At 50.0% G+C, this 71,760-nt stretch overlaps 2 protein-coding genes and 2 pseudogenes across 2 annotated transcripts; 1 reads left to right on the forward strand and 3 right to left on the reverse strand.

Moving 5' to 3' along the window:
* Positions 1-529, reverse strand: part of LOC147965679 (uncharacterized) — a 900-nt pseudogene extending 371 nt beyond the window's left edge.
* Positions 530-30,095: 29,566 nt separating this feature from the next.
* Positions 30,096-36,295, forward strand: LOC125514039 (uncharacterized). The gene is made up of 13 exons (XM_048679285.2): positions 30,096-30,344; positions 30,427-30,538; positions 30,640-30,752; positions 31,045-31,400; positions 31,876-31,951; positions 34,522-34,608; positions 34,784-34,864; positions 34,957-34,989; positions 35,145-35,198; positions 35,280-35,321; positions 35,418-35,496; positions 35,591-35,661; positions 35,753-36,295. Exons 1-13 carry the CDS (start codon positions 30,180-30,182, stop codon positions 35,840-35,842), a joined length of 1,359 nt encoding a protein of 452 aa, XP_048535242.1. The 5' UTR covers positions 30,096-30,179; the 3' UTR covers positions 35,843-36,295.
* LOC147965680 (uncharacterized) lies at positions 31,960-34,032 on the reverse strand (annotated as a pseudogene).
* Positions 36,296-38,316: 2,021 nt separating the features above from the next.
* LOC125514040 (uncharacterized) lies at positions 38,317-47,712 on the reverse strand. The gene is made up of 3 exons (XM_048679286.2): positions 46,993-47,712; positions 46,282-46,467; positions 38,317-38,846 (listed from the first exon to the last, which is right to left on the reverse strand). The coding sequence occupies exons 1-3, from the start codon at positions 47,512-47,514 to the stop codon at positions 38,541-38,543; spliced, it is 1,014 nt and encodes a 337-aa protein (XP_048535243.1). The 5' UTR covers positions 47,515-47,712; the 3' UTR covers positions 38,317-38,540.
* Positions 47,713-71,760: the final 24,048 nt, after the last annotated feature.

Genomic DNA, 71,760 nt, shown 5'->3' on the forward strand with positions numbered 1-71,760 from the left:
TCCAGGAGTAGCGCTCGATGGGGGATGGCTCAGGCTCGGGTTCCGGCTGCGGCTTCGGGTCGGCCTTGACGCGGCGTCGGGGAGGGGACGGCGGGGCCACCGGCGGCAGCACGCAGTCGCCGGCCGCGGAGAGGGCAATGGCCTGCGCCATGGCCGCCTCATACCGAGCCTCCTCTTCCTCCATCGCCTCCATCCTGTGCTGCTTGTCCTCCTCGCTCTCGCGGTAGACCGCCGCAAGGGCCGCCTGGTAGGCGTCCTCCGCCGCCTGGTCCTCCTCGCGGACGATGAACGGGGGCGGCGGCACGCTGCGGTCGACCTCGCGCACGCCGCGTCGCCTCGCCTCCTCGTGCTCGAAGGCGAACCACCTCTTCCAGTTCGGCGAGTCGGATGCGTAGATGGCGTCACGGCGCTGCTCCGGCGTCAGCAGCGCCTGCCGGCGCCGCACCTCCTCTGTGTGCGCCCTAGCCGACCGCGGCCGGCACTGGGATCCTCTCTGGATCCAGATGCCGGTCGTGCAGCAGGGTGACATCGGCAGAGGCACGCGGTGCTGCCAGTGCCACTCCGCCTGGTGCACTGGCACGTTCACGCGCTGCCTCTGCCGGCGAGCCGGCGCTGGCAGAGGCGGGAGAAACTATGAGGGGAAAGAGACGGCGGGGGCCTTGCCCTTGGCCTTGCTGCTGCTCCCGGCGCCGGAGAAGAGCCCCATTTGGCACGGCTTGGATGGCTAGGGTTTGCCGGCGATGGGGGAGCGAGCGTGCCTAGATGTGGACGGGGGCTGGCTGGATGAAGACGGCCTCGCCACACGGTCGTCTTAAAAAAGGGCGACTGCCATCGCTGACATGTGCGCCCATGATCATAAATTAAGCTGACCAGGTAGGTGACGGAGCGTTGGACGACCGCCAAGTGAGGCCACGACGGACATCGAGAAGACGTGTGTGGCGTCCGTTTCGCGTCCGCGTCGATACATTTAAGACGCAAATTTGGACCGCAAATGCGTCGGCGCGGACATGAAACGGACGCCATTTGAGTTTGGGTCGCGCGTTAGGCCATTATTTTTGTTCACGCCAATTCAAATGAACACGGGCAGACGAAATGAATCGCCCCATTAAAGTTGCTCTAATTTGTGGGACTGGATATGCCGTTCTTGTGTTGTTGAAGTCGCCCAGCGAAAAATTGGGCTGATCCAGAGATCGCCGCACGAGACCCTGCCAATGCTAATATGCTATCTATCGCGTTGTGCGAGCGTTATGACGGAATTCGTCCACAATGTCTAGAAGTGTGCTATAATGTCCGAGATAATAGGATTTGATACATTACTAATATCAATAAGTTCATCTTTTTTCTTTGAAAGCCCATCCACAAAAAACCTTAAAGTACAGCATGCTTCACATTGACGAGCGAGAACAAAGTGCACACGAAAGATTAATATTGATCTCTTAGGCTAGTCTTGATCTCAAGTGGTAGCTAGCGCGTTGCGACCTTATATATGGTAGTCGATCCGAAGCCGCTACAAAATGGTATCAGAGTTGACCCTCGCAATTACATAGGTGTGTGTGAGTTAGTGTCCTAGACGTGTACATGGCGCGTGGGCCCGTCGTGGCACCTGGTATGGGCACATATGATTGTAAACACTCGCCCATTCAGTTTTTGAAAAGATCATGGAAGCTTCTATCTGATTTTGGGAAACTTCCGGTTCTGGGTTTGTAAGTTCTTTTTTTATTACTTTATTATTTTTATTTTTATTCGATGGTTTTTATTCCTTTTTCATTCTTCTTCATTGTAATTATTTCCTTTTTCACTATTCTTTCCTTTTTCCTATCTTTCTTTTTTATGAAATTCATGATTTTTTTAAAAATAAATTAAATTCATAAACCATTTCTTATTCTGGTAACATTTCTTTAAGTTTGCAAAAATTTCTCTCATGATTTTTCAGATTTCAATTCATTTTTTTTTCAATTTGTGAATGATAGATTCATGTGTTTCATATTCTTAGCTTTAATGAACATATTTTCAAATTCCTGAACATTTATCTGCAGACATTTTGTGAATTCACCATTATTTTTAATTTCATGAATTATTTATAAATTTAAGAAATTGAAATTTGCAAATTTTATTTCAAATTCGTGATAATTTTTAAATATTTGTTGAATTCATGAAAAAATCATGTGCACTTTTTAAATTCTCGAACAACTTTCCAATTTCGCCAAAAACAATTTGAATTTCGAAATTGTGATTTTTTTCTAATTCGTTAACATTATTTTACTTGGCAAATATAGCAGAAAATTGTGAACATTTTTAAAATTTGTGACTCTTTCTCACAAATAGGTTCATAAACAGAAAGAAAACACTTTGTACAAACAAATCAGATAAATATGTGTTCAGGCAACGAGTCGGACATCTTGTTTTTTTTGTGGGAAATGAGTCGGACAACTAAACTCGAGTAACATGAACTCACTTAGACTAGCGTTATTGGGGTGTCAGCCCAGCTAGACTAGTGCGCTGGCTAAGTGAACGACACGAGTACAATGCTCACTAAAATCGATATAAGTGGGCGCTTCTATATCTCTAGCTTGACATATGGTGGGAGGGCCTACTAGTATTAGGTCCGTTCGTTTCTTTTCTTTTTCTTGCACCAGCAAAACATGTCCGTGCATTGCAATAGGTGATTAAACAATAACACACGCCTATAATGTGATAAGCATTCTCGCGACCCTTCACAGATGCACACCCTCTATTTTAACATGACAACCAGTGGTCATTCGACATGAACGGTGAGCTTAAGAAACAATGAGCAACATGTCGAACCATGAATCGATTGAGGATAGGGTTTTTCAGGATGCCAATTTGGAACATGAGATATGGTCCCGAGTCAACTTAGTTCAGCTTATTAGTTCATTCTAAAATTTAAGGAAAATTTGAAGATATAACATTATTAATAAATTTGACTTGATGCCATGAGCTAAATTTAAAAGTAAAACAGAAATAAATAATATTATGAATAACAATAGCATCAAGTAGATTAATCTGGAGCAACAGTGGCAGCAAGAAAAACATGCTTGTTAGTGTTAGGCAACATTAGGGTTGACATCTGACCGAGACATCCTCCACTTCCGACCGCCGCTTGATGTGGCGACTCGTGCGAACTCTAGACCCTAGCTCCCTTGCCCCCTCCCCCAATCAAACATTCATCCTTTCCAGTCCATGTCATTGGTAGCCGACCATCAGTTATTTCACATTGGTGGGCGTTGGCATGCAACAGCGGCCAATCCACCATACACAACGACGTGTAGAAGTATGTTTCTACACGTACATATAAAGTATTAAGCTAGCTAGTAGTTTTTTTCTTTAAAAAGGAAAAAGGCTAGCTTGGAATTTTAAATGGGTGGAAATGAACACCCCCTATGGCACCAACAACAGATTTTGTTACACTGTCAAACTATCCTATCTAATCAATTTAAATGTGTAGGAAACATCGATAATAGACATTTTTAAAATACCCCATATATAGAAAAGTGTAAATTAAGGGTACATCCTAAACATAATTTTAGAAATGACTAACAAGCAAGATAATAGCATATTTGGAATCTACATATTTTACTGAGCGATTTGTATATATAACATATTTTACTAAGCGATTTTTATATATAACATGTTAAATTTAGTATTAAGGTTTGAAAGATATGTTTTTGAAGTACTTGAATCTGCCAAAGAAAAAAAAAAGAAAAGTTAAACAGAGAATACCTGGGCCGAATTGCAACACTGTGCAGCCCATATGCTAAACAATCCTTGGGCGAGACAGATCTATCTTACGCAATCAGAATTCAAAGAGAGAAGGCAATCCGCCTATAGTGCCCCATTAGAAGAGCAAGCCTCTAGCCAGCCCACCTCTAGTTCACTTGTGATGTACGAGGGGATAGCTGAACATGAACCAAACGCCACGGCCAGGAACTTCAAGAAAATCTAAAATCGTTTTTTCCACTTACTAATGGCATTGAATGCAATTTGTGGCAAAGTTGGGGCCAATTTCATAACGAATGCGTAGAAGCATTAATCCCTTTATTAGTTGGTATATAGGTATAGATTTTTAACTTTTATTTACATATTAATATTATAAAAGTGTATTATATATTTCAACAATTAATATACTTTAACGTTCATCTCGCATTTAAATGCTGTCCAAAAAAAATTCATGCAATTTAAAAAAAACATACTATAAAACAAATGTTCATAGCATTAAAGAAATGTTCGCAGGTTTCAAAAAATGTGTGTGACTTTCTTTTAATAATATAAACAATGTTCATGTAATTCAAAAAGTTTATTTTATTACCATTCCAGAAAATGTTCATGACATCTAAGAAAACATTCACGTGTTTCGAAAACATGTTCATGACATTTTTTTAAAAGGTACGCAATGTAAAAAGTCCTCTATTCATCAAAATGTTCAACGTGTATTTGAAAAATGTTTAACATGTATTTGAAAAACTATACATCATGTATTTGAAAAAAAAATTAGTGTGCATCAAAAAAATGTTTCAGTTGTATACAATATTTTTTTTACAACATGGAAAAAAATGGAGACTTGTATTGAAGAAAAAGAGGGAAAACTTGAAGAAAATTGATAAAGGGAAAAACAACCATAGAAAACTGAAGAAACTAACATGAAAATTGAATAAACAAACAGAAAAACAAAGTTCTTACTTTCGTTACTCAGCTGGCCCATTCACCATGCGTTGTAGATGAGGCAGTGCTACGTGTCACATTAGACGAGATACAACCCTCGCTGTTATACATAGACGTGTCTGGAGTCGTGGGCTTGACAAACTAGAGATAGCACCCCGTATGTATGGATGCGCGTCGGCAGGCCCGGTAGCGGTGTAATAGAGGCTGCCCTCGTCACCGTTCATTCCCATCGGCAAGCGCGCGCTTCTTGCAGAGGGGGCGGCACTCCGCGCAGCGCGGTGGCCAATGAGGCGTCCTTCTCCCATATGATCGGCAACCAGATTGGTACGAGTCTCTCCCAATATATATTTGGCTGCAATATTGATCTTTTTTTTTGAAATGATAGGGGTTGCCCCCCTGCCCCAACTTTTATTAAAAAGCAAAGGCAAAACCACACCGGACTGTTAACAGCTCTCGGCTTGAGCCAGAAGTAACTGCAACAGAATTATTACAAGAAGAGAAAACTAAAAGTTTAACATCTCTCTCAAAGAAAACTTATCAAGTCTGAAGCCAAAGGGAAGAAAGGCAATAGAGCTATATGAGAACATTTCCGCACATCAAAACAGCAGCTCCACTACCTAACTACCCCAGAGTCATCCACGCGCCAAGCGATTCTAAGCAATTCCCCGCAATGATGGTCGAGCAGCCTCAAGCATCGGAGGAGTAGCGCAGCTTGGGAGTCCGCACACAAAACTTTCCATTGGCGAATATGATTCCCCACCATATCCAACACACACCTGATACTTCGCCACCTTCGACCCTAGAAAAGAAATTCATTTCGAAGCATCCATAAGCTCCATAAGGTAGCAGCAGAGTCTAAATTAATAGCATCATATCGTTTTTTCTTCTTCCAGAAGGAGATAAAGGAACTAAATGATTCAGGGGTAGGCATCTCAACACAATCAAATATCACCCCTGATGAAGCTATGTACCTGGGGTAGGAACACGGACCCGTCCCAAAGAGTCCTACCCAAGGACGTCCCTAGAAGAAATCACCCATCAATCGACTTGAAGGTACTTCACTCGACGGGTTCAAGAAGCTACCACTCGACCAAGAAGCTACCACTCGACCAAGAAGCTACCACTCGACCATGAAGCTATTCACTCGACTGCCAGGAGGTCTACAGTCACTCCGTAGGCAAACGGTCAGCTGTTAAGTAGTCTTCATGGTCATTACAGCACTTTATTAGAGGCGTTACCAGTAACGCCCCATCTTAAATGTACTTTAAAACCCTGCATTACTGAGGGCAGGAGGGGGCCGGCGAACTCTATATAAGCCACCCCCCTCCTCAGTATGGAGGGTTCGCACCCCTGTAATCCATACACGCATAATCCAGTCGACCGCCTCCGGGCTCCGAGACGTAGGGCTATTACTTCCTCCGAGAAGGGCCTGAACTCGTAAATCTCGCGTGTAACAACTTCCCAATAGCTAGGATCTCGCCTCTCCATACTCACCCCCCTACATCACTGTCAGAGTTAGAACCACGACAGTTGGCGCCCACCGTGGGGCAGGAATCTTAGCGCTTAGTTGGAGAAGTTGTGATTTTTCTCGATCCCTTTGATCATGTTTTCTTGTGGAGTTTTGGTGGAGGACCGCGAGATCCGTCTCGGCGCGCTCACCTTCATCGTCGACGACTCCGCCTGGCTTCAGGAGGCACCGCTCGACATCGACGCGCTCCCCGCCCGCGGTGCGACACATTTCCGCGCATGCGTTCGTGGCGTCCTCCTGCGGCAACCGTCGATCCAATATGGGTCGGCATCCGTATCGTCTCCCCGCCCTGTCTCCCACCAGCGCAAGCGCTCCGGTCGGTCAAGACTTCAGCGGTGGGTGAGGCACGTCGTGGCCCGCCAATCGGCAGCCCCGCAAGTCGCGGCCATCGAGCCCGTCGAATCCCTCTACGGCCTGTTCGATCTGTCGACTGGATCCGTGGAGACCGCATCCGAGTGCGACAGCAGCGATCCAGCGGCTGAGGTTCTGGCGGTCGATGGAACACACAGTCCCCCTGGTTTCCCTCGCACTGATGGAGGCACGGGTGGGGGCGATCCGTCGCATCCCCACGACGAGTATCTCCCAAAACCTCTCACGTCATTGCAGCGAGAGGAGCTTCGCGGCCGGAACATGGACGCGCTCCGCACTCCTATCGTCGGAGAGACCCCTGAGGCCCGGGCCTTGGAGGACGCGCGTTTGGCCAACTTGGCCGAGCGCACTCGACTGGAGAATCTCCAGCGAGCACTCGACGAGCAAGCGCGTCAGCGGGCTCCCGAGTCTAGTCGACGCCAGCTCTTCCCGCCGACGCAGGTATATCGAACCCCAGTTCAGAATCTGGTCGCCGCGACCCGTATAGCAGAATCGATTCAGCCCTCCCAGTCGGAGGCTGGCAGGGGCTTGTTACAGATCAGAGCATTGCTCCGGGCGGCGGGAGACCAGAATTCCGCTGTCTCTCAGTCGCGGAATAGGATCCATAGTCGGTCTGTCGCAATAGATACAGTCGAGTCAGCTCACAGCCCGAGATCGCCCCCGAGGCGTGAGGGACGTGGTGGCCAGCATGATCAGTACAGGAGAAATGAGCAGTATGATCACCGATTCGACCATGATGATCGACGTCGAGTGCCAACCCCTCCCCCGAGGAGTGGGTCATATGCGCCCCGACGGCAAGATGACAGACGCCCTCATAGTGTTGGGCAGAGAATTCCAGTCGACCCTAGAGACCCAGGCTTTGATGCGAGATCCATCCTCGTTCAAGGTTTGGTTGACAGGAACAGAGCTCATCGAGAAGGCCACAACAGAGATGCGCTTGCCAGCAGCAGAGTGCATGCTTCAGGGCCAGAGTGTTTCAGTCGAGCCATCCGAGCTGCAGTGATACCTCCCAATTTCAGGTTGGCGACTGGAATCGGCAAGTTCACCGGTGAATCTAAGCCTGACACCTGGCTCGAAGATTACCGAGTGGCTGTACTGATTGGCGGTGGCAATGACGAGGTGGCCATGAAGCATTTGCCTCTCATGTTAGAGGGCTCGGCCAGAGCATGGCTAAATCAGTTGGCACCCAGCAGCATTTACACTTGGGAGGACCTCTCCCGAGTGTTTATCACAACCTTTGAAGGAACATGCAAGCGACCTGCAGGCCTAACCGAGCTGCGGTCTTGCGTGCAGAAGCCGAATGAAACTCTGAGGGAATACATCCAGAGGTGGATCACGCTGCATCACTCGGTTGAGAACGTGCCAGACCATCAAGCAGTGTGTGCCTTCAAGGAAGGAGTTAAATACAGAGAGTTGAATCTAAAGTTCGGTCGAACTGGAGAGATGTCTCTGAATCGGATGATGGAGATTGCCACCAAGTATGCAAACGGAGAAGACGAAGATCGACTCCGGAGTGGCAAGCAGAAAGCAGTCGCCCAGGAAACTGGAGGCAATTCCAGTTGGAAGCAGAAGCGGAAGGCCGAGCCAACCGCTCCTGGGGAGGCCCTGGCCGTAGCCCAGGGAAACTTCAAGGGAAAACCCAAGGGCACCTGGAAGCCCAAAAAAGTCAAGGATCAAGACGGAAATGATGTTTTGGATCTACCATGTCACATCCACACCAAGAAGGATGAAGAGGGTAATTTTATTTACCCAAAGCATACCACTCGACAGTGCCGGCTCCTGATCCAGCAGTTCCAAGGAAAACAGTCCAAGGATAAGGAAAAAGAGTCGGACAGAGTCGAGGACAAGGAAGACAGTGACGATGGATACCCCCAAGTCAATTCCACCCTGATGATTTTTGCCGATGTCGAAAGCAAAAGTCGACTGAAGGTCATTAACCAAGAGGTGAACATGGTTGCCCCGGCAACACCCAGTTACCTGAAGTGGTCCCAGACTGCCATCACATTCGACCAGTCTGATCACCCGACGCACATTGCCACCCCTGGGACGCAAGCTTTGGTGGTCGATCCAATTGTTGAAGGCACTCGACTGACTAAAGTCCTGATGGATGGAGGCAGTGGCTTGAACATACTATATGCTGAAACATTGAAAGGGATGGGAATTCCGATGTCCAGACTCAGCACCAGTAACATGAGTTTCCATGGAGTCATTCCTGGGAAGAAAGCCCAATCACTCGGCCAGATCGCTCTTGATGTGGTTTTCGGTGATTCAAAGAATTACCGCAAGGAAAAGTTGACATTCGAGGTCGTGGACTTCCAAAGTGCTTATCACGCCATTTTGGGCAGGCCAGCTTACGCACGTTTCATGGCCCGTCCATGTTACGTGTACCTCAAACTGGAGATGCCTGGCCCCAAAGGTGTGATCACTGTCATAGGCAATCGGAAGAAGGCGGAAGAGTGCTTTCAGAAGGGCTCAAAGATTGCAGATGCTCAGATGGCAGTGGTCGAGCTGCAAGAGTACCAAAAGACTGCCGACCCAAGCGAGTTGCTATGAGCCAAGAAGCCTGCTTCAGAATCAGCTTTTCAGTCGTCCGGTGAAACAAAAACAGTCGACATTCACCCGACCGACCCCGATGCTGCCCCGACTCACATATCAACGACGCTTGACTCCAAATAGGAAGAAGCGCTCATCCAGCTCCTTCGTGAGAACTGGGACATCTTTGCATGGAAACCCTCCGACATGCCTGGAGTTCCCAGGGGGCTGGCTGAGCACCGTCTACGGGTCGACCCAAAATTCAAGCCTGTGAAGGAACATCTTCGACGGTCCGTCGTCCAGAAGAAGCAAGCCATTGGCGAGGAGGTGGCTCGGCTCTTAGCAGCAGAGTTCATCCGAGAAATTTACCACTCCGAGTGGCTCGCCAATGTCGTCATGGTCCCCAAGAAGGACAAGTCACTTCGCATGTGCATTGATTTCAAACATATCAATCGGGCCTGCCCAAAAGATCATTTTCCTCTCCCTCGCATCGACCAAATAGTCGATTCGACTGCGGGGTGCGAGAGATTGTCTTTTCTAGATGCTTATTCCGGGTACCATCAGATCCGTCTATATGGACCCGACGAAATCAAAACAACTTTCATCACCCCATTCGGATGCTTCTGTTATGTCACCATGCCGTTCGGCCTCAAGAACGCCGGAGCCACGTTCATGAGAATGATTCAGAAGTGTTTACTCACTCAAATTAGTCGGAATGTGGAGGCATACATGGATGATATTGTGGTCAAGTCACGGAAAGGTTCCGACCTGCGAGCTGACCTTGCCGAAACCTTTGCCAACCTCAGGATGTATGATATCAAGCTCAATCCATCAAAGTGCACATTCGGAGTTCCAGGAGGAAAGTTACTCGGTTTTCTCGTTTCCGAACGAGGGATCGACGCCAATCCTGAAAAAATTGGCACCATACTCCGGATGAAGCGTCCTGTACGCGTGCACGATGTCCAAAAGCTTACAGGCTGCTTGGCCGCTTTGATTCGATTCATTTCTCGCCTCGGTGAAAAGGCGTTGCCTCTCTACCGACTGATGAAGAAGTCTGACAAGTTCGAGTGGACTCCAGAAGCTGACGCAGCGTTCGCAGAACTCAAAGCTCTGCTCTCCACCCAGCCGGTGCTTGCTGCCCCAATCAGCAAAGAGCCTCTGCTGTTGTACATTGCGGCCACGGGACAAGTTGTCAGTACAGTACTCACGGTCGAGCGGGAAGAAGAAGGAAAGGCCTTCAGAGTTCAGCGCCCAGTCTATTATCTGTCTGAAGTTTTGACCCCTTCAAAACAAAGATACCCTCACTACCAGAAGCTTGTATATGGGATTTACATGACCACGAAGAAGGTTGCACATTACTTCTCTGATCACTCCATTACAGTCGTCAGCGACGCCCCACTGTCAGAGATACTGCATAACAGAGATGCAACTGGTCGAGTGGCCAAGTGGGCGATTGAACTCCTTCCCTTAGATATCAGGTTTGAAGCAAAGAAGGCTATTAAGTCCCAAGCAATCGCAGATTTCGTCGCCGAGTGGATTGAACAGCAGCTTCCGACTCAAGTTCACTCGGAGCACTGGACCATGTTTTTCGACGGATCTAAGATGCTGAATGGTTCCGGTGCTGGGGTAGTTCTAGTCTCCCCCCGAGGAGATAAGCTCAGATATGTTCTCCAGATTCACTTCGATTCCTCCAACAATGAAGCAGAGTATGAAGCACTTTTGTATGGATTGCGCATGGCCATTTCACTCGGCGTCCGTCGCCTCATGGTCTATGGCGACTCAGATTTGGTGGTTAATCAGGTGATGAAGGAGTGGGACGTCAGAAGTCCAGCTATGACTGGTTACTGCAATGCAGTGAGAAAGCTAGAAAAGAAATTCGAGGGGTTAGAGCTTCATCACATCCCCCGACTGAAAAACCAAGCAGCTGATGACCTGGCAAAGATAGGCTCCAAGCGAGAAGCCATTCCCAGCAATGTGTTTTTGGAGCACATCCGCTCGCCGTCAGTCCAGGAAGATCCTTTCACAGAAGAAGCCCCACAACCGAAAAGTGCCACAGATCCGACTGAAGTCGAAGTTCCTGCTGTGGTCGACCTGATCATGGAAGTCTTGGCCATCACTCCCGACTGGACGATACCATACATCGCGTATATCCTAAGGAAAGAGCTCCCAGAGGACGAGGAAGAGGCTCGACAGATCGTCCGCCGATCTAAGGCCTTCACAGTCATAAAGGGGCAGTTGTACAGAGAAAGCGCGACTGGAATCGGTCAGAAGTGCATAACTCCGGAAGAAGGTCAGATGATCCTTGATGAGATCCATTCGGGGACCTGCGGTCACCATGCGTCCTCCCGAACCATTGTGGCCAAAGCATACCGAGCGGGATTTTACTGGCCAAGAGCAAATGAGATGGCAAAGGAGATAGTTGACAAGTGTGAGGGGTGTCAGTTCTACTCCAACATGTCCCACAAGCCCGCATCAGCCCTGAAGACCATTCCACTCGTCTGGCCCTTCGCTGTCTGGGGACTGGACATGGTCGGTCCTCTGAGAACAGGCAGGAGCGGTTTCACCCATGTGCTTGTGGCAGTCGACAAGTTTACCAAGTGGATTGAAGCTAAACCCATCAAGAACCTCGATGCTGGCACTGCTGTTAGTTTCGTCAGAGGACTAACATTCAGATATGGAGTCCCTCATAGCATCATCACTGACAATGGGTCAAACTTCGATTCAGACCAGTTCAGAGCCTTTTGCGCCTCTCAAGGCACTCGTGTCGACTATGCGTCGGTCACCCATCCCCAGTCGAATGGACAAGCTGAAAGAGCAAATGGTCTGATCCTCAAAGGACTAAAGCCTCGGCTAATGCGTGATCTCAAGCACGCAGCAGGTGCCTGGGTCGACGAGCTTCCGTCAGTTTTGTGGGGATTAAGGACCACCCCTAACCGGTCGACTGGAAGAACCCCATTCTTTCTTGTTTATGGAGCCGAAGCCGTTCTGCCAAGTGATCTCCTTCACAACGCTCCCCGAGTCAAGCTTTACACCGAAGATGAAGCAGAACAGGCTCGGCAAGATGCAGTAGACCTCCTGGAAGAAGAAAGAGAGATGGCCATGATCAGATCGACCATTTATCAGCAAGACTTGCGTCGATTCCATGCCCGACATGTGAAGAGTCGAGCCTTCCAAGAAGGAGATTTGGTCCTCCGAGTGGATCAACAGAAACCACACAAGCTTGCTCCTACTTGGGAAGGCCCTTTCATCATCACCAGAGTCCTCCACAACGGAGCGTATCACCTCTACAATGTTGATCGCCAGATTGACGAGCCGCGAGCTTGGAATGCGGAACTACTCCGCCCCTTTTACACTTAAGTTCCTTCCCATAAAGATGTAATAAGAGAAACTTCCGCAGTTCATTTTTATCAAAGTCAAGAGTGTTCCAATGATTGCTGTCACTTTTGTTTACATACAAGAACCCCCAGTGGGTGACTTAGCCGCGAACCCGTTTCGCCTAAGTTCAAAAAAAAAATCCTACCGAGTGGAGAGCAAACCTCCCACTCGGGGGCATAGCTGCAGTCCAGCACTCGCCTAAGTTCTCCTACGCAGAGACTTAGCTGCAGTCAGCACTCGCCTAAGTTTGAAAAATCCTACCGAGTGGAGAGCGATCCTCCCACTCGGGGGCTTAGCTGCAGTCCAGCACTCGCCTAAGCTCTCCTACGAAGAGACTTAGCTGCGGTCAGCACTCGCCTAAGTTTGAAAAAATCCTACCGAGTGGAGAGCGATCCTCCCACTCGGGGGCTTAGCTGCAGTCCAGCACTCGCCTAAGCTCTCCTACGAAGAGACTTAGCTGCGGTCAGCACTCGCCTAAGTTTAAAAAAATCCTACCGAGTGGAGAGCGATCCTCCTACTCGGGGGCTTAGCTGCAGTCCAGCACTCGCCTAAGCTCTCCTACGAAGAGACTTAGCTGCGGTCAGCACTCGCCTAAGTTTGAAAAAATCCTACCGAGTGGAGAGCAAACCTCCCACTCGGGGGCTTAGCTGCAGTCCAGCACTCGCCTAAGTTCTCCTACGAAGAGACTTAGCTGAGGTCAGCACTCGCCTAAGTTTGGAAATCCTACCGAGTGGAGAGCAAACCTCCCACTCGGGGGCTTAGCTGCAGTCCAGCACTCGCCTAAGCTCTCCTACGAAGAGACTTAGCTGCGGTCAGCACTCGCCTAAGTTTGAAAAAATCCTACCGAGTGGAGAGCAAACCTCCCACTCGGGGGCTTAGCTGCAGTCCAGCACTCGCCTAAGTTCTCCTACGAAGAGACTTAGCTGAGGTCAGCACTCGCCTAAGTTTGGAAATCCTACCGAGTGGAGAGCAAACCTCCCACTCGGGGGCTTAGCTGCAGTCCAGCACTCGCCTAAGTTCTCCTACGAAGAGACTTAGCTGCGGTCAGCACTCGCCTAAGTTTGAAAAATCCTACCGAGTGGAGAGCAAACCTCCCACTTGGGGGCTTAGCTGCAGTCCAGTACTCGCCTAAGCTTTCCTACGAAGAAACTTAGCTGCGGTCAGCACTCGCCTAAGTTTGAAAAATCCTACCGAGTGGAGAGCAAACCCCCCACTCGGGGGCTTAGCTGCAGCCCAGCACTCGCCTAAGTTCTCCTACGAAGAGACTTAGCTACAGTGTTCTCCCCTTCTAATTGGTCGACCGAAGCCAGCTTCTGCGCGGCCAGAGCGGTCTTGTCATCAGCCTCCTTACGGGCAGCAGCCAAGTCCTGATCCTTCTTCGCCAGAGCTTCTTTCAGTTTTTCTGCAAAAAATGACGATTGAGTCGGAGAAAGCGAAAAGATACTCAAGCCTAAAAACCAACCAGTCGACAAAGGTGTCTTACCTGCGGCGCCGTCTCTGACATTCTGCAGCTCTGTCCTGGCCAGTTCCAGATCAAGGTTCATTTGAATTTGCTGCTTCTCCAAGTCAGCCAAGCGGGTTCCAAGATCACAAGATTTCTGAAGTCAAAGAGGAGGAGTTACAATTTCAGTAAAAAGGAAAAAGCAACAAAGGCAGTAAATACTAAGACTACGGTCGACTGCCAGCAGTCCACCATAGTCTCGGGGACTACACCCAGTGGGTGCACTTAGCGTGCCCCCACCGGTTCCTATCCCACTCGACCGTTCCCTGAAGTCGAGTCCAAGACAAGCTGCTTCCGAGCAGTTAAGAGACAATAACAGAGTTTCTAAGACTACAGCCGAAGCAAAACATTCGACAGTAGCCTCGGGGGCTACACCCAGTGGGTGCGCTCAGCGTGCCCCCACAGTAAAAAAAAAGAAGAAGAGAAAAGACGTCGACTGCCCGCAGTCGACGAGGTTCCATTCGGCACGACCCGATCAGACAGAGCGAAGAAACTCAACTACGACTCAATTTAAAAAGACTACAGTCGACTGCCAGCAGTCGACCGCAGTCTCGGGGACTACACCCAGTGGGTGCACTTAGCGTGCCCCCACTCGTCCAAGAATTGGCAAAAACACCCAGTGGGTGTACAAACTTAAAGATCTTCGGAAAAGAGATTCTTCAAAGAACATACCAAAACAGACCAAGTGTTGAAGTCGACTGACCTAGACATTGCTCTGAAGAGCCGAGCTTGCGTCGTAAGCCGCCTGGCAAGCCTCCCGAGCCACTTTTACCTGCTCCATCATGACTCCAGCCTGGCGTACAGCCTCCTTCGCAGCAGCCGCTTGGTCCTCAGGGACGGGGTACGCAGCAAAAAGCGAAGACGGATCTGCAGTCGACGCTGAAGGCTGCACACTCGTCAAAGGAACAGCGAAAGTCATGGAAGCCCGAGTGGGTTCGCCATCATCCCGAACTGCAGCCTCAGGCGCGGGAGTGGATTGCGGAGCCTTGCCAGCCAACACCTTCTTCTTCCTCTTCACCCTCAGTGGTGTGTCGTCGTCGTCATCCGGGAGATCGATAACATGAGGAGGAGCTGCAAGGAAAACATTCAATCGACCAACGCTTCAGTCGACTCGTAAGCAGGACGGCAGTGATCGTACCAGGGTTGGAGGTGACAGCGTCCTCCATATCTTGGTCGTCGTTCCTGGCAGAGACCTCAGAAGTTGCACCACTGCAAATCTCAAAAGTTAGTCAGTTGGCCCAGTGAATCGACCAAGGTTCCGTCCACAGTCGACAAAGGAAAGCAAGTGTTGTTGTTACCCCGAAATGGTGGGAACAACTATCTTCATTTTGGGCAAAGCCTTGGGCGGCTTAGATGGCGCCGTTCGTGGGTGCTTGGGAGCCTTCCCGGTCGGCGGAGGAGAAGAAGTCCGAGGGCGTTTTGACGACTGCCCAACAGGAGCGGCCGCCTTGCCACGTTCCTGCGCTGGATCGTGGGCGAGTTTGGACCGTCCCTCCGGGCGGGAGGGTTCAGCCTCCTCCTCCTCACTGGAGAAGATGTCGTCTCCCTCCTCTCCCTCACCGTCGGACTCCCACTCGACCTGGTCGTCCCCGCTCTCGCCTCCGCTCCCCTCACCTTCCTCGGTCGGCCCTTGTGCCTCGAGTACATCTCAGTGGTAGCCTGGAGGACAACAGACAGGACAAAAGTCAGTCGACTCACACAAAGAAGACTAATACAGAAGGCCAGATATCCGACACAAAAACATACCTGATCCACTTCATATGAGTTGTCGAGTGGAATCACCCTTCTGGCTCCTCGGGGGTTGTCTTTGTTCCCCGTGATGCTTGACAGCCACCCCTCCAGCATCTCATCGGTGACCTCCTCCGGGTGGATCCGAGTGGTGTCGTCAAGGCCAGAATACAGCCACATCGGATGGTCTCGCGCCTGGAGCGGTTGGATGCGCCTCTGGAGAAAGACCTCTAACAGGTCCATCCCAGTCACCCCCTCACGGACAAGTTCAACCACTCGACCCGCCAATACCTTGACTTGGGCACTTTCCTCCGGCGTGACCTTCAGAGAGATAGCCTTCTCGGCTCGGTCGAGTGAAAAAGGAGGAAGACCGGTCGACTGCCCGGGGGTCGCTTGGTCCTGGCAGTAGAACCAGGTCGACTGCCAGCCGCGGACCGACTCCGGAAAGGTGATAGAGGGGAAACAGCTCTTCCCCCTCGTCTGGATCGCCAGACCCCCGCACAACTGGATGACTTGCGTCTTCTCGTCACTCGACTTGGCCTTCTTCACCGACTGGGAGCGGCAAGTAAAGATATGCTTGAAAAGCCCCCAATGCGGACGGCAACCCAGGAAGGCCTCGCACATGGAAATGAACGCGGCAAGGTAGACTATGGAATTGGGGGTAAAGTGATGGAGCTGCGCTCCGAAGAAATTCAAGAAGCTCCGGAAGAATGGATGGGGAGGCAGAGAAAACCCTCGGTCGATGTGGGTGGCGAGGAGCACGCACTCACCGTCGCGGGGTTGCGGCTCGATCTCCCTCCCCGGGAGACGCGCGGCCTCGTGGGGAATGGCTCCTCCCTCGACCATGTCGTCGAGATCTTCCTGCCGGAGCACCGATGGCATCCAATCGCCCTGAATCCAACCCTTGGGCAGGGTGGTCCGGGAGGAAGATCCACCTCACGAAGACTTCTTTCCTTTCCCCACCGCCGCCGCCTTCTTCGCGCGCTCCAAAGCAGTGGTCTTGCCCTTCACCATCGTCGCCGGCGAGGTCTCGCACGGGCTAATGGCGCTAGGGTACGGCCGAGGGTCGCAGAGAGAGCTGGCGAAGGGAGAGAGGAAGAAAGAAAGAAGGAAGCAGAAGAGAAGCGCGCGGCTTGGAAACCCCGAGCCGGCAACTTATAAGGGGCTGCTCCCGAGTGACTGACCGGTAGGCCCAGGCAGCCCAGTCAAATCCCGCAACAGACGCGCACGCAGTACGTGGCGAAAAAGGCGATGCGAGGATCGAGGAGTTTCCGCTTTTTCACTTCCGATTACTGCGGCTACTCCCGTCCCGCGCGCTTCCCAAAATCCAAACCCCGCGAGATCCACGGGCCGCAGAACCGCTTGCCAAAAACAGAGTATCCCGCTCGTACCAACACTCGGCATGTCTCAAGCAAGGATTTTCACTCGACGAAGGGCCTGGAATGGATCAAGGCGACTGAAAGAGGTTGGTGACATCGTCCGCGACAACTGACCCTAAGCAAGGCACTCTTACAACCTCGAAGAACCGGTCGGAAAGGATCCCCAACTCTTCCTCCACTCTAACCTCGATCCATTCGGGGGCTAATGATGAAGCTATGTACCTGGGGTAGGAACACGGACCCGTCCCAAAGAGTCCTACCCAAGGACGTCCCTAGAAGAAATCACCCATCAATCGACTTGAAGGTACTTCACTCGACGGGTTCAAGAAGCTACCACTCGACCAAGAAGCTACCACTCGACCATGAAGCTATTCACTCGACTGCCAGGAGGTCTACAGTCACTCCGTAGGCAAACGGTCAGTTGTTAAGTAGTCTTCATGGTCATTACAGCACTTTATTAGAGGCGTTACCAGTAACGCCCCATCTTAAATATACTTTAAAACCCTGCATTACTGAGGGCAGGAGGGGGCCGGCGAACTCTATATAAGCCACCCCCTCCTCAGTATGGAGGGTTCGCACCCCTGTAATCCATACACGCATAATCCAGTCGACCGCCTCCGGGCTCCGAGACGTAGGGCTATTACTTCCTCCGAGAAGGGCCTGAACTCGTAAATCTCGCGTGTAACAACTTCCCAATAGCTAGGATCTCGCCTCTCCATACTCACCCCCCTACATCACTGTCAGAGTTAGAACCACGACAACCCCCAAACTTGTCGGGCAACCACACAGTCAAAGAACAAATGTTGTATATTTTCAAGCTCATTGCGGACAACACAGGTCATATCCTCAACATGTTGACGTTTTGACAAATTATCCCTAGTTAAACTTTTGTTGTGCACCATTAACCAAAGAAACACATGGATATTTGGGGGAACTTTGATTTTCCAAATGCAATCCTTCCAAACAAAAGCCACTCCCCCAAAATTAATCATTTTATAAATAGATTTCATAGAGTATAAACCCTTGCTTTATAAGGACCAAACAGGTTTATCAGCAACATTAGAAGGGGGAAAACCTCTAACCAGATCTAGCATTTCTTACCAAATGCATAAGGTACACTCATCCACACATCTGCTAAAAGGCAACTACAAGTTCACCCCCATCCCAGACTTGGGCAACAGAAGCATCTTGTTGCTGACAAATAGTGTATAAATCCCAGAACCTGGTCTTAAGCGAATAGTCACCAATCCAAGTGTCATGCCAAAGTGACACATTCCTACCATTCCCAGGAATCCATTTATAAAAAAAATTGCAGACAAAAAATCCCAGGTGATGCTCTTCCAAAAAGGAGAGCCCACCCCAGTTCTGGACCAAAGAATGTTTGGTTTATCCACATTATATTTAAAACTAAGAAGCTTTTTCCAGTCACTGTCTCTATCATCAAAAAACGTTTACTCCACGCAGCTAGCAGTGACATATTGAATTCCCTAAGATTAGGGACACCCATACCACCCCATTCTTTCTTCTGAGAAATCATCCCCCAATGGGCCAAATGGTATTTATGATTATCACCCACATTACCCCAAAAGAAGTGAGACATTTGAGATGTAATAGCATCAATTGCCAACTTAGGAAATTTCATCATGGACATCAAGTAGGTAGGGATGCTAGCAATGCAAGTAGTAAGAAGAATAAGCTTCCCTCTATAAGATAAGTTTCTCCCCAGCCACCCAGCAATGTTTCAAATGATTCTATAAATAATAGGTTGGATGTCCTCCCTTATGAGTTTCTTATAATGCAAAGGAACACCTAAATACTTAAAGGGGAAATCCCCAATTTGACAGCAAAAAAATTGGGCAAACTCCTTAGAAGTCTCCTCATCTATATGGATAGTATGAAGATCACTTTTGTGGAAGTTAATACACAAACTAGAAAGTTTTTCAAAGCATGCCAGGATCCATTTAAGATTCCTAGCATGTTCAGCAGAGGCTTCTAAGAAAAGCAGGGTATCATCAGCATATTGCAGGCTGACCACACCACTTGGTATTACATGAGGCAAAAGCCCCCTGACCAAATCATGACTAGCAGCTTTCTTAAGCATTTTGGAGAAAACATCAGCCACCAAATTAAAGAGCAAAGGGGATGAAGGGTATCCTTGTTTAATCCCTTTCCCACCCACAAAATGTGTTTAATCCTAACAGAAAAGGTCCCTTGATGTAAGCAACTACACGCCCACCCAATCCATTTATTACCAAAACCTCTAGATCTAAGCATTTCCACAAGGAAATCTCAATTCACCTTATCATAGGCTCTTTCGTAGTCAAGCTTCAAAACCAACCCACTAGTCCCCATTCTATGGATCTCATGGATCACCTCATGAGCCATAACCACACTTTCTAGGATAAATCTCCCTTTTATGGAAGCAGTTTGGTTTTGAGAAATAATCTTGTCACAAATGGGAGAAGCCCTAGTATTCATGGCTTTGGAAAAGATCTTAACAGAGCAGTTACCAAGACTAATAGGCCTGAAATTCTTCAAATCTTTAGCATTACTGACTTTAGGAATAAGGGTAATAATAGCAAAACTCAATCTAGAAACATCAAGATCACCATTTTCAAAATCTTTAACCATCCACATAAAGTCACATTTAATCAACTATCAGAATTTTTGATAGAAAATAAAGGAGAGGCCATCAGGACCAGGCCCCCCCAGCATAAGCACTCATGATAGCATCTCTAATTTCCTCTTCCGAAAAGGGTCTCTCCAAGATCATTCTATCTTCTTTCGTAATCAAATCACATTCATCTCAGAAATTTGAGTCTAGATGAATGCCAGCTTTAGGTTCAAAAGAAATAACTTCTTATAAAAGGTAGTACCAACAGACAACATGTCTGTAGTAGAGGTGACGGGGCCATCGGAGCCGTTCAACTCCATTAAATGATTTTTGCGATGCCTATGATTAGCCAGAGCCATAAAATAAGCATTATTACGATCCCCTTCTAGGACTTTCCTATCTCTGGATCTCTGCCATAAGGCAGTTTCTTCCTTCTTCCAAATTTCCTCCAGCTCAGTCTTAATCTGATTCATTCTCTCATGATCAGTGGTTGAAAGAGGATTTTTTTCAGAAAGCACATCTAATATATCAAACTCCATAAGGAGGGACCTTTTCTATTTCTTAATAGCAGCCTCAATATTAATGCTCCACCCCTTAATGATTTTTCTAAGGGCCCTGGTTTTGCACATCCAATTTTCAATAGAGGATCTAGGATCCCCATTGCCTAACGACACATCATGGACAAGCTGGGAGAACCCAAGTTGAGATAACCACCATTTTTCAAACCTGAAGTTTTTTGGACTAGTAACTTTCCTAGCCCCAGTATCCAAGACCAAGGGGGTATGATCACTCCCCACCCTAGGAAGAGCAAGCAAGGAAGATAAAGGAAAATGATTGTTCCAATCCATAGAAGTGAAAATTCTATCAAGGACAGCAAATATTGGGTTGCTCTGGTTGTTAGACCAAGTAAAAGACCTGTTGGAGATAGGAATCTCCAGCAGGCCCAATCTATTTACCCAATCATTGAAAAGGAAAGTGATGTGAGGATTAATATTCCCACTGCTTTTCTCAATTTGTTGTCTAACTAGATTAAAATCATCACATACCAAGACAGGGTAGGAGACAACCCCCAAAATGTCATGTAATTCAGCAATGAAATCCAACTTAAACTCAGGGTATGAAGAACCATAAACCACAACTAACTGCCAAACAAGGTTATCAGTTTTGGACCTAATGGTAGAAACCACACCAAACTCTTTGTTAATATTGATCGTTTTGGAATATACATGATGATAATTGGTAAACATGATGTGTTTTCGAAACAATCGTTGTTGTTCATGCATTCACGAGAAGCTTAGGTGCCCAAAACAATCGTGATTCCCTTCCTTTCGGTCTGCAGCGATGCATGCGCACGCATTGATCCCAGCCAGACGGGCCCATACACTCACAATCTCATGGAATCGAGGCCTTTCCATTTTAATTGCGGCACCCAGTAATTTCAGGAGGGATTATAGAAAAACCATCAATTAAGGAAAATCCGAACAAGAAGTGGGCTTGTGTTGGAAAAATCGGTGTTGGGGGCTGGAGACGTGGATTGATCGATGTGGGAGGGAGGCTAACGATATGAACAACAACGGATCCCCTTTAATAATAGTAAAGATTCTTATGCCCGGTGCCTGAATAGTTTGGAGAACAGTATAACATGTTTGGTACTAACTTGTGCCTAGATAATATTTGGCAATCGTATGCTTGGTGCGTTGCTTTTTTTTCCTAGTGGTGAAGTTATTTACACTGTTGGCTTAAGTGTTTTATGTTGGGTGATCTGGACATGTCGCAATTGGGGAACGTTTGAATTTAAACCTTTCAAAACTCCTTTTGGGGTTGTTTCTCTGTTTGTGTTTTTTTGTCACACTGGGCAGGTCTAATGAAGCAAGGTGATGCGGCTAACCTGAGGACGGGGGTCAAGATGCTGAAGGATAACACGTCGAGGATGATGCGCATTTGCGCTGCTGTTTAAGACGAAGGGGCGCTTTAACAGTCTTTACCCGCCTGCTGCTGCTCGCTCTCGAGTTACATTCCCTCTGCGTGGGTGTTCATTCTGGTGCTCTTGCGTGAGCGTGCCTCTCTTGAATTTGGCCGATGCAGTTGTGACTATTTTGTTGGTGTCGTCGGGTTTTCGTTCTACAGTGGGTATCTCGATGGCGAGTACTGGCAGTAGGTTTTACCGATGATGCTTGAACTCGCTCTTCCCTTTTTCGTCTCCTTTTTTGAACTGATGTATTTTCATTATGTCAAAGTAATGGAAAGGGTTTATGCCCGGTTCAAAAATAGTAGAGATTCTTAATCACTGAAACCAAGCCGCTGCACGATTTCGTTAAGAATATTGCCATGAGAGTTGTCATTATGGGTGATGGAGGATCTTTGGTTGCTACAAGATCAAGGCAGTATGATTTGAACCAAAATACTCACCGCCGAAACCTTTGTTTGCCGTGACAAGATCAAGGCAGTATGATTTGAACGCTCATGTCTTCAAGCATATCGTAGTCCAGCCTACGAGGGGTTGTTCTGATTTCTGAATTTGAAATTTTCATGTAAGAAAGAGGTGCAAACAAAGCAACTCATATATGACTGCAAAACCAGTGACCTCTGTCTATCTGGACCTCACCTGGTCCCGTACATGAATCACGGTTGTAATCTTGCAGGTTAATCAATGTAAGCTCGACGACCGAGGAAAAGAACCAATGCCTCATCGGCTACTCTCGACGCGACATCAAATCATATCAGCATTCAGCAATGTTGAGCATATTTGTGCATGTATCTGTTAAAATAATCTCCTACCGGCCCCGTCTTTAATTTTCTTGTATAGATGAGGCTGAGGGCTGGCCCTGTACCCATATATACATGCACAGTGTACTCGATCAATACATTAAGAGTTGCATTGCCTCTAATATGATATCAGTTTTTTTCCGATCCAACTCTAGCTTCCGCTTCTAGCCGCCGCCGCCGCAGCTCCTAGCTGCCGCCGCCGCCATCTCCTGCGTTGCCGCCGCCGCACCCTCAACCCGCCGCCGCGCGCGCATCACCCCTCCTTATCCCTCTCTCCTCCTATGCCGCCTCCCTTCCCCCCACCGGATCGCCCCGAGCCGCCTCCCTCCCACCCGCTCCCACCCGATCGCATCTCCCTGCCAGCCGCGCCGCTCCTCCTCCCCTCGGTCGCCGCTACACCCATGGCGTCTCCCCACTCCGCCGCCTTCCTCCCCTCCAATCCCTTCGACGGTCCGGCCCCTCCCCCGGTGGAGGTCGTTCGCGATCTCGACATCTTCGTCCGCATGCCCGTCGTTCTTGACTACGCCTCCTCCACCTACTATGCCTGGAAAACCTACTTCTCTCTCGTCTTCCGCGAGTACCACCTCATCGATCACGTTGATGGCTCCGTCGACTCCGGCCTCATGTTCGCGGACGACGACTGGCTGACCATCGACGCCACCATCACGCGCTGGCTGTACCAAACCATCTCCAAGGACATCTTCCACACCATTGTTTGCGACACCGATGACGCGCAAACGGTGTGGGTAAAGCTGAACGGGCTCTTCCTCGACAACGTCCTCCGGCGCCGCGTGTTTCTTCAGCAGGAATTTTTTGGCTGCCAGCAGCTTGACTTGTCCATCGACGATTATTGCATGCGCCTTAAGAAACTTGCTGACGACCTTCGCGACCTCGGGGAGCGAGTCTCCGACGACCTCCTCCTCAGCACGCTCACCGCTGATCTGAACGAGGAGTTCGGCAACGCGGCCTCCAACCTCACGTTCCTCCCGGACCCGACCTTTCCTCGGGTCGTGGCCTACCTTCGGTTGGAAGAGAGGAGGATGAAGATGGTGAAGTCTCGGGCCACGCACACGGCTCTCGCGACGGCCACCTCCCGCGCCGCCCCTCCCATGGTGCCGCAGCCGCAGCGGCCTCCGCCGCCGCCGCCGGCGTCATACTTCCAGGCGCCACCGGCGCCCGTCTACCAGCCCCCGCCCCCTGCCCTTGATCGTCGCCGCGGGGGGCGCCGCGGCAAGAAGCAGCAGCCGCACGACGCGGGGGTGGGAGGGGGGCGCCAGCCGCACGACGCGGGGGTGGGAGGGGGGCGCCAGCCGCCGCGGCAGCAGCTGCCCCCGGCCCCCTGGGCCGCCGCGACCTACCCTTGGATGGGGGTGGTCCATGCGTACACGATGCCTGTGCTACGGGGCCCCGTCCCGGCTGGGATTCTCGGCCCCCGCCCTGGCGCGCATCAGGCGCTCGTCGCCACCCCGAGTGGCTACCCCGTCGCGTCCCCTCCGTACGCCGCCCCGGGTGGCTACACCGTGGCCATGCCTGGCTACGCTGCTCCTGGTGGCTACCCCGCCGCCCCTCCAGCCACGGCTGCCGCACTCCCGCTGGCCCCTTGGATCCGGCTCTCCTTGCGGCGCTTCACTCCACCCCTACACCCAACACGTACACCGGAGGCGGCGACTGGTATATGGATTCCGGGGCTACCACCCATATGACTTCCAACCCTGGGAACCTCAACTCCGTATTTCCAGTTTCTACCGCATGTCGTATCACTGTTGGGGACGGGTCTTCCCTTCCCATTACTCATGTCGGTCATGGTTCCTTTCCGTCTAAGTCTACCCCTATTCACATGTCTAATGTCTTAGTTTCACCTGAGTTAGTCACTAATCTTGTTTCCGTTCGTTCTCTTACACGTGAAAATCCTATAACTGTTGAATTTGACGAAGTGGGTTTTTTTGTCAAGGACGCTCGTACCCGGATGGTGCTCCATCGATGTGACAGCCCGGACGGCCTCTACCCGGTGACCTCCACCGCCACTTCCACATCCGCACCGGTCGCTCTCTCCGCCATAGTGGACATTTGGCATGCTCGGCTGGGACATCCAAACCCGGCCACCCTTCGTCATATTCTTAGGACTTTTTCTTTCACGTGTAATAAAACCAATGATCACACTTGTCATGCTTGTCGTCTCGGCAAGCATGTCCGTCTTCCGTTTAGTGCATCCTCATCGGTGGCCTCGTATCCATTTGAGTTTCTTCATAGTGATTTGTGGACATCTCCTGTTGCCAGTAATACGGGTTTTTATACTATCTTGTCCTACTTGATGATTTTTCGCACTATGTGTGGACCTTCCCGTTGCGGAGAAAATCTGATGCACTCTCCGTTCTTACTACCTTTTACTCCTATGTCGCTACACAGTTTGGGCGTCCCATCCATGCCTTGTAGACCGACAACGGGAAGGAGTTCGACAACGTCGGAGTTCGCACCCTCCTTGCCACACACGGCATGATTTTTGTCTCACCTGTCCGTATACCTCGCAACAAAATGGTCGCGCCCAACGGATCCTTCGCACCCTCAATGATTGTGTCCGCACTCTTCTTTTCCACGCCAATCTCCCTCCCCGGTTTTGGCCGGACGCTCTCTCCACCGCCTCTCTCCTCATCAATGTTCGTCCGACTCGTGCTCATGGGAACTTTGCACCACATCATCTCATCTTCGGTAGCCCACCCTCATATGATGATCTTCGTGTTTTTGGGTGTCTCTGTTATCCTAGCATCGCCTCCACTACTCCTCATAAACTCGCACCTCGCTCCGTGGCATGCATCTTTCTCGGATACCCACCAAACACCAAAGGCTATCGTTGCTATGATCTGGTTTCTCACCGAGTTTTCACTTCTCGGCACATTTACTTTGACGAGAGGTCTTTTCCTTTTCACCAGGTACCGCCGCCGGCCGACTCGCCATCGTCATCCATGCCTCCCGGTGCCCCTAGCGGAGGCCGCTCACTCGCGCTCAGGCCCCCTCCCGGCTTCGGCCCCCCTGCAGCGCGTGGCCCTCCCCTGGCTTCGGCACCCCCACCGCGCCTGGGCCCCGCTTTGGGTCCGCGGCGCCGGACCCGGACCCCGCTGGCTCGCCGGCCCGCTCCCCGGTGGCCATGTCACCTCCGACTCCCATTGAGTCCGTAGCCCGGTCAGCGAGTGCATCCCATGCGCCTGACCCGGGCTCCTCGACGGCTTCTGCCGGCCCGGCTGCATCCTCGCCGGAGGCCATGGCGCCCCCGACTCCCGTTGAGTCCGCAGCCCGGGCAGTGAGCGGGTCTCCCGCTCCTGACCCCGGCTCCTCGACGGCTTCTTCGCCTGCCTCATCGCCGACCCCGCCGGCCTCGTCGATCCAGCCGGTCCCGCCGGCCGCCCCGAACACCCGCATGGTCACTCGTGCTCGCGCTGGCATTCACCGGCCCAGCAAGCGCTATTCTGCGGATGAGTACCTCCTCGCTGCCACGGCGGCTGCTCCGTCACCTCTCCTGTCATCCGCTCGAGCCGCACTTCGCGATCCACATTGGCTCGCGGCGATGCAGGAGGAGTTCGACGTGTTGGTGCGTAACCGCACCTGGCAGCTTGTCCCGCGGCCACCCAATGCCAACGTTATCTCTGGCAAGTGGGTATTCCGACATAAGACTCGCCCTGACGTGTCTCTCGAGCGCTATAAGGCTCGGTGGGTGGTCCGCGGGTTTCGACAACGCGCTGGAGTCGACTTCACCGACACGTTCGCCCCGGTTGTCAAACCGGGCACGATTCGCGCAGTCCTTCAGCTCGCGGTCTCTCGCGCCTGGCCGGTGCATCAGATGGATGTGTCGAATGCGTTCTTGCATGGCCATCTCTCGGAGCAGGTTTTCTGTCAGCACTCAACCGGCTTCGTCGACGCGCCTGTTGGGGAACGTAGTAATTTTAAAAAATTTCCTACGCACACGCAAGATCATGATGATGCACAGCAACGAGAGGGGAGAGTGTTGTCTACGTACCCACGCAGACCGACTGCGGAAGCATTGACGCAACGTAGAGGAAGTAGTCGTACGTCTTCCCGATCCGACCGATCCAAGCACCGTTACTCCGGCACCTCCGAGTTCTTAGCACACGTACAGCTCGATGACGATCCCCGAGCTCCGATCCAGCAAAGCGTCGGGGAGGAGTTCCGTCAGCACGACGGCGTGGTGACGATCTTGATGTTCTACCGTCGCAGGGCTTCGCCTAAGCACCGCTACAATATGATCGAGGTGGAATATGGTGGCAGGGGCACCGCACACGGCTAAGGAACGATCTCAAGAATCAACTTGTGTGTTCTAGGGTGCCCCCCTGCCTCCGTATATAAAGGAGCCAAGGGGGAGGAGGCGGCCGGCCAAGGAGGGCGCGCCAAGGGAGTCCTACTCCCTCTAGGAGTAGGATTCCCCCCCAATCCTAGTTGGAATAGGATTCCTCGAGGGGGGGAAAGAGAGGGAGGGGGCCGGCCACCTCTCCTTGTCCTAATAGGACTAGGGGAGGGGGGAGGCGCGCGGCCCACCTTGGGCTGCCCCTTTCTCCTTTCCACTAAAGCCCACTAAGGCCCATATAGCTCCCGGGGGGTTCCGGTAACCTCCCGGTACTCTGGTAAAAACCCGATTTCACCCGGAACACTTCCGATATCCAAACATAGGCTTCCAATATATCAATATTTATGTCTCGACCATTTCGAGACTCCTCGTCATGTCCATGATCACATCCGGGACTCCGAACAATCTTCGGTACATCAAAATGCATAAACTCATAATAACTGTGATCGTAACGTTAAGCGTGCGGACCCTACGGTTCGAGAACAATGTAGACATGACCAAGACACGTCTCCGGCCAATAACCAATAGCGGGACCTGGATGCCCATATTGGCTCCTACATATTCTACGAAGATCTTTATCGGTCAGACCGCATAACAACATACGTTGTTCCCTTTGTCATCGGTATGTTACTTGCCCGAGATTCGATCGTCGGTATCCAATACCTAGTTCAATCTCGTTACTGGCAAGTCTCTTTACTCGTTCCGTAATACATCATCCCGTAACTAACTCATTAGTTGCAATGCTTGCAAGGCTTATGTGATGTGCATTACCGAGAGGGCCCAGAGATACCTCTCCGACAATCGGAGTGACAAATCCTATTCTCGAAATACGCCAACCCAACATCTACCATTGGAGACACCTGTAGAGCTCCTTTATAATCACCCAGTTACGTTGTGACGTTTGGTAGCACACAAAGTGTTCCTCCGGCAAACGGGGGTTGCATAATCTCATAGTCATAGGAACATGTATAAGTCATGAAGAAAGCAATAGCAACATACTAAACGATCGGGTGCTAAACTAATGGAATGGGTCATGTCAATCAGATCATTCAACTAATGATGTGACCTCGTTAATCAAATAACAACACTTTGTTCATGGTTAGGAAACATAACCATCTTTGATTAATGAGCTAGTCAAGTAGAGGCATACTAGTGACACTAAGTTTGTCTATGTATTCACACATGTATTATGTTTCCGGTTAATACAATTCTAGCATGAATAATAAACATTTATCATGATTTAAGGAAATAAATAATAACTTTATTATTGCCTCTAGGGCATATTTCCTTCAGCGCCTCAGCCTGACCATGTGTGCTTGCTATCCCGCTCTTTACACGGGTTGAAGCAAGCCCCTCGCGCTTGGTACCAGCGGATCGTCGGTTTTCTACAGCAGCTCGGGTTCCGGGCTACTCGCTCCGACGCCTCACTGTTTGTCTACCACCAGGCTCCGGCGACCGCTTACCTCCTGCTCTACGTCGACGACATCATCCTGACGGCTTCCTCGCCCGAGCTCCTTCGCCAGCATACCGCTCGCCTCAGCGCTGAGTTCGCCATTAAGGACCTCGGCCCGTTGCATTACTTCCTCGGCATTGAGGTGGTACGACGCGCCGATGGGTTCTTTCTTCATCAGCAGTAGTATGCCCAGGACCTTCTCGAGCGGGCAGGCATGCTTAACTGCAAGCCTGTCCCCACGCCTATCGACACGAAGGCCAAGGTCTCTGCGCTCGACGGCTCGCCCGCGCCAGATGCAGCGTTCTACCGCTCCATCGTCGGCGCCCTCCAGTACTTGACACTCACTCGGCCGGACCTACAGTACGCCGTCCAGCAGGTGTGTCTCCACATGCACGACCCTCGCGACACCCACTGGAACCTGGTGAAGCGGATTCTTCGGTACATCCGCGGCACCACGGCTTTGGGTCTTACGTTGACGGCCTCGTCCTCGACTGACATGGTGGCCTACAGTGACGCTGATTGGGTTGGCTGCCCGGACACACGACGCTCGACTTCAGGCTACTGCGTCTACTTGGGGCCTTCGCTCATATCGTGGTCGTCTAAACGACAACCCACGGTATCCCGCTTCAGTGCCGAGGCTGAGTATCATGCTATGGCCAATGCCGTTGCCGAATGCTCGTGGCTTCGCCAGCTTCTCCAGGAGTTGCTTCTCGATGTTCAGAAGGCCACCATTATTGTCTACTGTGACAATGTCTCTGCGGTCTACCTCTCCGCCAACCCTGTTCATCATCGTCGCACGAAGCACATTGAGCTCGACATCCACTTCGTGTGAGAGCAGGTGGCCCTTGGGCGCATCCGCGTTCTTCATGTTCCCACCGCTCAGCAGTTTGTCGATGTCATCACGAAGGGGTTACCGACGCCTACATTTGAGGAGTTCCGGTCCAGTCTATGCGTCACTGGTGACGTATCGATTGTGGGGGGTGTTGAACATATTTGTGCATGTATCTGTTAGGATAATCTTCTACCAGCTAGTTTCCTTGTATAGATGAGGCTGAGGGCTGCCCCTATACCCAGATACACGTGCACCGTGCACCCGATCAATACATCGAGAATTGCATTGCCTCCAATAAGCAACACACCATGGGTGGGGGGGGGGGGGGGGCATCCCCCACCGGCGAAGCAAACATCCTAGTACCACATGACCCGCCGTACGTGTGCAACCGAGCATAACCACACAAGAAGCCAAGTGCGGCCCATGATCAGAGCACATCGATAAGCAGCTTTTGACAGAGGATGCGAGACCCGCAACACCAACAGGGCACAATCAGTTCAGACCCTTCCGAGAGTTCCAACCCCGCAAGCCACACCCAAGATCCCAATCAGCCGCTCGAAAGTAGGGTGGAGTGCACTCCAAAGCACGCACTGCTCCGCCCGACGACGCTGCCCAGGCGTACAAGCAAGCCACCGGAGCACCACGGTTATTTTTCCTCTCTCTCCTCTCGCTGTCGCCCTGTCGCCGTCGCGGCAGCACCACTAGCCGGCCCGGTGGCATGGCGCACTCGGCAGATCGTACACTAAGCCGTAACAGCCGGAGGCACGGTTGCAGGACTGTCCCGTCCGTTTGGGCACGCAGGGCGCCACCTTGGCGAAAATGGGAGCGTCGCCGTTAGTGATGGGATCGGCCAGGCGGCCTACCGCCCTAAGCAAGAAAGAGCCACGGCACGACGCATCGGGCCCGGTAGCTCTTACTTGAAGCATTGCATTTGCTTTGTCGTTGCGCGCCATGAGTGGGGTTTATAAGTCACTCCCTCCCCGCTCCCCGGAACGGCATGATCGCAGGCCGCTGCCGGGGTATATACAGGTCTTGAGGTGGTAGGAGACGGCGGCGGCGGCGTAGGAGATGAAGGACTTGGCGGGGCTGGGGCACTTGTTCGTGGTGGCATTCCTCTTCCACTTCTCCTCCTTCATGGTGCTCCCGGCGATCACCGACGTGACCATGGAGGCCGTCTGCCCCGGCCGCGACGAGTGCTCCGTCGCCATTTACCTCAGCGGCTTCCAGAACGCCGTGAGCAATCTCACCGCTGCATTTGCATGGACCTTCTTCTGCCTCTGTTTTTTGACATTGGCACGTACGTATGCATGTGCAGATCACGGGGCTGGGGGCTCTGGTGGTGACTCCGATCGTCGGGAATTTGTCGGACAAGTACGGCCGGAAGGCGCTGATGACGCTGCCGGTGACCGTCGCCATTTTGCCTCTCTGTACGTATGCGCCGAGTCTGCTCTGCACCGTGATAATTCGTTGGCGAGGTTAATGTGTGGCGGGTGTGTGATCATGATCATTCGTTGCTTTGTTTTGGCAGTTATATTGGCGTGCAACCGATCGGAGGTGTACTTCTACGCGTACTACGTGATGAAGATCCTCGCCGGGATCTTCTGCGAGGGCAGCATCCACTGCCTCTCGCTTGCTTACGTGGTAAAAAAACATCAGATATATCAGTCTAATTACTGCACGAAATTCAAATGAGGGGTTTGAAGAAAAAAAATCAAATATATATTTGCATTTATACCTCCCGTACAAAAAAGAACGCACGACAATTACCCGTACAGAAGAACGTGATTGGTACAAACAAATAGTAAAACATGTGAAAAAAACAAATAGTAAAACGGGAAAGAAGCTGGCTGGGCCCACGTGTCATGCAACACAAGCATGGGGCTCAGCCGCTAGTTCGTGACCGCTGACTGACGAGGCGAATTTTGTGGCGCAGGCGGACCACGTAGGGACCAAGAGGCGGGCGGCGGCGTTCGGGCTCCTCTCAGGCGTGTCGGCGGCCGGCTTCCTCTCGGGGACCCTCACCGCGCGGTTCCTCACCACCTCCTCCACCTTCCAGGTCGCCGCGGCCGTCGGTGCAGCGGGAGCCATCTACCTCAGGGCGTTCGTCCCGGATTCCGGCGCCGCTGTCTCCTTCCATGACGATGCCTGCGATCCCCTGCTCCAAGGCTCGTCCTGCTCCTCTGCGGCTTCGTCTTCCGCTTCCTCCGACGAAGAGCTGTCGCCGAGGCTTCCGCCCTACAAGGGCGTGCTGCCGTCGCCGTCCGACATGGTCGCGCTTCTCACTGGCAGGTGAGGTTTCTGCTGCCCAAGTGGCTGTGCCCTTTTTACTCCCTTCTGAAAGTTGATTTTGAGAGGAATTTTGGCCTTCCAAATCCATCTGTAATGACAGCCACTAAGAGGGTTTTCCAACCATTTATACATGGATTTGGTAGAGAATCTACCATTCCCATTGAGCCCCCAATACACCCGATCCCCCTCGGGACTAGGTTGCAAATTGTTAATACAGTTCCTCATTTCCTCCCATTGTTTCTGGAGGTCAGGAGTGAGCCTTCTCCTGAAGAAGGTGTTGATTTCCACGTTGTTCAGATGTTACTACTCCCTCCGATCTATATTAATTGTAGACTTGGTACAAAGTTGAAGTACAATTTTGTCCACGTCAAATCCTCAATCAGAGTAACTTGCAAGATAGCACGCTGCCACTTCTCAGTTCTCACTGAAGAATTATGAGTAGTGTTTACTGATGTGCGGTTACTGTTCCTTGCAGTTTGACCTTGTCAACGGCGGCAATGATTACTTTCTTTTACAGTCTCGGTGAACACGGACTTCAGACTGCATTACTGGTACGTATTTCTTACTGTCTCATGTCCAAGTTGACCATTATTTGGAATTTGAATTAGCAATGATCAAAATTTACAAGTCCTAGTGTTTCAACAAATATTTCAAAGGAGAGAAAAACTGATAGGAGCTGGGATCCTACCAGGTCTAGCTCGTAGGTTGTAGGGGTGGAAGGGGGCTTGGCGTGGAGGAAGACGAGGTTGCCGGCGCTGGGGCGCCGTCGCGCGCGAGAGAGAGGGCGCAGGAGGCGGCAGCTAGGGTTACGTCTCCCGGCTCCCTTCAGGAAGCCGAGCAAATATGATTGCTTCTGCTTAACTTCAAACGAGTCCTTACATGAGTTTATATAATCTCCAAATACGATAACTGGGCTAAGCCCCTAATAACGATAAGATAACTGGGCCAGGCCCCTAACTACCTGGGCTGTAGTATATGCCGGCCATAACATCTCTCCTCACCTGCACAAACAGCTCGTCCTCAAGCTGGAAGGCGGGGAAGCGCTTGCGGAACTCCTTGAGGTGATCAACGGGCGCCAAACACCTCCGCGTCAGCTGGGGCGGGCAGGTCGCCGAGCCCGGCGGCGGTGGTGTCCTCCTCAATGTAGTCTGTAGCCTCCAGGTAGAAGAGTCGCGGGCAGACGTGGCCGGGAACGTAGGGCTCGTCGTAGTTGAAGCACAACCCTTGGCGGCGACGCTCGAGTTGCTCGGCCGGGGTGAGCCAGCGGAACGGGCGCGCCGCGGTCGTGGCGAGGGGCGCCCTAGAAGCCTGAGCAGGCCGACCCTACGCGGGAACTTCCGGCCAGGGTGGCGGCCCAGCAGCCCGGAGCGGTGGCGCCTGCTGGATGGCCACCGTGTGGCGCTCGAACGTGCGGGCGTAGTACATGGTCGTCTGGAGGTCCTGTGGCCCGCGCATCTTCACGTCCACGCGGATGTGATCCGGTAGGCCGCCGACGAAGAGCTCAGCCCGCTAACGAGCCGAAACACCGGGGGCGTGGCATGCCTGGAAGCGGTCAGCGAAGTCTTGCACTGTGGTGAGGAACGGAAGGCGCCCAAGCTCCACCAGATCCCGCGTATAGGCGGACCGAAGCGCAAGAGGCACAGATCGCGGAAACGCTTCCATGGTGGCATGCTGCCCTTGTCCTGCTCGAGGGCGTAATACCACGTCTGGGCGGTGCCTCGTAGATGATAGGAGGCGATCCAGGTGCGGTCGGACGCGAGCTTGCGCTGCCCCCTAAAAAATTGGTCGCATCGGTTGAGCCAATTCAGGGGGTCGACGGCGCCGTCGTAGGTCGCGAACTCCAGTTTGGAGAATCTCGGCGGTGGCTGGGCGTGGACGATTGGCGGGTATGTGTCATCCGCGCGGAACAGCTTGGGCGACGGCGCCGAGTGTGCGGGGTGCAGAGTACCGACATGGAAAAGTGGGCCGTCCACACCATCATAGGGACCCGCAGCACCCAAGGACCCGCCGAACTACATGGTCGAGGGCGGCGCCAGCGGTGACATCACGTGCAGCTGTCCTGAGGCCATCGTATAGACCGGCTCGATGGACCCGGCTAGCCAGGCCGGTAGCGGAGATGGCGACGGGGGGGGGGGGGGACCGACCTGGTGGATGGGCACCCCGGGCGCCGTCGACGGAAGGCCTGGCCCCGAGATCGCCGGTGGCGGCGGCGGCATGATGGATGCGACGAAGGTCGCTGGTGGTGGCGGCTGCCACGGGAGCTGCTACGGCCCCGTGATGGTGGTGACGGGGGCGGGTGGTTGCAGCCCATAGTGCCCCGCGAGGAAGGTGCGGATGCCCTGGACCGCCTGAGTCAGGTCCTGAAGCGCCGCCGTTATCTGCTCCGGGGTGAGCACGGCAGGGCGGGCGCGGGTGGCATCCAGGTGACGGACGAGACCGGCCCGGTCAAGGATGGCGTGCTGGTCGCGGTGGTCATCGGCGACGAGGATGCGATCGGCAACGGGAGGGAGAGGGTGGGCGGTGGCGCGGACATGATCGAGCCTGAGACACCTGATACTAGGTTGATAGGAGCTGGGATCCTACCAGGTCTAGCTCGTAGGTTATAGGGGTAGAAGGGGGCTTGGCGTGGAGGAAGACGAGGTCACCGGCGCTGGGGCGCCGTCGCGCCACAGAGAGAGGGCGCAGGAGGCGGCGGCTAGGGTTAGGTCTCCCGGCTCCCTTCAGAAAGCCGAGCAAATATGATTGCTTCTGCTTAACTTCAAACGAGTCCTTACATAAGTTTATATAATCTTCAAATACGATAACTGGGCTAAGTCCCTAATAACGATAAGATAACTGGGCCAGGCCCCTAACTGCCTGGGCTGTAGTATATGTTGGTCATAACAAAAACAAATATTAGCAGTGCCCACTATTGCACTGTTATAATTCAGTCGTCTAATCATTAGTACACTTTTTTGGCAATAATTTTCACTAAACGGACACCAGAATTGTTTACTTCTTGATCAAATAATTGCAATAGAGTATCTGTTTTTCCTCTTATCTGTGTTACACTAGTGCCACCTGAAAGCACACTTTCCCCGCAAAAAAAAAGAACACGGTTTAATTTTTGATTTATTTGCAGTACTACCTCAAAGCGCAGTTTGGTTACAGCAAAGACGAGTTTGCTAATCTAATGCTGATTGCCGGTGCTGCGGGAATGATCTCACAGGTACCAATACCATTGTAACTGCAGACCAGCTTGATGCCTTGAGTTTCTACCCATGTGGCCATGTCAACGCTCCGTAGCTGTTTTTCCTATAAAAAAGATCAAGGCTGAAAGAGTACTTATTCATATTCTTGTATGCATTCTACCTTTTATTTGACTTCCTGTAACACCTTTGCAGTTAACAGTAATGCCAATATTTGCTCCAATCGTTGGTGAGGAGATGCTACTTATTGTTGGGCTGTTAGGAGGATGCACTCATGTAAAAGCCCTTTGTTAAATCTTTTCTCTTACTTGCTGAAGTTTTTAGGATACCACGGTTTTGATCGTTGAATAATTTTCATATATTTGCAGGTTTTCCTATATGGCATCGCATGGTCGTACTGGGTACTTCCTATGGCCTTTGCAATTGCTTCCATACTTTGGTGCATTTGTCAGTTGCTGTGTCGACACAGCAGCAACAATAACATACGTAGATCTGCCGCAGTGCAGTACTGTATTTCTACTTTATGTTCTCTAACGTTGCCGTAATTATCTCACAGGTACCATATTTTGCTGCAGCGTTTATAATTTTGAGTGCTTTTGTTCACCCATCTGTAAGCCATGTTTTGCTCAGCTTTTCGTTTTCACTTCCGAGAAATTCAAAAGAAACTTGATGATCTTTTCAACTTCTGTAGATAAGGACCAATGTGTCAAAAAGTGTTGGATCAAATGAGCAGGTAACTTGACTAGTTGCTGATGTTTGTCTTTTATTACCCAACAGTTTACACTTGTGAGTTTGCTCATCAAAACTATTGGTTGGTGTCCCCTTCCAGGGAATTGCTCAAGGTTGTATATCTGGAATTAGTTCTTTTGCCAGCATATTAGCTCCACTTGTCTTTACTCCCTTGACAGGTAAGGGAACATAAATTAACGGATGCAAGTTTTTCAGTCTTGGTTTCCCAAATGGTATAGAATTGAAATTAATTATCTTGTTTCCTTGTATCAGCATGGTTCCTTTCAGAAACAACGCCATTCAACTTCAAAGGCTTCAGCATTATGGTTGCTGGTTTTTGTACGGTAGGCCTACAGTGGAACACCTTTCTGAATTCTGTTCAATTCGAAATTTATTTACCACATGTTACTAAAGATTTGATGAGCTTTTGTGCAGCTCATTGCCTTTGTCATCAGCATTAGGATGCGCGCAGCGAGATGTGGAGTTAGCGAGAAAGTGAGCCTTGTGCAGCATGAGCAAGCATGACATACACTACACAACACCCTGGTTAAGAGTGGCTTGCTCCATGCTTCCAGGAGAATGAATGACCCTCGACATGCAAAAGCACCTTTCTCTATTACATGAACGCTGCAAGCGTTGAATTGGCAGTGTCATGAGTTTAGCCTCGTGTAAACCTCCTACTGTCTTACCAGTACATAGCTGACCGGAATAGTTAACTGTATGTAGCTTGCTTCAGAAAGGGGGTCAGTGGGTAAGCACTTAGCATTCAGAGTTGGCGCAGTTCTGTTTCTGAATGCGGAATGTATGGTGGATGAATTACAAAGTACGTACTAGTACATCCATTCCTAAATATAAGATGTTTTGGCAGTTAATTTAAACTGCCAAAACGCTCGTATTTAGGAACAAAGGTAGCAATATGTAAATACAACGATTTCTGGTGATAAATTGGACTCGTTTGAATACACAGGAAGCACTCGATAGAGGAAGTGTAGCTTGTTAAAAACCATGGAGAATGCTGGAGAAACACGCCGGACTTGCGTGGTTGTGCCGTGCTTCCGGGAGATTGAATCGCCCTCTGCATGCAAACGCGCCTTTCTTTGCGACATTAACACTTGCAGATGACAAGGCCGCATTTGGTAGCCTGCATTAGGTACAACTAAGCCCGTGCGATGCAAAATTGGCTCATTTGATAGTCTGTTCATTGTTTGGCCTGCATAGCGTGAACCTTAAAGCACCCCAACGAGATCTGCTAGGAACGGCTGAATCGACCGTTTTCTCTAAGCCAGACTCGGGCAATGCAGGGGAGGGGAACGCGGCATCGAGCTCATGTGAGCAGGAGATGGCGTGAGTTCACGTGCCTAAAAATGCAGTAGGAGAAATTGGGTCACCTCCCACTGAATCGGCCGCCTTATATAGCCACCCGGGCTCACCGCCCAAACTTCCCCCTCCCCCCTCCCTCCCGAGCACGTAAATGACGCGTCTCCTCTGGCCGCCGGTAGACGGCGGCGACGATTGGTCTTCCTCCTCTTCTCCGACATGTTGAACGCCTCCATCTAGCTTCACCTATGGTTGTAAGTTCGATCAATCTCTCCTTCCTACCCCTTCCAGCTTAGATTTGTGAAGCATGTGATAGCATTGTAGATTATTGATCTGTGAGAATGTGATGTTGTGGTAGCTACTGGTGATGGATTGGTAGCATGCTAGGTGTTGCTTGTAGGCTTTGAGAAGTTGATGTTGTTTTCCATGTCAAAAAGAATGATACTATGGTAGATATGATACTAGCTTGTGAATCAGAGCATGTGTACTATGATAGTTTGCAAGTATGTACGTGTGGTAGTGTGTTGAACTACATGGCATCACCGGCGAAGCTTCAGCAAGGCTCAATGGGCCGTGGCCCGCCCATGGCTAGAGCATTTTTTATAGAACCTAGCCCACAAAGCTGACCTACATGCAGAGCAGGAAAGCAATAGCCTCACTGAAGGATTCGTTCGATCATTCCTCAATAGAGGCACTCAGAGGAGGAGCACAGGGCCCGGCAACGCACATCAGCCGTCGGCTGCCATGGCGCTCGCCACCGTTGTCGAATGTCATGGCTTATTTTGTGCTCTCTGGCCCGCCCAACTTTTCTTTTGTAGCTCCACCACTGCATGGTATTGTATGAGCGCGAAGACCAGTCATAAGGTGGTGTGTTGAACTTCATGATCCATGTGCACTATGCTCACTGTTCATGTGCGGTGGTCTTTCTTACTGCCCATGCGTAGTGTGTTCCACTAGTCCTAATGCTAACGCTAGCTTTTAGGGCATGAGTGCGCAAGTGTTTAGTCAGGCCATTGTCGTGTCCGAGAGTCAATTTCCGCCGTCCTATGCTAAGGACTCCTAGTCTATGACCGAGAAGAGATGCCTCTAGATTCAAATGTCTTGAGGGGGTCTGCTACTCCTCCAAGATATGTGTTGGTTAAGCCCAATGCTGCTGCTGCTACACATAAGGAAGACATGAAGGTCGGGAAAGCAAAGATGACTGCGAGGGGAACTCAAATGAATGGCAATCGTTCATGTCCCATCATGCTTAAGTTTTTCTGTTCCATGTGTAGTGTGTTCCTTTTCTTGCTACTTGAATTGTTGTTATTTTGCCATGCTAGTAGTGTGTGGTGTATATAGGAATGGTTTCAGAGATTTACAGTTCATGGAGAACAAGTGACCCGTTACAGAGATGCTTACTTCAAATTTGTGCTCAAGCAGACGAGCAATGGTAAAAATAGGCAAGCCTCATGATCAATTTGGCCTGTGTGGGATGCGATTTTTCATCATCATTAATAGGCAAGCCACCAAACCATACACACAAATACAAGGGGTAAAAAACCATGTAAAGTTACCCCAAACGAGTACGGTCGAACATATATAGCTGACGGAACTACCGAGGTGTAGCTTTGCTTCAGAAAAGAAAGGGCATGACGGGCGAGCAGTTTTGCCTAATGCGATTTCTGAATTCGGATGCGTGGTTCAGAGTTAAAATTAGCCTTTAGCCCCGTTGTCCCAAGAACCAAAATCACACAACACAATTGGTTCGTTACATCAGGAAATCTTTTGACACGAACACTATCACACGCCTACAAACAGCTAAATCAGTCATCAGTTCAGTTCACCACGCACGCCTGAATTCAGACGTTGCAATCCACGTCACCCAACCAAACACAACCATATCGACAACACCAACGCTCTACCGTCACCTCCCGTCGTGGTACTCGCAGCGGGCGGCGACGCCGGGCACGGGCTTGCCGAGGTGAGCCTCACGGACGTCGAGGCGGCAGACGCCCCGGCGGTAGAACTTGGAGCGGAGGAGGAGGCCGAGGATGTGCGCGCGCGCCCGGAGCACGAAGGCCAGCCTGACGGGCACCACCGCGGGGCCGAGGCGGCCGTTGTTGGGCTTGCTGTGCAGGTTGGCGCCCGCGCCGTAGAGCGGGACCTGCTTCCCCGCCACGGACACCGTCACCACCCGCCCGCTCTTCCGCGCCTGGTAGAACTCCTTCATCTGCATGCAAAGCCCAAACACAGCGCGGACGCTCGTCAGTCATGCATGTTAGACTGTATATATACGTAGTCTGTGTATTAATATAGTAACATTGTATAGTACTTTTTGGTATCTCTATATAATAAAAGAGCAAGTTCCTAACATATTGTGTTTTACATGATATCAGACTAGGATTTCGATGTCTTCCGCTGCTCCCGCCGCCGCAGTTGCCGATGCGCCGACCTTCGTCACTGCCACCGCCACCGGGCCGGCCCTTGCCCCTATGTCACTGTTCCTCGCTTCTCGGCCCCTTGCATCGGCCTACGGGGCCCTGCCGCCGACCGAGTCCCCGATCGGATCAAATCCATCGGCCGACTCATCTGCTAAGTTCACTGCGCCGCCATCTCATGGCGTTGCTGTGCAGCCGCCCTACGGCGCCGTCGCGCAGACGCTCGGTGGCGTCACTCCTGCCGTGTATGGTGCGCCGCCGGCGGCCCAGGGCTCCCTTTAGCCGCCGCCGTCCTCCTGGCCCGTGGCGTCCTACACGGCGCCGCATCATCACCAACCCTATGCGGCTCTCCCGTCGCATCACCACCAGCCACCGTCGGCGCAGATCTACTCCGCGCCGCCACCGCAGCAGCACTTCCTGGCACAGCCGCCGCAGCCCTACGCGCCGTCGCCGCACCAACCCTACTCCGCGCCGTCCGGGTTCGTGGCTGCACCGCCGCAGCCATCCTACGGGGCCGCGGTGAACTATGGAGCCGACGCCCTCGTTCTCGGTGCTCCTGGCGTCTACTCGGCGGGTGCTCCTCATCTCGAGATAGCCCCGTCGACGGGTCTCTACGCGCCATCGATGCATGCTCACGCCGCTCAGGTCACGGCGCCGTCACCGTTTTACTTCTCGCATCTGCTGCCGGTGAAGCTCACGCCGGACAACTACCTGTCCTGGCATGCCCAGGTGTTGCCTCTTCTGCGCAATCGCTATCTGGAGGGCTATGTTGACGGATCCATCCCGTGTCCGCCCACTCATCACCCAGCGTATCATACATAGGTGGCCCAGGATCAGGCCATTCTCTCTGCCATCCAGTCCTCGCTCACTCCGAGCGTCTCGTCGCTGGTCATCTTCGCTACTACATCCCGGGAGGCGTGGGCGGCGCTTCACACCAGCTTCTCCTCACAGTCTCAGGCGCGTGCTCACTCCATACGCACCGAGCTTGGTGAGACCAAGCTTGGTGACCTCAGCATCACGGACTACTTCAACAAGATGCGGGGTCTCGCCGACACATTGGCCTCGGTTGGCCAGTCTCTGCAGGATGAGGAGTTCACCACTTTCGTTCTTAACGGGCTCGGCGATGATTATGACAATCTCGTTGAGAACGTTCATGGCCGTGACAATCCACTTCCACCTCGTGAGCTGTATGCCCGCCTCCTTGGCCGTGAACAGCGCATCAAGGCCCGCCGTGTCTCACCGGGTTTCGCCTCCGCCAACGCCGCCACTCGCGGCAAACCTCAACGGCTTTCATCTTCAGGGGGCAAGCCGGCACCATCTTCGCATCCGGCCCCGCGTGGCAATGCGCCATCCATCACGGGTGGCAAGCGGCCGGTTGCTTGCTGCTCCTCCTGTGGTGCCCCGCAGGCTTGCCAGTTGTGTGGTCTGGAGCGCCACATTGCATCTCGCTGTCATCGTCGCTACAAGCAAGATTTTCTGGGCCTTGGCAACAATGGCAAAGGAAACGACAACCAGGCTGCCGCTGCCGTGACTACTCATGATCATGGTCGCACTCCGTCCTACTCCATTGATCCATCATGGTATATGGACACCGGCGCTACTAACCACCTCACCGCGCGCGATGGGCAAGCTCTCTACTCGGGAGCCATACCGTGGTCATGATCAGGTGCACACCGCCAGCGGAGCAGGTATGCGCATCTCTCATGTTGGTCAGGCTTCTCTCCTTGCACACAATTTTCGCAAACTACATCTTTCCAATGTCCTTCGTGTTCCCTCTGCTACGCGTACTTTGTTGTCTATTCCTCAACTTACACGTGATAATAATGTCCTTGCTGAGTTTCATCCTTTTAGTTTCTTTATCAAGGATCGGGACACGAGGGCCGTTCTGCTTAGCGGTCGTCTTCACCATGGCTTGTACGCACTTGATGTACCGAGCACACCATCCATGCAGTCTTCTCCTCAGGCGTTCAGTGGTGTTCGTGTGTCTCCTACGCACTGGCATGCGCGCCTTGGTCATCCTGCGGCCCCTATAGTTCATCATGTGTTGCATCGTCATGAACTACCAGTTGTGTCCAATAAATCTGCTGACACCGTCTGTGATGCCTGTCAGCAAGGCAAGAGTCACCAACTTCCGTTTTCAGAGTCTAGTCGTGTTGTGAAACATCCTCTTGAGCTTGTGTTTTCTGATGTATAGGGTCATGCCGAGACATCTGTTAGTGGTCACAATTATTATGTCAGTTTTATTGATGCTTATAGTCGGTTTACTTGGTTGTATCTTATTAAGCGCAAGTCTGATGTGTTCGATATTTTTATCCAGTTTCAAGCACATGTTGAGCGTCTCCTTAAGCAGAAAATCATCCATGTTCAATCTGACTGGGGGGGGGGGGGTGAATACCACAACCTCAACTCTTTTTTTAACAAACTTGAGATTTCGCATCGTGTGTCTTGTCCTCATACTCATCAGCAAAATGAAACTGCCGAACGTAAGCATCGTCATCTTGTTGAAACTGGCCTAACCTTGCTCGCTCATGCATCCATTCCGTTTCGGTTTTGGAGTGATGCTTTCTCCACAGCTTGTTTTCTCATAAATAGGCTTCCCTCACGACTCCTGAAAATGCAAACTCCGCTTGAATTCTTGCTCAACGAGACTCCAGACTACACCTTTTTAAGGTGTTCGGGTGTGCATGTTGGCCTCACCTTCGCCCATATAACAAGCGTAAGTTAGAGTTTCGGTCTAAGAAGTGTGTCTTCCTGGGGTACAGTTCTCTTCACAAAGGGTACAAATGCCTCCATGTTCCTACAAATCGCGTTTACATCTCTCGTGATGTGGTGTTTGATGAAAACGTGTTTCCTTTTCATGCACTTCTGACAAACTCTACCATTTCCTCACAACCGGTGCACATGTCCACACCTTTGCCTGATCAATTTGTGGATGTTGCATATGCCCCTGCGTTGTTGCCTAATCATGCTGCAGGTATTGGACGTGGCGCTCGTCTTGAGCTTCTTGATGAACAGGAAACTTGCCGGGCAAAGACCTTGCCGGGGGAAAAGCTTGTCGGGCGAAGACCTTGCCGGGGGAAACCGACGCGGCAGCTCCTGCTCGGGTCATGCATGTCCCATGCATAACGGGTTCGACCCGCGTACCCGCCCCTGCATCGCCACTGGAGGCTGCCGTGCGGGCGCCGGTCTCGCCTGGCCCACGGGTGGCCTCGCCTGACCTGCCACTGGCCTCGCCCAGTCCTTCGGCTGGCGCCCCGCCTGGCCCTCGGCTGGCCTCGCCTGGCGTGCCGCTGGCCTCACCCAATCTTCCGGCTGGCGCTCCGCCTGACCCAGGAGGGGTCACGCCCGACCTGGAGGCATCTTCGCCTCGGTCGGCGATTGCTTCGACCGGCCTGGAGCTGGACCCGGCCAGTCCTGCCTCGGCTGCTAGTGGGCTGGCCTCGCCTGGCTCGTCGTCGTCAGGGAGCCCTAGTGCCAACTCTCCCGATGCTGCAGCTTCGTCTCCATCACCGGTTGCGCCGGTCTCGCCGGCACGGCCTGTGGTCCCTCTTCGTCCTCGTACGCGGAGTCAGTCGGGCATTTTCTGTCCGAAGGAACGCAAGGACGGGACTGTGGCATGGCTAGCCGCGTGCATGGCTCACATTGCTGTTGATCCCACTGCTGAGCCTCGACACTTCCAGGCTGCACTGAGTATTCCTTACTGGCACGCTGCTATGAAACAGGAGATTCAGGCTCTCCAGAAAAATGACACTTGGCAGCTTGTTCCTCCAGTATCTGGTGTCAATGTTATTGATTCCAAGTGGGTTTTTAAAGTCAAGAGACATGCTGATGGTTCCATCGAACGCTACAAGGCACGGCTTGTTGCCAAGGGCTTCAAACAGAGGTATGGTCTTGATTATGAAGACACGTTCAGTCCAGTCATCAAGCCTACTACCATTCGCTTGCTGTTGTCTCTTGTTGTCACTCGTGGATGGTCTCTTCGTCAGCTTGATGTGCAGAACACTTTCCTCCATGAAATTCTGGAGGAGGAGGTTTATATGCGTCAGCCACCTGGATTTGTTGATCCTGCACGCCCTCGTCATCTCTGTCGTCTGACTAAGGCGCTATATGGACTGAAACAGGCTCCTCGTGCATGGCATGCTCGTCTTGGCTCTGTTCTTCGAGCACTTGGGTTTACTCCCTCCACTGCAGACACATCGCTATTCCTTCTTCAGCGTCCTGAGGTTACGATGTATCTTCTGGTTTATGTTGATGATATCATTCTCATCAGTTCATCCCATGCTGCTGCTGATCGTCTTGTGGTTGCACTCAGTGGTGCCTTTGCTGTCAAGGATTTGGGTGCCTTGCATTTTTCCTTGGTCTGGAGGTTTCACGTTCTTCTGCTGGTTTGACTCTTACACAGAAGAAGTACTCCCTGGATCTGCTGCATCGTGCTGGTATGCTGAAGTGCAAACATGCTATTACTCCGATGTCTGTCACTGATCGGTTATCTGCCCTTGATGGAGATGCTCTTTCACCTGAGGATGCTACTGAGTATCACAGTCTCGTTGGTGGTCTGCAATACCTTACTATTACCAGGCCTGATATCTCCTATGCAGTCAACCGTGTCTGTCAGTTTCTTCATGCACCCAGGACATCTCATTGCTCAACTGTGAAACGTATTCTGCGTTACATCTGTCTTACTGTCTCCTATGGTTTGCTTCTTCAGCCTGCGCCCTCGTGTGAGCTCTCAGCTTTCTCAGATGCAGATTGGGCTGGCAGTCCTGATGACAGGCGATCCACGGGGGGATATGCGGTATTTCTGGGTTCTAACCTGATCGCCTGGAATGCTCAAAAGCAGACCACAGTGTCTCGCAGTAGTACTGAAGCTGAGTACAAAGCAGTTGCTGATGCCACTGCTGAGATCATATGGGTACAGTCTCTGTTGAGAGAGTTGAGAGTTGCTTCAGCACATCCTCCGGTTCTGTGGTGTGATAACATTGGTGCTACATATCTTTCATCTAATCCAGTGTTTCACGCTAGGACGAAGCACATTGAGGTTGACTATCATTTTGTTTGGGAACGTGTTGCACAGAAACTACTTTATATCAAGTTCATTCCATCAAAGGATCAACTTGCTGACATCTTCACGAAGCCTCTTTCACAACCACAGTTGTAGGCTGTAGGCGCAATCTTAACTTGCTTTGTACTTCAGGCCACAGTTAAGATTGAGAGAGGGTGTTAGACTGTATATATACGTAGTCTGTGTATTAATATTGTAACATTGTATTGTACCCCTTGGTATCTCTATATAATGAAAGAGCCACACCCTATTTAGGGTGTCAAGCAAGTTTCCAACATATTGTGTTTTACAATGCAAAGTTGCAAGAGTGCAAACCCGACGAAAATTGTACTATGGAGATTGCAGGTAATTTCTGCTGCCGGGTAAAACCGGCTCTACTCTGAGACGCTTTTTACCGTCTTATCCAGAAAGCAGTAGCCGGGTAAAACCGGCTCTACTCTGCGACGCTTTTTACCGTCTTATCCAGAAAGCAGTAGCAAGAATGCAGGGAGTACTTGCCATGGATAACACCGTGCTGATTACACGGAGCAAAAGTCCATGATGGGGGCCGGCTTTGCCTGCGCACTGGGGGCCATCATCTTGTTGCGCAGCACAGGATTCCCTCCTCGCGAGCAGCAGGAGCAGAAAAGTGCACTGCCAAATTAACTACTGGGCTAGAAAAGCAGTAAAGGCGCAGCGTCCTTTGAAGGCGTCGTGAAAAAGATTGAACAGTCTCGCGTTCGCATTGGCCCTTTGCCAACGGCAGCAGCGGTAGCAGGCCGTGCTCTCCTCTCCTCTCCAGTAGCCTGTGTGCAGCGGCGTGGCGTGGAGCATGCTGCAGCAGGCAGGCACACCAGTCGTCCTCCGTACCAGTGCTCGCTCGCTGCAGAGGAGGCCGGCCTTTTGGTCACGAGAGGAGGAGAGAGGAGTACTACGTTCGTATCGGCCTCCCTCCCTGACTTTGGTCACGTGAACGCCATGCCATTCCCACCTAGACGCAGAGGAACACGCTCCGGTCTCACCTCGCGGCTGGTTATTCACATTGTTGGGTACTGGTAGTACCTCAACTTAATCACGTGTACTTCCCTATCGGTTTCAAGAAAACATATTGCTACAGTGGTTCAGTCCCCTGCTGGTAATTGACGGATGATCCTTTGTTGGTTGTGAAGTGTGGATCACAACCACAAGGTCTTTCACTGGGTGTTCATTCTAGTGGATTTCTATAGTATAAGCCCTGGATCAGCATGGCCCAATGCATGGCTAGCGAGTTCAGAAATCGTCTCTGGGGGAAGCAGACGATAGTAGTATTGTTTAGTCACGTCGGTTTTTTCTTTTCTTTTCTTTTCCCAAAGCCGGAATTTGTTTTGGGCGTGTACTGCCACGGAAACGAATCTGGACAGCGACAAATAGGAAGGGAACAGTGCTGCCATGGTTTCCCGTTTGCTTTCTCCAGTACCTAGGCCATGGATGGGGTGTACGTATACTAGTGGCACACTTGTACTGCTCACCTCATGGGTTTCCTTTTCAATGAAAAAGAATCTCTGCTCGGGCATTGGAATGCTGAAAAGCAGAGACGCTATCTCTGCGAAAAAATCCACGGCCCATTTGAGGAAAATGATTATTAATCATGGCCAGGACAGCTTGCCAGTGACCAATCTCATTGACTCTATGCACAATGCAGCCGAAACCTCGCACTCACATGGAACTAAACTTTGCTACATTCCTAGTATGCTCCAAATAGACCATAACTACACACCTTGTCGCTTCAACGGATATATCTAAACGAACTTCAGTGCTAGATACATCTGTTTTAAGTGACAAGTAATATGGGTTGAAGGGTATATAATACATCTGGTTCAAGCGCGCCAGCTATCAACCTCCCCGATCATCTGGAAACAGCGGCATGTGGTCACCTTTTTGTTCTTTGCGCGTAAACAGCAATAACTAGGGTCAGATTCATGGCCTAATTAAGCCGAGGTGGCGTCGCCAGACGTAACGCTCACATCGCCTTCCGGATTCCAAATTTCCAATCCAGGCGAGGAGCAATTAGGGGCAGCTGGTGATGGTAATGACGCTGCGGGCAGGAGGGTGGGGTGGGTGCATGCAAATGGAAATGGAAATATGCAATGGTGGATGCGATGCGACGACGATTGACAAGTAGAAGAAGAAGGGTGATGTACACGTACGTTCCCGGAGGCGACGGTGAGGTCGTCGAAGAAGAGGTGGAATGGCGCGGCGGTGACGTGGAGGCCGAAGAAGGTGCCCCGGTTGCGGAAGCGCAGCCTGACCGTCGCGTTGACCGACATCATCCTGGTGGGCACGCCCGTCCGGTCCGTCCCGCCCTGGATGTGGTACGACTCGAACACCACGCTCTGCAAAGCACTTTCACTCGTGAGAGACATTAAAATTCACCCGCTCGATCCATTCGATGTGCATGTTGTCCTCGAAGTGCTACTGGCATGCTGTGTGCATGTGTTCGCCGTGGTTTTGGACTTTGGTTCTTGCCCAAATTCGCGGTTTGAAATTCGGAGCTTTTGTGGTCGTTGGGAGGAATCACGCTGTAGTTATTGCATGCCTACAACAATTGGGGCTAGAAACAGAGAACACAGCTTCTTCCTTGTCCGCAAAGCAGAAGAGGACGATTTCTACGCAAATGGCACGTATGGTTGGTAACAGTTCAGGCCACTGAGGCCAAGATGGTGGTATGATCCATGCTAGCAGTAAATCCAAACAACAGGGCAGATTGTGTGAATAAAGAGTGCGCATCTTGGCAATGGAAGCTGAGTGAAACGTGTGAAATCTGCGGAGTGCTGGCGGTGAGTTTCTTGAGGAGATGGGCAATGGTGGGAACTTGATACGAGTGAGGAAGCGGTTGCGGGGAAGAGGGGGCGGCGGACCTTGACATCGACGTGGGGCTTGTATGACTTGCTCGCGCCCCACAGCACCAGCAGGAAGAAGGCGAAGACGGCGACGAACGCGGACGCCGCCAGCGCGTAGCACCTCCACGGCGACTGCGACCCGGGCCGGCCTCCGTCCTCGTCGTCGTCGTCGTCCCCGAGGCTCCCGGCGCCGCTGCCGTGCCCGAGGCGGCGCCAGGGCACGGCCCCCGCGGGGCCGCCCGAGCGGAGCTGGTCGGAGAAGAGGAGGCGGCCGGTGGAGGACTCGCGGGAGTGGTGCGTCGCGGCGCCGGAGTGGTGGAAGTGGTAGTGGAGCGGGGACTCGGCCGGGGTGGAGCCGGCGAGCGACATCTTGTCGGCCGCGGCGCCGCCGCCGCCGCAGCAGCCGCCGCCGGAGGCCACGACGTCCGGGTGGGAGGCGGCGGGGCTGTGGACGTAGTACGCCGGGCGGCGCGGGGAGCGCGGGGGCGACGACGGCGCCAGGCTCGTTACGTCCGAGTCCGTCTTGGCGTGCCGTGCCATCTCGGGAGCGGGAGCGGCGCGGCGCGGCGTGATGGGCGTGTCTTCTGGGATACACTACTTGTGGAGTTGTGGGAGAAGCGCAACGGGTTTGGGGCCTTCCGCTTCAAGACGAAGGTTTTAAGTGGGTTTTGAAACCGGTCCGTCAGTGGCGATAGACTGATGGAGCGCGAACCTAAGCGAGTCTGTATAGACTGTGACCGTCTCCTAGTCCTGGGGCCACTGCGCCAGTGAGACATGGGTCGCTGCTACAGGCGTCTGATGGCTACTAAACCATAGTCTAAATTTTTACCGCAGGATGGTGGCTTGAGCATCTCCATTCTCCAATGGGTGATGTAAAATAGCAGCTCGAAAACTGCTTCATGTAAATTATACATCATCAAAAATGTGATTTTTACATGGTACAAGGTCCACAGTAGATGATTTATTTTAGGGCACAAGGTCCTCATGAGATGATTTATTTTAGGCACTCAAACTTCTTCTTATTCGTTAATCTCAGTATCGACGAGTCCTCTTCCAGGCCGGCGACGGGAAGGGTGCGCCGGCAAAGGGAAGCGGCGGCGGCGATGCGCGGGCGTGATGTGAAGGACCTGAAAGTTGGCGGGCACACTCGCGTGCGTGGCTGCATACATTTTACATCACCTAAGTGATGTATATTTACATCACGAGAGGCAAAAATATATCATGATGTAAAAAAAATGGCCAAAATTTACATCACGGGCAGCTTTTTTTGCCTCCAGGTGATGTAAAAAACGGTTACAAGCTATTTTACATCACCTATTGAAGATGCTCTTAGTCGGCCCGGTCCAACAACGATAACATTTAGTCTATACAATTTTGTTCTTGCTGAAAATAAAATTATGCTATGTTTCTTTTTTGCGGGGTAAAAACTTGCATTACTCGAATAGACTCAAGTCTGTCTTACAAAGGTCAACTACTTCGGGGGGGGGGGGGGGGGGCTGAACCCAACTAGACCACAATTCTCTTTTCTTTAGCTAAGAAATCACTAACCACATTCTGGTTGCGATCGACATGGGTGATATAAGTTGTACAAAGCGTTCTCAAGTGTTTTATTTCGGCAACAAGAGAAGCAAAGACTGATCTGTGAATTGTTGGGTCTTTCAACAAATTGACCGCTGATATGGAATCCATCTCAATTTGGATAGGTACTTCTGTTCTCTGAATGGCTAAGGATAGCCCCTCCATACACGCAGATAATTCAGCTTCAAGTGCACTTCTACTAGAGAACAACTCCCTGCATGAAGAGAATATTATGTTTCCCTGGTGATCTCTAAGTACCATACCAGAACCTGCCCGACCATCCTCTGCTAAGATCCGTCAGTGTTTAGCTTAGTCCAACCTAACAGATGGGGGGCACAACTTGGTAGAAATTTGCACTGGCAATGCATTTGAATGTCGTACTTGAAAGTGCGTTATATCGACTAGAGGGGGGTGAATAGGCGATTTTTATGAATTCTTCACTGAGGAATTTCAGGGTGAGGAAATTCCTGAGCGAAGAACTACTTGCAACGGAATAAGTACTCAGAAGTAAACATAACAGAGCATGAGCATGGTCTCCATGAAGAAATGAAAACAAGCACAGAGTACAGAAAGCGTAAAGACAGGATAACACAGGATAAGACAAACAGACTGAAGAAATTAAACTGAGGAAATAGAGAAAGTCTTCAGTCAAAATCTTCAAACAGATATGAGAAAGCACACAACGCAGAAATGAGGAAATGGAAGGGTTGAGGAAATGGAACCAGGTAGCTTGGTGAAAACAATGATTTGGTAGACCAGTTCCAACTGCTGTGACAGTTGTATGTCTGGTTAGGGCGACTAGGTATTTAAACCTGAGACACACAGTCCCGGACACCCAGTCCTGAACACGCAGCTCAGGACACTCAGTCCTCACCGTATTCCCCTTGAGCTAAGGTCACACAGACCTCGCCCAATCACTCATGGTAAGTCTTCGGGTGACTTCCAAATCTTCACAGACTCGGTCACTCGACGATCCACAATTTCCTCTTAGATGCTCTAGACCATGATGCCTAACCGTCTGGAAGATGCACAGTCTTCAAAGGTAACAAGCGTCGGATCCACGCAAGATCAATCTCTTCAGTGATGCTCAATCACTTGGGGTTTGTAGGTGTTTGGATTTGGGTTTTCCTCGCTTGATGATTTTCACTCAAAGTCCTCGGAGGATGGGATGCTCTCAAATGACAAGTGTCAGTTTCTCTCGGAGCAGCCAACCAGCTAGTGGTTGTAGGGGGCGGCTATTTATAGCCTAGGGAACAACCCGACATGATAAGACATTAATGCCCTTCAATGATATGACCGTTAGGTGGATAGATATTTTGGGACAGCTGGCGCATAGCACAGCAACGGTCCGAATTTTGAGTATCAAATTCCTCAGGGCTATCATGTTCCTCACTGTGTAGGCAATCCGCACTGGCGAATTCCTAACTCCTCAGCTAGATCAAATTCCTCAGAGACCAAAAGAACTTCGTCTCTGTCACTGAAGAGATTGACTGAACTGTATGAGATTTTTAATGGCTTCACTCGAAGGGATTGGTAGGTGTAAGATTTTGAGTTGAGCATCACTTGGAATTTTTCCTTAGTATTTCCTCAACCCCCTTTAACAGTACGGTGTTTCCTACGACTCAAGAAAGAGAAAATGAAACTACAAAAACAAAAGTCTTCATGCTTCATGTTCCTCGAATGAATACCAAGTCTTCAGGATTACACCAATTTCTTTACTTTCAAAGTCTTCAGAAAGTCTTCAGAAATCCACAGTCTTCAGTCGAAGAACTTCATTTTTAGGGGTCGACTTTCTCTGTAAATATCAAACTCCTCATATACTTATAGACCCGTGTACGCTCACAAACGCATCCCTTAACCTATAAGTCTCCAATGCACCAAAATCACTAAGGGGCACTAGATGCACTTACAATCTCCCCATTTTTGGTAATTGATGACAATATAGGTTAAGTTTTCAACGGGGATAAACATATGAAGTGTAAATACTGATATTGAGGAATTTCATTGCAAGATAAAGAAGAACTCCCCCTGAAGATGTGCATAGTGAGGATTTTGCTTTAGAAGCAGTGCACACTTGAAGAGTAGAATCATGGAGATCTCCCCCTATATCTTGTAATTCATACACGTATTTAACATATAATATGAAGAATTTGAAATGCATGATGAAATATGGTGACTGATGTAATTCAGTATGCGTGTATTAACATTAATGAGGAATAAGCGTGCAGAAGAAATCAGCACAAGTATCAGACCACCATAGAGTTTAAGATTACAACTCGATCCGGCAAAGTCTTCAAAAGAACGAAGTTGTGACTTAGAAAAAACGCCCATATAGGTAGACCCGCTTGAAGACTAACTCAAATTTCTCCCCCTTTGTCATCGAATGACCAAAATGATCGAAAATGAGGACTAACGCCCCTGTAGAATATCAAGTTGATGGAGGAGCGCCCGCGTTGTTGGGGTCGTTTGTCGTTGTAGGGCCTGCCACAGTGTCGTCCAAGTCTTCATACTCGTCGGTGTCGCGGGATAAAGAATATGAGCTGGCCACCAAGGAAGAAACTTTGACCTTCTTGAATTTCTTTGGTGGAGGTGCAGACCAGTCAAAGTTCTTCTTGAGACCCATTTGCTTCAGATCTTCTTCACCATACAGATGTGATAAGACAGCCCAGGTGCGACCTAAAACTTCATGGAGGTGCTACCTCTTGAGCACTGCGTTGGTTTTCCCTTAAAGAGGAAAGGGTGATGCAACAGAGCAGCGTAAGTATTTCCCTCCGTTTTTGAGAACCAAGGTATCAATCCAGTAGGAGGCCACGCACGAGTCCCTCTCACCTACACAAACAAATAAAATCCTCGCAACCAACGCGATAAAGGGTGAGGGAGTCCTGGATTAGGGGGTCTCTGGACAGCCGGACTATATCCTTTGGCCGGACTGTTGGACTATGAAGATACAAGATTGAAGACTTTGTCCCGTGTCCGGATAGGACTCTACTTGGCGTGGAAGGCAAGCTAGGCAGTACAGATATGGATATCTCCTCCTTTGTAACCGACCTTGTGTAACCCTAGCCCCCTCCGGTGTCTATATAAACCGGAGGGTTTTAGTCCGTAGGACAACATACAATCATACCATAGGCTAGCTTATAGGGTTTAGCCTCTCCGATCTCGTGGTAGATCAACTCTTGTAATACTCATATCATCAAGAATAAATCAAGCAGGACGTAGGGTTTTACCTCCATCAAGAGGGCCCGAACATGGGTAAAACATCGTGTCCCCTGCCTCATGTTACCATCTGCCTTAGACGCACAGTTCGGGACCCCCTACCCGAGATCCGCCGGTTTTGACACCGACATTGGTGCTTTCATTGAGAGTTCCTCTGTGTCGTCGCCGTTAGGCTTGATGGCTCCTACGATCATCGATAGCGATGCAGTCCAGGGGGAGACTTTTCTCCCCGGACAGATCTTTGTGTTCGGCGGCTTCGCACTGCAGGCCAACTCGCTTGGCCATCTGGAGCAGATCGAAAGTTATGCCCCTGGCCACCAGGTCAGGTTTGGAAGCTTAAACTACACGGCCGATATCCACGGAGACTTGATCTTCGACGGATTCGAGCCCCTGCCTTGTGCGCCATGCGGTCACGATGAGTACGATTTAGCTCTACCATCGGACAGTGTTCAAGAAATCGCACCGGCAGCCGCTCCGACCCTCAATTCAGAGCCAGTTGCGCCATCCATAGACGGGTGGATAGACCCCACCACAGAGGCCGTATCCTCTGCAGCGATCGAGCCAAATATCGACCTTACCCTTCACGAGAGTCATGTTGCCAAACTGTCGGATCATTCTCCGGCCACGGACTCCGAACCGCCTGCGCCCGTTCCTGCCGAATCCGATTGGGCGCCGATCATGAAGTTTACCTCCGCGGATATTTTTCAGCACTCGCCCTTCGGCGACATACTGAACTCATTAAGGTCTCTCTCCTTGTCAGGAGAGTCCTGGCCGAACTACGTCCGGCAGGACTGGGATGCGGATGACAAAATTTGCCACCCACCCACCACCCACTTAGTAGCCACTGTCGATGACTTAACCGACATGCTCGACTTCGAATCCAAAGACATCGACAGTATGGACGACGATGCGGGAGGCGAAGAGGAACCACTGCCCATAGGGCACTGGACAGCCACCTCATCATATGACATATACATGGTGGACACACCCAAAGAAGGCAATGACGACGGGACAGCGGAGGATGACCCTTCCAAGAAGCATCCCAAGCGCCGGCGTCAGCGGCGCCGCTCTAAGTCCCGCCAAGGCAAAAGCGGTGATACCGGCACCGGAGATAATAGCACTCCGGACAGTGCCGAGGACAACAACAATCCCCTCCAGCAAGATTTAGAGAAGGAGGATGGAGAAGCCAGCCCCCCTAAGGGAGCGGCAGATGGAGAGGCGGAGGATGATAATTACATGCCTCCCTCCGAAGACGAGGCAAGCCTCGACGATGACGAATTCATCGTGCCAGAGGATCCCATCGAACAAGAGCACTTCAAGTGCCGGCTTATAGCCACGGCAAATAGCCTTAAGAAAAAGCAGCAGCAGCTTCAAGCTGATCAAGATTTGCTAGCTGACAGGTGGACTGAAGTCCTGGCGGCCGAGGAATATAAACTCGAACGCCCCTCCAAGAGTTACCCAAAGCGCGTGTTGCTACCCCGACTGGAGGAGGAAGCACCGAAACCTACATCCCCGGCGTATGACGCAGCTGATCGGCCACCTCGTGGCCGCAACAGAGAGGCATTCCAGCCAAAAGCTCAGCCCGCACCCCGACGCCACTCAAATAACAAGGCATGGGGAAATACGCCAGACCTGCGAGACGTATTGGAGGACAAAGCAAAACACGCAAGACCGATCTACGGATCACAAGGGCGCGCCACTATGCGAGACGATAATCGTCACGCCGGATACAGTAAAAGTAAGTCCGTCCGGGCCGAACACAGCGGGTAAGACTCATTTGAGCTGCGTCGTGATATAGCCCAGTACAGAGGCGCCGCACACCCCTTATGCTTCACAGATGAAGTAATGGATTATCAAATCCCAGAGGGTTTCAAACCCATAAATATAGAATCATACGACGGCACAACAGATCCTGCGGTATGGATCGAGGATTTCCTCCTGCACATACACATGGCCCGCGGTGATGACCTACACGCCATCAAATACCTCCCACTCAAACTCAAAGGACCAGCTCGACATTGGCTCAACAGCTTGCCAGCAGAGTCCATTGGTTGTTGGGAATATCTGGAAGCCGCATTCCTCGACAAGTTTCAGGGCACTTATGTGCGACCACCAGATGCCGATGACTTAAGCCACATAATTCAGCAGCCAGAGGAATCGGCCAGGCAATTCTGGACACAGTTTCTAACAAAGAAAAATCAAATCGTCGACTGTCCGGATGCAGAGGCCCTAGCAGCTTTCAAGCACAACATCCGCGATGAATCGCTAGCCCGGCACCTTGGCCAGGAAAAGCCGAAATCTATGGCAGCCCTCACGACACTCATGACCCGCTTCTGTGCGGGAGAGGACAGTTGGTTGGCTCGCAGAAATAACATATCAAAGAACCATGGTACTTCGTATACCAAGGACGGCAACGGCAGGTCACGTCGCAACAAACATAAGCGCCATATTAATAGCGACAATACCGAGGATACGACAGTCAATGCCGGATTCAAAGGCTCTAAACCCGGTCAGCTGAAAAAGCCATTCAAAAGAAGCACTCCGGGCCCGTCCAGTTTGGAACGTATACTCGATCGCTCGTGTCAAATACATGGCACCCCCGACAAGCCAGCCAACCACACCAACAGGGATTGTTGGGTGTTCAAGCAGGCCGGCAAGTTAAATGCCGAAAACAAAGATAATGGATCACATAGCGATGACGAGGAGGAGCCCCGGCAGCCGAACAGCGGAGGACAGAAGAGGTCCCCCCCACAAGTGCGGACGGTGAACATGATATACGCAACCCACATCCCCAAGAGGGAGCGGAAGCGTGCGCTCAGGGACGTATATGCGTTGGAGCCAGTCGCCCCAAAGTTCAACCCGTGGTCCTCCTGTCCGATCACCTTCGATCGCAGGGACCACCCCACTAGTATCCGTCATGGCGGATTCGTCGCACTGGTCCTAGACCCAATCATTGACGGATTTCACCTCACTCGAGTCCTTATGGATGGCGGCAGCAGCCTGAACCTGTTTTATCAGGACACAGTGCACAAAATGGGTTAGCCCCCTCAAGGATCAAACCCACAAAAACGACCTTTAAAGGCGTCATACCAGGTGTAGAGGCCCATTGCACAGGCTCAGTCACACTGGAAGTGGTCTTCGGATCCCCGGATAACTTCCGAAGCGAAGAGTTAATCTTTGACATAGTCCCGTTCCGCAGTGGCTACCATGCACTGCTCGGGCGAACCACATTTGCAAGATTCAATGCGGTACCGCATTATGCATATCTCAAGCTCAAGATGCCAGGACCTCGGGGGGGGGGGGGGGGTCATCACAGTCAATGGAAACACAGAGCGCTCTCTCCGCACGGAGGAGCACACTGCGGCCCTCGCAGCAGAAGCGTAAAGCAGCCTCTTAAGGCAATCCACTAGTTCGGCGATTAAGGACCCGGACACCTTCAAGCGCGCCCGAAGTAATCGGCAACTAGACCGCCTGGCACGTTCCGAGCTCGCATAGCAATGCGCCCCCCCGGTCCCAGCCAAACGGTGAAATCCGTGCCACGCGTACATAATTACACATTACAAATACCATGGGCACAGGTGGGGAGGGGGGCACGACTACGGCACGCTCCAAGACGCGGCTTAAACCGCAGTAGGGGCTTCCTGCTCTGTTATTTCTCTCTTTCAGGACTTTAATCTCGAAAACCCCGTCCGACAGCATGATTGCCGAACACATGATGCAGCAACCAAGGAGGCAGAAGGCTACGTCACACCACAGAACTCCCAGGTGGATTACGATAACGAGTGAAATATTTGCTTTAATACTATTCATCAGCTTGCCCTTGGAAGGGACATGTCAAACAGTCCTACTTTTTGCTTATCGCACTACTTGTATCATTCTGCTTTAACGCACCTTTTTGAATAAACAAGGCATAGCATTAAGACTATTATTGCATTCTTCCTTATATATATATATGTTCATTCATGACATCTAGCACCCGTACATTCTGGTACGGCCAATACGCTAGGGGCTTAGGCATACCCCATAATACGACATGAGAAGTCCGAACACTTTAGACAGTGCGGCACCCCGAACTTATAGCATTATATGCATCAGCTCTGAATCATGTCTTGGGTCAATAGTTGGGTTTGCCCGGCTCACATGTTTTGGTACCTTACGTTCCGCTATATCGGCTAAGGTAGCACTAGGAGAACTACTGCGATTGTGCCCCGATTCTGTTGGGCTAAGCACCTCAGTAGAGAAAGCTAAAACTGACTATCATGATAAGGCGAGAGACTGGTCGCTGTTCGAGAGGTCTAAATGTTGGGGAACGTAGTAATTTCAAAAAAATTCCTACGCACACACAAGATCATAGTGATGCATAGCAACAAGAGGGGAGAGTGTGATCTACGTACCCTTGTAGACCGACAGCGGAAGCGTTATGACAACGCGGTTGATGTAGTCGTACGTCTTCACGGCCCGATCGATCAAGCACCGAAACTACGGCACCTCCGAGTTCTAGCACACGTTCAGCTCGATGACGATCCCCGGACTCCGATCCAGCAAAGTGTCGGGGAAGAGTTCTGTCAGCACGACGGCGTGGTGACGATCTTGATGTTCAACTGTCGCAGGGCTTCGCCTAAGCACCACTACAATATTATCGAGGTATATGGTGGAAGGGGGCACCGCACACGGCTAAGAAAACGATCACGAGGATCAACTTGTGTCTAGGGGTGCCCCCTACCCCCGTATATAAAGGAGCAAGGGGAGGAGGCCGGCCAGCCCTATTGGCGCGCCAAGGAGGAGTCCTCCTCCTAGTAGGAGTAGGACTCCTACTAGGAGGGGGAAAGGAAGTGGGGAGGGAGAAGGAAAGTGGGGCGCCCCCCCCCTCTCCTAGTCCAATTCGGACCAGGGGGGAGGAGGCGCGCGGCCCACCCTGGCTGCCCTTCTCTCTCTCCACTAAGGCCCATATGGCCCATTACTTCTCCCGGGGGGTTCCGGTAACCCTCCGGCACTCCGGTTTTCTCCAAAATCACCCAGAACACTTCCGGTGTCCGAATATAGCCATCCAATATATCAATCTTTATGTCTCGACCATTTCGAGACTCCTCATTATGTCCGTGATCACATCCGGGACTCCGAACTAACTTTGGTACATCAAAAACTCATAAACTCATATAACTATCATCGAAACCTTAAGCGTGCGGACCCTACGTGTTCGAGAACAATGTAGACATGACCGAGACATGTCTCCGGTCAATAACCAATAGCGGAACCTGGATGCTCATATTGGCTCCCACATATTCTACGAAGATCTTTATCGGTCAGACCGCATGACAACATACGTTGTTCCCTTTGTCATCGGTATGTTACTTGCCCGAGATTCGATCGTCGGTATCTCAATACCTAGTTCAATCTCGTTACCGGCAAGTCTCTTTACTTGTTACGTAATACATCATCTCGCAACTAACTCATTAGTTGCAATGCTTGCAAGGCTTGTGTGATGTGCATTACCGAGAGGGCCCAGAGATACCTCTCCGACAATCGGAGTGACAAATCCTAATCTCGAAATACGCCAACCCAACATTTACCTTTGGAGACACCTGTAGAGCTCCTTTATAATCACCCAGTTACGTTGTGACGTTTGGTAGCACACAAAGTGTTCCTCCGGCAAACGGGAGTTGCATAATCTCATAGTCATAGGAACATGTATAAGTCATGAAGAAAGCAATAGCAACATACTAAATGATCGGGTGCTAAGCTAATGGAATGGGTCATGTCAATCACATCATTCTCCTAATAATGTGATCCCGTTAATCAAATGACAACACATGTCTATGGTTAGGAAACATAACCATCTTTGATTAACGAGCTAGTTAAGTAGAGGCATACTAGTGACGTTTAGTTTGTCTATGTATTCACACAAGTATTATGTTTCCGGATAATACAATTCTAGCATGAATAATAAACATTTATCATGATATAAGGAAATAAAATAATAACATCATTATTGCCTCTAGGGCATATTTCCTTGAGTCTCCCACTTGCACTAGAGTCAATAATCTAGATTACACGGTAATGATTCTAACACCCATGGAGCTTTGGTGCTGATCATGTTTTGCTCGTGGAAGAGGCTTAGTCAATGGGTCTGCAACATTCAGATCCGTATGTATCTTGCAAATCTCTATGTCTCCCACCTGGACTAGATCCCGGATGGAATTGAAGCGTCTCTTGATGTGCTTGGTTCTCTTGTGAAATCTAGATTCCTTTGCCAAGGCAATTGCACCAGTATTGTCACAAAAGATTTTCATTGGACCCGATGCACTAGGTATGACACCTAGATCGGATATGAACTCCTTCATCCAGACTCCTTCGTGTGCTGCTTCCGAAGCAGCTATGTACTCCACTTCACATGTAGATCCCGCCACAACGCTTTGTTTAGAACTGCACCAACCGACAGCTCCACCGTTTAATGTAAACACATATCCGGTTTGCGATTTAGAATCGTCCGGATCAGTGTCAAAGCTTGCATCAACGTAACCATTTACGATGAGCTCTTTGTCACCTCCATATATGAGAAACATATCCTTAGTCCTTTTCAGGTATTTCAGGATGTTCTTGACCGCTGTCCAGTGATCCACTCCTGGATTACTTTGGTACCTCCCTGCTAGACTTATAGCAAGACACACATCAGGTCTGGTACACAGCATTGCATACATGATAGAGCATATGGCTGAAGCATAGGGAACATCTTTCATTTTCTCTCTATCTTCTGCATTGGTCGGGCATTGAGTCTTACTCAATTTCGCACCTTGTAACACAGGCAAGAATCCTTTCTTTGCTTGATCCATTTTGAACTTTTTCAAAACTTTGTCAAGGTATGTGCTTTGTGAAAGTCCAATTAAGCGTCTTGATCTGTCTCTATAGATCTTAATGCCCAATATGTAAGCAGCTTCACCGAGGTCTTTCATTGAAAAACTCTTATTCAAGTATCCCTTTATGCTATCCAGAAATTCTATATCATTTCCGATTAGTAATATGTCATCTACATATAATATCAGAAATGCTACAGAGCTCCCACTCACTTTCTTGTAAATACAGGTTTCTCCAAAAGTCTGTACAAAACCAAATGCTTTGATCACACTATCAAAGCGTTTATTCCAACTCCAAGAGGCTTGCACCAGTCCATAAATGGATCGCTGGAGCTTGCACACTTTGTTAGCTCCCTTTGGATCGACAAAACCTTCCGGCTGCATCATATACAACTCTTCTTCCAGAAATCCATTCAGGAATGCAGTTTTGACATCCATTTGCCAAATTTCATAATCATAAAATGCGGCAATTGCTAACATGATTCGGACAGACTTAAGCATCGCTACGGGTGAGAAGGTCTCATCGTAGTCAATCCCTTGAACTTTGTCAAAAACCTTTTGCAACAAGTCAAGCTTTGTAGACAGTAACATTACCGTCAGCGTCAGTCTTCTTCTTGAAGATCCATTTATTCTCAATTGCTTGCCGATCATTGGGCAAGTCAACCAAAGTCCATACTTTGTTCTCATACATGGATCCCATCTCAGATTTCATGGCTTCAAGCCATTTTGTGGAATCTGGGCTCACCATCGCTTCTCCATAGTTTGTAGGTTCATCATGATCTAGTAGCATGACTTCCAGAACAGGATTACCGTACCACTCTGGTGCGGATCTTACTCTGGTTGATCTACGAGGTTCAGTAGTATCTTGTTCTGAAGTTTCATGATCATCATCATTAGCTTCCTCACTAATTGGTGTAGGTGTCACAGAAACTGGTTTTTGTGATGTACTACTTTCCAATAAGGGAGCAGGTACAGTTACCTCATCAAGTTCTACTTTCCTCCCACTCAGTTCTGTCGAGAGAAACTCCTTCTGTAGAAAGTTTTCGAATTTAGCAACAAAAGTCTTGCCTTCGGATCTGTGATAGAAGGTGTATCCAATAGTTTCCTTTGGATATCCTATGAAGACACATTTCTCCGATTTGGGTTCGAGCTTATCAGGTTGAAGATTTTTCACATAAGCGTCGCAACCCCAAACTTTCAGAAACGACAACTTTGGTTTCTTGCCAAACCACAGTTCATAAGGCGTCGTCTCAACGGATTTTGATGGTGCCCTATTTAACGTGAATGTGGCCGTCTCTAGAGCATAACCCCAAAACGATAGCGGTAAATCAGTAAGAGACATCATAGATCGCACCATATCAAGTAAAGTACGATTACGACGTTCGGACACACCATTACGCTATGGTGTTCCGGGTGGCGTGATTTGCGAAACTATTCCGCATTGTTTCAAATGTACACCAAACTCGTAACTCAAATATTCTCCTCCACGATCAGATCGTAGGAATTTTATTTTCTTGTTACGATGATTTTCAACTTCACTCTGAAATTCTTTGAACTTTTCAAATGTTTCAGACTTATGTTTCATTAAGTAGATATACCCATATCTGCTTAAGTCGTCTGTGAAGGTGAGAAAATAACGATATCCGCCACGAGCCTCAACATTCACTGGACCACATACATCTGTATGTATGATTTCCAACAAATCTGTTGCTCTCTCCATAGTACCGGAGAACGGTGTTTTTGTCATCTTACCCATAAGGCACGGTTCGCAAGTACCAAGCGATTCATAATCAAGTGGTTCCAAAAGTCCATCAGTATGGAGTTTCTTCATGCGCTTTACACCGATATGACCCAAACGGCAGTGCCACAAATAAGTTGCACTATCATTATCAACTCTGCATCTTTTGGCTTCAACATTATGAATATGTGTGTCACTACTATCGAGATTTAATAAGAATAGACCACTCTTTAAGGGTGCATGACCATAAAAGATATTACTCATATAAATAGAACAACCATTATTCTCTGATTTAAATGAATAACCGTCTCGCATCAAACAAGATCCAGATATAATGTTCATGCTTAACGCTGGCACCAAATAACAATTATTTAGGTCTAATACTAATCCCGAAGGTAGATGTAGAGGTAGGGTGCCGACCGCGATCACATCGCCTTTGGAACCATTTCCCACGCGCATCGTCACCTCGTCCTTAGCCAATCTTCGCTTAATCCGTAGTCCCTGTTTCGAGTTGCAAATGTTAGCAACAGAACCAGTATCAAATACCCAGGTACTACTGCGAGCATTAGTAAGGTACATATCAATAATATGTATATCACATATACCTTTGTTCACCTTGCCATCCTTCTTATCCGCCAAATACTTGGGGCAGTTCCGCTTCCAGTGACCAGTCTGCTTGCAGTAGAAGCACTCAGTTTCAGGCTTAGGTCCAGGTTTGGGTTTCTTCTCTTGAGTAGCAACTTGCTTGCTGTTCTTTTTGAAGTTCCCCTTCTTCTTCCCTTTGCCCTTTTTCTTGAAACTAGTGGTCTTGTTGACCATCAACACTTGATGCTCCTTCTTGATTTCTACCTCCGCAGCTTTCAGCATTGCGAAGAGCTCGGGAATAAACTTGTTCATCCCTTGCATATTATAGTTCATCACGAAGCTCTTGTAGGTAGGTGGCAGTGATTGGAGAATTCTGTCAATGACGCAATCATCTGGAAGATTAACTCCCAATTGAATCAAGTGATTATTATACCCAGACATTTTGAGTATATGCTCACTGACAGAACTGTTCTCCTCCATCTTGCAGCTATAGAACTTATTGGAGACTTCATATCTCTCAATCCGGGCATTTTCTTGAAATATTAACTTCAACTCCTGGAACATCTCATATGCTCCATGACGTTCAAAACATCGTTGAAGTCCCGATTCTAAGCCGTAAAGCATGGCACACTGAACTATCGAGTAGTCATCAGCTTTGCTCTGCCAGACGTTCATAACATCTGGTGTTGCTCCAGCAGCAGGCCTGGCACCCAGCGGTGCTTCCAAGATATAATTCTTCTGTGCAGCAATGAGGATAATCCTCAAGTTACGGACCCAGTCCGTGTAATTGCTACCATCATCTTTCAACTTTGCTTTCTCAAGGAACGCATTAAAATTCAATGGAACAACAGCACGGGCCATCTATCTACAATCAAACATAAACAAGCAAGATATTATCAGGTACTAAGTTCATGATAAATTTAGGTTCAATTAATCATATTACTAAAGAACTCCCACTTAGATAGACATCCCTCTAATCCTCTAAGTGATTACGTGATCCAAATCAACTAAACCATGTCCGATCATCACGTGAGATGGAGTAGTTTCATTGGTGAACATCACTATGTTGATCATATCTACTATATGATTCACGCTCGACCTTTCGGTCTCCGTGTTCCGAGGCCATATCTGTATATGCTTGGCTCGTCAAGTATAACCTGAGTATTCCGCGTGTGCAACTGTTTTGCACCCGTTGTATTTGAACGTAGAGCCTATCACACCCGATCATCACGTGGTGTCTCAGCACGAAGAACTTTCGCAATGGTGCATACTTAGGGAGAACACTTCTTGATAATTAGTGAGAGATCATCTTAAAATGCTACCGTCAAACAAAGCAAGATAAGATGCATAAAAGATAAACATCACATGCAATCAATATAAGTGATATGATATGGCCATCATCATCTTGTGCTTGTGATCTCCATCTTCGAAGCACCGTCATGATCACCATTGTCACCGGCGCGACACCTTGATCACCATCGTAGCATCGTTGTCGTCTCGCTAATCTTATGCTTCCACGACTATCGCTACCGCTTAGTGATAAAGTCAAGCATTACAGCGCAATTGCATTGCATACAATAAAGCGACAACCATATGGCACCTGCCAGTTGCTGATAACTTGGTTACAAAACATGATCATCTCATACAATAAAATTTAGCATCATGTCTTGACCATATCACATCACAACATGCCCTACAAAAACAAGTTAGACGTCCTCTACTTTGTTGTTGCAAGTTTTACATGGCTACTACGGGCTTAAGCAAGAACCAATTTTACCTACGCATAAAAACCACAACGATAGTTTGTCAAGTTGGTGTTGTTTTAACCTTCGCAAGGACCGGGCGTAGCCACACTCGGTTCAACTAAAGTTGGAGAAACTGACACCCGATAGCCACCTTTGTGCAAAGCACACCGGGAGAACCGGTCTCGCGTAAGCGTACGCGTAATGTCGGTCCGGGCCGCTTCATCCAACAATACCGCCGAACCAAAGTATGACATGCTGGTAAGCAGTATGACTTATATCGCCCGCAACTCACTTGTGTTCTACTCGTGCATATAACATCAACACATAAAACCTAGGCTCTGATACCACTGTTGGGGAACGTAGTAATTTCAAAAAATTTCCTATGCACACACAAGATCATGGTGATGCATAGCAACGAGAGGTGAGAGTGTGATCTACGTACCCTTGTAGACCGACAGCGGAAGCGTTATGACAACGCGGTTGATGTAGTCGTACGTCTTCATGGCCCGATCGATGAAGCACCGAAACTACGGCACCTCCGAGTTCTAGCACACGTTCAGCTCGATGACGATCCCCGGACTCTGATCCAGCAAAGTGTCGGGGAAGAGTTCCGTCAGCACGACGGCGTGGTGACGATCTTGATGTTCAACTGTCGCAGGGCTTCGCCTAAGCACCACTACAATATTATCGAGGTATATGGTGGAAGGGGGCACCGCACACGGCTAAGAAAACGATCACGAGGATCAACTTGTGTCTAGGGGTGCCCCCTGCCCCCGTATATAAAGGAGCAAGGGGAGGAGGCCGGCCGACCCTATTGGCGCGCCAAGGAGGAGTCCTCCTCCTAGTAGGAGTAGGACTCCTACTAGGAGGGGGAAAGGAAGTGGGGAGGGAGAAGGAAAGGGGGGCGCCCCCCCTCTCCTAGTCCAATCGGACCAGGGGGGAGGAGGCGCGCGGCCCACCCTGGCTGCCCTTCTCTCTCTCCACTAAGGCCCATATGGCCCATTACTTCTCCCGGGGGGTTCCGGTAACCCTCCGGCACTCCGGTTTTCTCCGAAATCACCCGGAACACTTCCGGTGTCCGAATATAGCCGTCCAGTATATCAATCTTTATGTCTCGACCATTTATAGACTCCTCGTTATGTCCGTGATCACATCCGGGACTCCGAACTAACTTCGGTACATCAAAAACTCATAAACTCATATAATTGTCATCGAAACCTTAAGCGTGCGGACCCTACGGGTTCGAGAACAATGTAGACATGACCGAGACATGTCTCCGGTCAATAACCAATAGCGGAACCTGGATGCTCATATTGGCTCCCACATATTCTACGAAGATCTTTATCGGTCAGATCGCATAACAACATACGTTGTTCCCTTTGTCATTGGTATGTTACGTGCCCGAGATTCGGTCATCAGTATCTCAATACCTAGTTCAATCTCATTACCGGCAAGTCTCTTTACTCGTTACGTAATACATCATCTCGCAACTAGCTCATTAGTTGCAATGCTTGCAAGGCTTGTGTGATGTGCATTACCGAGAGGGCCCAGAGATACCTCTCCGACAATCGGAGTGACAAATCCTAATCTCGAAATACGCCAACCCAACATTTACCTTTGGAGACACCTGTAGAGCTCCTTTATAATCACCTAGTTACGTTGTGACGTTTGGTAGCACACAAAGTGTTCCTCCGGCAAACGGGAGTTGCATAATCTCATAGTCATAGGAACATGTATAAGTCATGAAGAAAGCAATAGCAACATACTAAATGATCGGGTGCTAAGCTAATGGAATGGGTCATGTCAATCACATCATTCTCCTAATAATGTGATCCCGTTAATCAAATGACAACACATGTCTATGGTTAGGAAACATAACCATCTTTGATTAACAAGCTAGTTAAGTAGAGGCATACTAGTGACGTTTAGTTTGTCTATGTATTCACACAAGTATTATGTTTCCGGATAATACAATTCTAGCATGAATAATAAATATTTATCATGATATAAGGAAATAAAATAATAACATTATTATTGCCTCTAGGGCATATTTCCTTCACTAAAGTCCCTAAAGACTTATGCCGCTTAGAGCAAGGAGTCGGCCCTGTCCGGCTTAAGGCATGTATAGCGCCCCGAAATCGGCCTTCCGAATACTAGGGGCTTCGCCGAAATTTAAAATTATAGAATTCTATGGCTAAGTGAGAGTGATAACGCAGTATAGTCCGATTGCCTTGTTCGTTGTGCTGAGCACCTCCCTCGAAGGACCCAAAAATGGGAAAAAGATTGCTCAGGTTTATCCCGAACACCCCAGCACTCGTGGCGTGGGTGCAGAAGCCGACGACTAGCCATCTCTCAGATTTGATAAACAGCCGAACAGAAGGCAATATTTTAAATTCAAACAAGCGTTGCATAGCGCATATGAGCAAGTTTTCATATTACAGGATTATACGAGCAAGTTTATTCCAATATTACATCTTTCGCACACTCGTCCGCTACAAGACGAGCACCCTTCAGGACACCCTCATAGTACATCTCGGGGTGGCGATGCTCCTTGCCCTGCGGCGGCCCTTCCTTCACCAGCTTCACGGCGTCCATCTTGGCACAGTGCACCTTCGCACGGGCGAAAGCCCGGCGTGCACCTTCGATGCAGACGGACCGCTTGATGACTTCCAGCCGTGGGCAGGCATCCACAAGCCGCCTCACCAGGCCGAAGTAGCTGTTGGGAAGGGCGCCGCCAGGACACATCCGAACTATAAGGCCCTTCATGGCCTGTTTGGCCGCCTTGTGCAGCTCGACCAGTTGCTTCAGCTGGTCGCTCAGAGGCATCGGGTGTTCGGTCCCAGTATACTGAGACCAGAACAGCTTCTCCATTGAGCTTCCCTCCTCGGCCTGGTAAAACTGTGTGGCATCCGACATGCTGCGGGGCAAATCTGCGAATGCTCCTGGAGAGCTCCGGATTCGGGTAAGTAACAAGTAATTTACTTTCACATGCTTTCTTTGCATATAGAATGCCTTACCCGCCGCTATCTTCTTCATCGCATCAATCTCCTGAAGGGCCTTTTGGGCTTCGGCCTTGGCACTCTTTGCACTCTCAAGGGCCGTGGCAAGCTCGGACTCTCGTGTCTTCAAGTCAAGCTCCAACGCCTCGTGCTTCATCACGAGAGCGTGGAGCTCTTGCTGCACCTCGCGCACCCGTGCCTCTTGTTTTTCCCGCTTGGTGCGCTCCTGGGCCGCTTTGTTTTCGGCCTCGGCTAGCACTTGCTTCAGGGTTGCCACTTCGGTCGTGGCCCCTGGCAAATCACAGATGATCCTGTCATTTTGCAATCGCATCCCTTTTATATATATACATATCTACACACTAGGTATTACTTACCTTTTTCTCCTCGAGCTGCCTCTTAGCAAGGCCGAGCTCTTTCTTGGACCCTTCGAGGTCCTGCTTCAGTACGGCGACCTCCGCAGTCAGTGCGGCAGATGTCAGCAGTGAAGCCTGCATACGCATATAGACATATTTATATTAGACTCCTGCAGATATTAGTTGATCCTCTATTCGGCTTTTCTTTTTGAACACCAAATAGAGCATCAGGGGCTACTATCTATGCGGTAATATTTTTCCTATATTTCAAATACTTACCTCAAAGCCTGTTAGAAGGCTGGCACAGGCTTCAGTCAGTCCGCTCTTGGCGGACTAAACCTTCTGGATCACCGCACTCATAATAGTGCGGTGCTCCTCGTCGATGGAAGCGCTGCGAAGCGCTCCCAGCAGATTGTCCAGTGCCTCTGGATGGACAGAGGTCATCGGCACGTGCGTCTTGCCCCTTTTGGAAGGAGGCCGCCTGCCCGAGTCTGGAACCACTGGAGGTTCCGGCGTAGTGTTCGGCTGAAGGCCGAACTCGGAGCCCTCAGGGGCCTTACCCCCTCTGCTCCGGGAGTTCGGAAGGTCGCCTTGAGGCGCCTCCAGGACTGTCTCCCCTCGACCCGGTGCCTCTTGAGACACCACCTCGGCATTGTCCGTGGGGCAAGGGGAGGTGGCGGTTGGAAGTGGATCACTATCCATATCCGACGAGTCCAAGGAGCCGCCCGACGAAGATACGTCGATACGAGCTTGGGGCGGTCTGCATAATCATATTCGGCGTTAGGAGAAGCAATGCGACAAGGGTATGCTATGAGTTACTCTGGTATCCAAATACTTACGACTTCGCTAGGGGCTTGGCCCTGAGCAGCCACTCGTCTTCGTCTTCGGCGGCAGTGGTGGAGCAGTCTGGAAGGAGAGTCCTTCCCTTCTTGGACCCTTTGCCCCCCCCAAGTTGGGGCGGCCTTCCTTTTCTTATCTCCCCCGGCTGAAGGGGGAGCATCTTCATCTTCCTCCTCGTCTTTGTGGGAGGAGTGTGTCACAGAGTCATCGGACGAGGAGTCCGATACCACCTGGCGTCGGGAACTCTTTCGGGTTCCCTTGGCCTTCTTCTTGGTCTTCTCCGGCACCTTGTAAGGTGCCGGAGTCAGCATCTCCGTCAGGAGAGCGTCCGCAATGTCTTCGGGAAGAGGGGCCAGACAGTTGATCTCCTTCGATGCCCCCACCCAGTCCTGTCAAAGGCATGGGAGCTCAGACCCCGCACATGGTTAAGCTATGAGAAGTAAAAATCCTACCAGATGTACAAAACTTACCGGATTCGCAGGGCGCTTCGCGCTTAGCCCGCGGTCCTCGGTGAGAGAGGGAGGGACCTCGGCACCCTCCAGACGTCCTTGTGCGTCGTGTCGAAGAGCTCGCTCAGAGTCTGGTGCTGGGCTGGGTCGAACTCCCACAAGTTGAAATCCCGTTGTTGACACGGGAGGATCCGGAAGAAGAGCATGACCTGGACTATGTTGACGAGCTTGAGCTTCTTGCTTGCCATATTCCGGATACATTTCTGGAGTTCGTCCAGCTCCACCGATGAACCCCAGGATAGGCCCTTCTCTTTCCAGGAGGTGAGCCGCGTGGGGATTCTGGATCGAAACTCAGGGGCCGCCACCCAGTTGGTGTCTCGTGGCTCGGTGATGTAGGACCATGCCGATTGCCACCCCTTTATGGTCTCCACGAAGGAGCCTTCAATCCATATAACATTGGGCATCTTGCCCACCATGGCTCAGCCGCATTCTGCTTGTTGGCCTCCCACCACCTTCGGCTTGATATTGAAGGTCTTCAGCCATAGGCCGAAGTGGGGCCGTATGCGGAGGAAAGCCTCACACACGACGATGAATGCCGAAATGTTGAGGATGAAGCTCGGGGCTAGATCATGAAAGTCCAGCCCGTAGTAGAACATAAGACCACAGACGAATGGATGGAGGGGGAACCCCAGTCCGCGGAGGTAGTGGTGGAGGAAGACTACCCTCTCGTGAGGTTCCGGGGTGGGGACGATCTGCCCCACAGCGGGCAGCCGATGCGCGATATTCGCGGATAAGTATCCGGCTCCGCACAGCTTTTTGATGTGTCCCTCCGTGACGGAGGAAGCCATCCACTTGCCTCCCGCTCCGGACATGTTTGGAGAAGGTTGAGGAGAAGGATGTGGACTTGGGCGTTGGAGCTCGAGTGCGCAAGGATGGATGAGCAAGGAGGAAGAAGGCGTGGGTAGGAAAAGGTTACACCTTATCCCCTTATAAGGGCGGCCGAAACTATGTGCCCCCACTAGCCTGGTAAAACTCGCTTATCGCTCAAGCGCCGTAATTGATGGCACGGTTGGGTTACCCACGCCTGTATTGATGAGAATCCCATAATAAGGGGGACACGATCTCTGCTTTGACAAGACGTGTCAGGAAACTGCCTCGCGTTATGTGAGGGGATAGTTAAAGAAAAATGGTTCGAATAATCACCGAGCCATGGCATGATGTCATGTTGCCAAAACGTGTCAGCAGATTAGATTTGTGGAAATATTATTTGTCTCTACGGTGGTATGTGGAACATATTTTGCAGGGTCGGACACTATCCTTTTATCCAAACTCTTCTGTGATGTATCCGGAGGAGGAACCCGCCTTGCAATGCCGAAGACAACACTGCGCGACGGACTCATCGTCATTGAAGCCTGGTTCAGGGGCTACTGAGGGAGTCCTGGATTAGGGGGTCTCCGGACAGCCGGACTATATCCTTGGGCCGGACTGTTGGACTATGAAGATACAAGATTGAAGACTTCATCCCGTGTCCGGATAGGACTCTACTTGGCGTGGAAGGCAAGCTAGGCAGTACGGATATGGATATCTCCTCCTTTGTAACCGACCTTGTGTAACCCTAGCCCCCTCCGGTGTCTATATAAACCGGAGGGTTTTAGTCTGTAGGACAACATACAATCATACCATAGGCTAGCTTCTAGGGTTTAGCCTCTCCGATCTCGTGGTAGATCAACTCTTGTAATACTCATATCATCAAGAATAAATCAAGCAGGACATAGGGTTTTACCTCCATCAAGAGGGCCCGAACCTGGGTAAAACATCATGTCCCCTGCCTCCTATTATCATCCGCCTTAGACGCACAGTTCGGGACCCCCTACCCGAGATCCGCTAGTTTTGACACCGACAAAGGGGTTGTCAATCCCTTCACGGTCACTTACGAAAGTGAGATCTGATAGATATGATAAGATAATTTTTTCGGTATTTTTATGATAAAGAGAAATAAAGACGCAAGTAAAATAAATGGCCAAGGAAATAACTAAGTATTGGAAGATTAATATGATGGAAAATAGACCCAGGGGCCATAGGTTTCACTAATCGCTTCTCTCAAGAGTATAAGTATTACAGTGGGTGAACAAATTACTGTTGAGCAATTGACAGAATTGAGCATAGTTATGAGAATATCTAGGTATGATCATGTATATAGGCATCACGTCCAAGACAAGTAGACCAACTCCTCCTGCATCTACTACTATTACTCCACACATCGACCGCTATCCAGCATGCATCTAGAGTATTAAGTTCAAGAGAACAGAGTAATGCTTTAAGCAAGATGACATGATGAAACTCATGCAATATGATATAAACCCCATCTTGTTATCCTCGATGGCAACAATACAATACGTGCCTTGCTGCCCCTACTGTCACTGGGAAAGGACACTGCAAGATTGAACCCCAAGCTAAGCACTTCTCCCATTGCAAGAAAGATCAATCTAGTAGGCCAAACCAAACTGATAATTCTAAGAGACTTGTAAAGATAATCAATCATACATAAAAGAATTCAGAGAATATTCAAATATTGTTCATAGATAAACTTGATCATAAACCCACAATTCATCGATCTCAACAAACACACCGCAAAAGAAGATTACATCGAATTGATCTCCACAAGAGAGAGGGAGAACTTTGTATTGAGATCCAAAAAGAGAGAAGAAGCCATCTAGCTAATAACTATGGACCTGAAGGTCTGAAGTAAACTACTCACACTTCATCGAAGAGGCTATGGTGTTGATGTAGAAGCCCTCCGTGATCGATACCCCCTCCGTCGGAGCTCCGGAAAAGGCCCCAAGATGGGATCTCGTGGATACAGAAAGTTACGGTGGTGGAATTAGGGTTTTGGCTCCGTATCTGGTAGTTTGGGGGTACGTAGGTATATATAGGAGGAACAAGTACGTCGGTGGAGCAACATGGGCCCCACGAGGGTGGAGGGCGCACCGGGGGGGGGGGGGGGGGGGTAGGCGCGCCCCCCTACCTCGTGCCTTCCTGGTTGATGTCTTGACGTAGGGTCCAAGTCCTCTAGATCACGTTTGTTCCGAAAATCACGTTCCCGAAGGTTTCATTCCGTTTGGACTCCATTTGATATTCTTTTTCTGCGAAACTCTGAAATAGGCAAAAAGTAGCAATTCTGGGCTGGGCCTCCGGTTAATAGGTTAGTCCCCAAAATAATATAAAAGTGTATAATAAAGCCCAATAATGTCCAAAATAGGATATAATATAGCATGGAATAATAAAAAATTATAGATACGTTGGAGACGTATCAAGCATCCCCAAGCTTAATTCCTGCTCGTCCTCGAGTAGGTAAATGATAAAAACGGAATTTTTGATGTGGAATGCTACCTGGCATAATTTCAATGTAATTCTTCTTAATTGTGGTATGAATATTCAGATCTAAAAGATTCAAGACAAAAGTCCAATATTGACATAGAAATAATAATACTTCAAGCATACTAACTTAAGCAATTATGTCTCTTCAAAATATCATGGCCAAAGAAAGTTATCCCTACAAAATCATATAGTCTGGCTATGCTCCATCTTCACCACACAAACTATTTAAATCATGCACAACCCTGACAAGCCAAGCAATTGTTTCATACTTTTGGTGTCCTCAAACTTTTTCAATCTTCACGCAATACATGAGCATGAGCCATGGACATAGCACTATAGGTGGAATAGAATGGTGGTTGTGGAGAAGACAAAAAGGGGGAAGATAGTCTCACATCAACTAGGTATATCAACGAGCTATGGAGATGCCCATTATCAATGTGAGTGAGTAGGGATTGCCATGCAACAGATGCACTAGAGCTATAAGTATATGAAAGCTCAACAAAAAGAACTAAGTGGGTGTGCATCCAACTCGCTTTCTCACGAAGACCTAGGGCATTTTAAGGAAGCCCATCATTGGAATATACAAGCCAAGTTCTATAATGAAAAATTCCCACTAGTATATATGAAAGTGATAACATAGGAGACTCTCTATGAAGATCTTGGTGCTACTTTGAAGCACAAGTGTGGTAAAAGGATAGTAGCATTGTCCCTTCTCTCTTTTTCTCTCATTTTTTTATTTGGACCTGTTCTCTCTTTTTATGGCCTCTTTTTTTTAGTCTGGAGTCTCATCCTGACTTGTGGGGGAATCATAGTCTCCATCATCCTTTCCTCACTTGGGACAATGCTCTAAAAATGATGATCATCACACTTTTTTATTTACTTACAACTCAACAATTACAACTCAGTACTTAGAACAAAATATGACTCTATGTGAATGCCTCCGGCGGTGTACCAGGATATGCAATGAATCAAGAGTGACATGTATGAAAGAATTATGAACGGTGGCTTTGCCACGAATACAATGTCAACTACATGATCACGCAAAGCAATATGA

This window comes from Triticum urartu, chromosome 6A, assembly GCF_056163025.1.
Source record: "Triticum urartu cultivar PI428250 chromosome 6A, HENAU_Tu73, whole genome shotgun sequence".
Lineage (NCBI taxonomy): Eukaryota > Viridiplantae > Streptophyta > Magnoliopsida > Poales > Poaceae > Triticum > Triticum urartu.

Coding starts and splice junctions, on each gene's coding strand:
- LOC125514039 (XM_048679285.2), top strand. CDS start 30,180: ATGAAGGACTTGGCGGGGCTGGGGCACTTGTTCGTGGTGGCATTCCTC. Junction 34,990..35,144: donor GCATCGCATGGTCGTACTGG/GTACTTCCTATG, acceptor ATTATCTCACAG/GTACCATATTTTGCTGCAGC. Junction 35,662..35,752: donor TGGTTGCTGGTTTTTGTACG/GTAGGCCTACAG, acceptor GCTTTTGTGCAG/CTCATTGCCTTTGTCATCAG.
- LOC125514040 (XM_048679286.2), bottom strand. CDS start 47,514: ATGGCACGGCACGCCAAGACGGACTCGGACGTAACGAGCCTGGCGCCG. Junction 46,468..46,992: donor AGCCCCACGTCGATGTCAAG/GTCCGCCGCCCC, acceptor AGTGCTTTGCAG/AGCGTGGTGTTCGAGTCGTA. Junction 38,847..46,281: donor TCACCGTCGCCTCCGGGAAC/GTACGTGTACAT, acceptor CTTTGCATGCAG/ATGAAGGAGTTCTACCAGGC.